This window comes from Syzygium oleosum, unplaced genomic scaffold (assembly GCF_021117445.2).
Source record: "Syzygium oleosum isolate NSW1041296 unplaced genomic scaffold, Sole_v2.1 Sole_v2.26, whole genome shotgun sequence".
Classification (NCBI taxonomy): Eukaryota; Viridiplantae; Streptophyta; class Magnoliopsida; order Myrtales; family Myrtaceae; genus Syzygium; species Syzygium oleosum.
In genome coordinates this window covers 606,573-678,661 of record NW_026607510.1, presented here as the reverse complement: position 1 = coordinate 678,661, position 72,089 = coordinate 606,573, and the positions used below count along the sequence as shown (strand labels likewise).

Genomic DNA, 72,089 nt, shown 5'->3' with positions numbered 1-72,089 from the left:
TGTACGTTATCACTAAAAATCCTGAGGCTTGTACTGTAACGTAGGTTCCAGATAAAATGTGGTTTATTGACGTGCTCGCTTGATCACATAATCCCCGAGGCATATACCGTAACACGGGAAATTGAACCCATCCTGAGGCATGTACTATAACGCGGGACGATGCCCAGTATTACCGGAAGACCGCCAACCTGAGGCGTGCTCGTTTACGCTGGTTGTGTCGTAGGTGGAGGATGTTGAGCCTGAGGCATGTATTGTAACGCGAGCAAAAGACATAGCCAGAGGCGTGTACTGTAACGCGGGCTAAGGAGTGTTGTGAAAATGAGACAGTTGTACGTGGACCGTGGATCGAAAGTGGACCTAAGGCGTATTTACGCGGGTCAAAAATGAATTGGATGCGTGTGCTCGAGTGAAATGGGAATCGTATGATGTTGTGTTTGTTAGGCGAATGTGAGAATGGAAAGTGTTCAGTCTATCGATGATACATGTGCATACATTGGCCATGTTATGAGGATGAGTGTGTTTTGTGGTGACTATTTTGTTATAATGATTAGACTAACATGTATGGTGGTGCGTGTGCCGAGGTAAGGCCAGTGTGCTTGTGAAAGTTATAGCACGTCAATTGCTGATTGATTGTGTGCTTGAACATGCCCAGAGATAAGTGTTAGCCTAGGTGGGGTTTAGGGTTTCGCTTATTGAAAAGTGTCTCATGGTTGTTAAACCAAACCATTTCAGAACCCCCGCTTGGACCATGGATCCTCCACCGCCACCGCCTCAGCGTTTTGGCATACCTATGCACACCGATCATGCAGTGATAGAGTACCCTATAGATGACAATATGGCTTGGATTAAGCACACCACAGTAGTTTGGGTAGATATAGGACAACCCCTTTGGCAAGCCCATACTTATACAGCCTAGTGCTTCTGAGAGGGTATGGATGAGTTCGGTCTGATTCGTGGTTTCGATGCCCCTTTTGATGGAGTGGGAGATTGGGATCCATTGGCTATACCTCGTCCTGATAGGGAGATGACCAGCCTCGACACTAGCCTAGCACGGTCAGGTCATCAACCTATACCTGCAGAACCCGAACCCACGGTGGCTGAGCCTGAACAGGAGCCGAAAGAGTCATAAGCAGGGTATGATATGATGGACGTGGATTTAGGAGAAGAGCTCGAGGACAAACCCGTAGAAGAGGAGCCCGAAGAAGAACCTGAGGGAGAACCCGAATTGGAGCTCGAAGAAGAACCCGAGGAAGAATCGGAGGGGGGAGCCTGAAGAAGAGGAGCTAATTGAGGTCCCATTAGAGTCGGGAGATGAAGATAATTCGATTGAGATTGAGGCGGATTCTGAGTCGTCAGATGTGCAGGTGGATCAGGGAGAGTCAGACTCAGGTTCTGGGCAGACCGACTCGGAGTGGACACCGTCTAGAGGTCGTAGGAGTTTGTTAGGGGTAAGATAACCCTTTTTGAAGTGCCCCTTTTTGGAGTTAGTATATGCCCAGACTACTGGTCCCTTTTGATATTGGTGGTGCGAACTTTAGAAGTCAGTTTGCGTGTATAATATGTTTATGGTAGGTGTGATGAAGTGGTTGGTTGCTGGTTGTGATGGATTGTAACGAATATTGTATATATCACGGTGTAATATTTTGGCTTGGTGGTTTGGTGATTTGTCTCTCCCTATTACCCTATGATTATATTGTCAGGGTTCATGTTCTCGTTTCCGCCGTGTTTGAACTCTGATGTGTTGGTTTGGGTCGGCAACGTTTCCTGCGACGTCGCACTAATTCAACCGAGCTTGAGGTGTTGCGCGCTCGTCGGGGTTTGGGGCATGGCACTCATCAAGCATCATTTCCGAAGCAATCAAATGTTATTTGGAAAAATCCAAGGTAATTCGAGCCAAATAAAAGGCTCGTGAGACAATATACACCGTTGCCCCGACCCCTGTCAAAGCTATTATCAATGCTTTTGGAAAGGCATTTGGTGGCCAAGGAAGTACCGAGAGACAATCATGCAAGATTTTCTTGGTATGATGAGTCAAAGACTTGCGCCTATCACATGAGAGAAAGGGGACATGATGTGGCTAATTGTCTCATTCTAAAGTACAAGGTTCAACAGCTCATTGACAAGAAGATATTGAACTTCCAAGAGCCCGAGCCAAATGTACATCAGAATCCTCTTCCTGAGCACAATATAGTAAATATGATCAAGGATGAGGAAACAATGATCGAGTATAATGATGAAAATGAATATGAAGTCAAAATTAAAGCTTCTCGATTAGGAGATGCTCGCTTCCGTCAAGAAGCACTCCTAAAAGGCAAGATTATAGATAACTTGGGAGAAGACTCCGGAAAATATAACTTCCAAGTGAAATATATCCCACCGCTATGGGCATTCAAAAATGAAGTAAGTGTGCCTGATGGCTGGGGTGGTATGGACGATGAAACTAATCTTGAGGAAAAAGCTCTACCCAAGAAAGAAATGCTTCAAGATGAAATAGATCCAGATGAAAAGGAAAAAGAAAAAGTTCGTCAGGGTGAAAGACATTTCACCCAGAAATCGGCCAGGGAAGGCAAAACTGTAGACTTACTCGGTCAAGACAGCGGTAAATACAATTACCGTGTCATATATATACCACCACCATGAGCATTCCAAAATGAAGACATTGTACCGGATGGATGGGGTGACATGGATGAGGTCTCGATCAGCCAATTGAATCTCGAGAAGAATGAAGATCAGGAAGAGAAAAAGAGAAAAAAGACTCGTCGAGGTGATAGGCGATTTGTTTGAAAAGCACAAAGACAATGTGAAGTTGTTGATTATCTCGGTTAATGTTGATACTTAATTTTTAGCTAATTTTTGTCATATTTTCAAAATTTTCAAAATTAGGTCTAGGGATCTTGGCCAAGCCTGGAAACCTATTTCTAAACCAAAAAATAATGTTTTATCATTTTTCTGCATTTTTTCTTAATTTCTCTTAGTCAAAATAAGCAAGAAAATCAAGAAAAATAGTAAATGGAATCAGAAAATTCCATAAAAATAGTCATTAGTCTTATTTTAAATCTAATTTCATAAATAAACTGTTAATTTTAGAAAATCTCAATCGAGTATATGTTTTTCCCAAAATTGTGCAAAATTAAATTCGAATTGAACCAAAAATGAAATTAAATTTTTTCTAGATATTTTTAAGTCTTAGTGTCTTCACAACAGTTGATTCTGGGACCTTGAATTGCATATTGGTCAGTCCAATTGCATAATTTGACATAAAAATAAAAAATCCCCAAAATTTGATTGAAAATTAAGAATTTTGAACCCAAATTGGGAATCGTGCCCAAAATTAAATTGTCGAAATGTGAGACTATCATTTCTAGGGTCAATCAGGGGTGGGTAATTCAAATTTGGCGTCAATTTTGCCTAATCAGGTAATTAGGACATCAAATTGAACAAAACCCTATTAACCCGAGTATAAAAATAAAGAAAATCTTGGGCTCAATTACAATAAAAATTGGGGAAAATTGTATCTTTGAGTTCGGAATATGATGGGGAATTCAATTTTGGGGTCGAATTTTGAAGATTTGGTGGAAATCGGGCTTAATTTGACGATTTAGGTAAAACTGGAACTGCCGGGTCGGGCGGGTCGACCCGACCCGACCCGAACAGTTCATCTTCTTCGCCCGACCGCCTAACCCGCAAGAAACCCAGAAAAAACCGACTCAAACCCGTGACTTCGTTAAACATTTCTAGTTATTTGAGCACGTTTTAATCAATTTTTCCAGCTCTATATTATCCAGCTGGCACCGGTTAACAACCCAAAAACGATTGGAGTTTAGTTCCAACCAAATTTGAGCTCGAAATCGAAGAAGAAAAATGAGAAAAATCTGAAGACGAAGAGGAGAACCTGTTCGATGAAATTCCGGAGAGGGAGAAAAGAGGAAAAAAAGCGAAAACGAGAGAGAACGATCGTCGACGTGAGTTGAGGCTTCTTGGACCGAGCGATCAGCGCTTTTCCAGCCGGAAAATCAGTCCAAGTGGTGAGCTTCCTCACCGACGAACCAGTGTTGGAGTTGATTACGAAGCTCAAAAACACGAGCTCGGCCGACGCATCGAGGGATTTTTCGACGAAGTGGATACTACGGTTCGATAGTTCATATATTGAAGAACATCTATGCGGCCAAAGATCAACTCGGAGATTCCTATTTGCCCTCTGACGAAGCAGGTAAACTTCGTTAGTCATCATAATTTTCCCGATTTTCCAGAATAGGATTTTAGTTCAATCGTGTATGTGCTTCTCGATTTTAGCTAGGATTGATAATCAAAATATGTTCTGATCACATATTTCATTATTTGGTTGCATTTTGAACGATAAATCCTGCATAAACCGAGTCGGCCATGGTTGTCGAACTTCGCCGGAAAACCCGAAGCCTTGCCGGAGCGTCACTGTGACCATAGGTCATCCAAGTAGGCTTCCTTTCACTTTATTTGATGATTTGATGCTGATTAGAACCGATTTAGACGGTTAGGGAGATCAATATGTTGATTTGAATGCTTAAGAAATAGGTTCGATTAGGTTGCAAATTAGGTTTTTGACTAAGTTTTTTCACCGGCCGGAGAACGTCCACCGGCGTTCCGAATCAGTTGGATCGAAAATAGAATATATGGACTTCGTTGTAGTGCAACCAGAATGGCTAAAAGGTCGCTGGAGGCTCGTCAGCGACGAGCTCGAACCAGCGGCCTTGAAAACTGAAAACATGCAATAATGCCCACCAACTGTTTGTGAAAACGCCTAAATGAACAAATGCCTAAACAACGCCGTTTTGGCATTGTGTCTGCCGGAGAAGATGGCCGGCGACCGGCGCCGGCAACAGCCGGTTCGTTCTCAGCCGAACTGGTCTGGTCCGGTTCATCCCCCAGCGGGAAAATTCAAAATAATAAATAATAAATAATAAATAACAAAAATTAATAAAAAAACAAAATAAAAACAATTAGAAAATTCTAAAAAAAAAATAAATAACACAAAAATCATAAAAAAATAGATTTTCTTAGAAAATTTGCAAAAAATTCATAATAATTCAAAAAACTACAGAAAATTCAGGAAAATTCAAAAAAATTTAGAAAATTCATAAAAATTTCGAAAATTCAGAAAATACAAATAAAAAATTTTGAAAATTTTGAAAAATCAATAAAAAAAATTGAAAAATTCACAAAAATTTCCAGAAAATCATAAAAAAAATTATTTCTTGGTTTAAAAAAATTTTCCGATAAAAAAATCAAAAAAATTCAAAAAATTTGAAAATTCACAGAAAGGTCCAAAATTATCGTGGCCAGCCATAAAAAGTGAAATTTGAATTTTTAAAGTGCCCAAATGGCACTTAAAAAAATCAAAAATTTTGAAAATCCACATAATGATTTAAAATCATTGTGGCCAGTCATAAAAAGTGAAATTTGAATTTTCCGAAATGCCTAAGTGGCATTTTTTGGAAAATTCCAAATTTAGGGATAAAATCCCTAAAAAACCCTAAACCCTAAAATGTGTAAATCATGAAATGAAAAAGCTATTAGAGCTTCGTTAGGGTTTTAGTGTTTTGCTTGATTTTCATTTTTAGTGGCCAAATTAGGGTTGCTATGATTGATTTGCCATTGGATGTGCATTTAATTCTTGGTTGCTTAACTGTCTGGTCTTGATTAGATTAGTGAATTGACCTTAGGGATCTGTGTGACACGTTAGACAAGCCATATTGTTCTTAGGTACCGAAAGGGCGTTAATGGTCTCAATTTGGGATCGTTAACGTAACCAAGTCCCTTATTCAAAATCTCTGGTTCGTAGGATTGCGGTACTTCTCCCGTACCTCAATTAGGTTTCTAGTCAATCTACCGTAAATGACTAGTGGCAACTCCAAGTTCAAATTTAGATCAAATAAACCTCGCTGTCACGTGAGGTATGGTCTGGGAGAGGCCCGTATAGAAAAATACCTCCATTCTAGCACGCAAGAGCGTGGCGCGATAGGCTTGGCGACTCCACTGGGGAAATCTTAAGTTTCTAAGTGGACTTAGGCCTAGATAGAACGGTATGCATGTATTTGTGCTCACAAGGATCCCAGGTACGTTCTACTAATGATGTGTTAAATGGTGATGTAGGTGAGAGGTATAAGGGGTATAGTCTGTGCTTACCTTTGTTTTGCAGGATGGTGTTGTGATTGAATGTGATTTGGCCAAATTTTAGAAGTGCTGTTTGGTTATAAATTGTTGTGCTTGCCTTTAAATTGCTTTAACACTACACTTTTCGCACACACCACCTATGGCCCAACCCCGGCTACATTTAGGATCACCCTTAGGAGGTATGTGTTTAGGTGAAACTGTGAACCGATTGCTCATGGGATCGTTTAAATACAATACTGATCACCGAGATGGAATAATATTTCATTACTTTAGGCCGATCGCCTATTGGAATGGAATTCCCTGTCCATCAAGGTGATGACCTTGAGCCTTTAGTATATCCCCACCCTTTTAGGTGTCAAAACCTCACTTGTTACATATGCTTGTCTTTGTGGTTGGTATACCTAAAACCAAGCAAAAATGTATCGATAAGTAAGTGTCGTTCCACTTCTCTCATCTCTTTAATTATGCGAAGTTAGTTGACACAATTTTGTTAAAAATGCCCAAATGACAATCAATGTTTGATAAAAATGCCTTTTTATACTAGAATGAATGAATAGGGTGACATGCTCCGTTTAGTCACGTTTTTCATTTCTAGATGGAATGTATAGGTCCATGGCGATTTTCAATGTAATTCAAGTAGATTGAATGCTCAAGATGTGACAAGTACAATCCCATTTATCGAAAATCTATTTTCGATGCATTCGAAGTTGTAAACCTAGGATAAGACTTTATGGTCAAAATGGAGCATGTCAAAAGGCATTTGCATTAAAAATTGGTTTCATTCACATTTTCAAGTATATGCTCTTTTAAGGCATAAATGGATTAGAAGTGGCATTTGTATTACGTCATAAGAATGCAAATGTACTTTGCCTCCATTTTTTCCATAAAAGGACATATAATTAAAATGGGGGCATTTTAAAATTGATGTGTAATCCATGGTGATTAACAACAAACTTTTTTGCATGATTAGGCTCGATGGGGAAACTAGACATCCAAGTGGTTCCCATTCCACGAAAAGAACTCATGGCTTGATGGAAGGACATGACAAAAGATAACCAAGTTTATGTTTAAGATAGGTTGGGATACCTTTTAGACTTGATCCATGTAGAATATCAAGTTAGTTTGATCCAAGCATTGGTGCATTTTTGGGAAGTTTCCACCACCACCTTCCAATTTGGAGAGTATGAATTAACACCGACTTTGGAAGAGTATCAAGCTGCCATTGGAATTGATTCCAAGCCTAGGGTCGTAGAGCCACCCGTTGGACTTAATCCCGTAAGCATTCTTGCAGAATTCCTTAACCTTAAAGCTTCCAAAATCGAAAAGTTAATCAAGTCAAACATGGGTAGATTTCCATTATCCTTTCTAATAGCCAATTTTTCCAAACTTCCTAGGGAAATGGGAAACACTTCGGCTCGGGTTTTCATTCTAGCCTTCTTTGGCTTCGTTTTATTCCCCGTATCTAGAACGGGATTCGACCCTTTAGTTGCAATAATCACGAGGCAAGCATATCTCAAATGGGATTTCTCTAACCTGCTTCTTGCCCAAACTGTCATTTCTTTGAACACATATCAAAATCATGAAAAGGGAATCTTTCAAGCTTCTACGGGTCTCCCTCTTATCTCTATGGTTCATCTTGCATATTCAACCATGGTGCCATTCCATGAGTATTCGTGAGATTTGTCCAACGATAAATCCCATAGAACGATACCTTCGTATTCAACATAAATTGCCCAAGCAATCTTTCTTAGATTGGGCCAACTTCATTAGGGCTTTAATTCCTAGTCAAATCCAATGGCGAATTATTTGGCCAAAGATTAGCAAGGCAAGGATTACAAGCCAAGAAGGGAACGCAATACCATTACTCGAGTTGAATGGGGGAGCCGCCTATTGTCCCTTGAGAGTTGTCAGACAATTTGGGATGCTTCAACAAGTCCCACCGGCATGGAACCCTGAGGAGTTTGCTTTCAACATTCCAGGTGGAATCATTTCGAAGAAGAAAAGAAAGACCTTCAAGTCAAGGTTCACAAAATTATCCTTTCTTTGGATAATTCACCTTCACAAGTAGTGGAATGGCCAAAGAACTTGGAAGGAGACATGACGATTTATATGGCATTCAAGGAATACATCAAATGGATGGAAAGTAAATGACCAATTGATGTGGAACCTTATGTTCCATTGAGCATTATAATGGATTCCGAGGAGGAGTATGTCCCAGAATACGTCGTCCCACACGTGCCTGGAGTTGAGCCTTACATCCCCGATGAAGTCGTGATCGATGTCGAGGAATGGGAATCTCGAATCAAAGAATGGAAGAATTACCATGGGGCGGAAGTTACCTTAATTAGCAAGAAGCCTAGACTTGGATGATTTAGAGTTCCCATTCGAGTTTAAAATCATTTTGTAAAGCAATCTTGGATTTTATATGAAATACTCATTTTTCAAAATTCGTTTGGATAAATTCAAAATCATGATCACCATGGATTATAATTCTTTGAATGGTATGATTCCTTGAGAAAAAAAACATTGATGAAAAGTTTTATGCAAAGCTAAGGCTTATGTAAAAGCTCTTATTCTTGTTAATCACAAGAAATCATACAATTAAAAGAATGTGAGTTTTCATATTCATTTCACCAATTCCAATACCTTGATGGTTTTCATGAAAGCAGATTTTCTAGCAACGGAAGGCAAAAGACCTCGAACTCGTTTACAAATTAAAATGACCGAGGAAGAAACTCGCACTCGACTAGCGGAAGTGGAGAATCAGATGACGCAAATGGCTGCCATGATGGCGGAAATGAAGGCCTTTATTCTCGCATCTCGAGGGTCTTATCCTACTACTCTAAATATAGGAACTTCAAATACTACTAAAACACCAGTTGAAGGCCCCAGGCAGAAACAAAGAACCGGTTCAAGAAAATCTTCCAAAAACTATGTCTGAGGTAGTGAATTTGGAAGAAGATGATCAAACCAAGAAGGTATCCAAAACAAAGGATGAAGAGGAGGCCAAGAGATTAGCCAAAATTGAAGAATGCCTAGCAAGTCAGGGCTATGAGCTTCAAAGATTCGACAAGTTCTCGCCATACGCAAAGGTGGTTGTTCCAGAAAATTACAAAGAACCAGAGTTCGTAAGCAAGTATGATGGAACTGGCTATCCTAAAAGCCATTTGAAATATTATCTCTGCAAGATGGCAAGATATTCAGACAATATGCCACTCCTTATCAGCACGTTTCAAGATAGTTTGAAGGGAGCAGCCCTGGTATGGTATACCGCTCTCGATATAGAAGATTTTACCGAATGGGACCATTTGGTGAGAGAATTCCTTCGCCAATACAAATTCAATGTCGAAGTACTTCTAACCCGGGAGGACTTAGTGAGAATCGAGAAACGAAGAAGTGAAGGATTCAGAGCCTACGCTCAAAGGTGGAAAGTTGTAGCCTCACAAGTTAAACCGGCTATAAGTGAGGATGAGCTTATTGAACTATTTTTGAAGTTGTTACCAACTGAGTATTATGACAAGCTGCATATATCGGGCTGCCAAATATTCACCATGTTGGTGAAGGTTAGTGAAAGAATTGAATGGTCATTGAAGGAAAAGAAATCTCAAGAAGCGATAGTACGGAGATCATATCCTGGAAGAAAGGATAAAGAACCTGTACGTGATGTGGCTATGGTATCTAGCCCCAATGTTAATCAGGCCTCATTCCCGAAACAGTCTAATGTTCCTTGGAAAAATCCAAAACAGTTTGAGTCGAAGAAAAGACCCGTAAGGCAATTCACTCCGTTGCCACGACCCCTATCGAAATTATTACCGATGCTGTTGGAAAGGTGTTTGGTGGCTAAAGAAGTACCAAGAGATAATTCTGCAAAGTTCTTCTGGTATGATGAGTCAAAGACTTGCACATATCACATGGGAGAAAGAGGACACGGTGTGGACAATTGTATAGTCTTGAAATACAAAATTCAGCAACTCATAATATATTAAGTTTTCAAGAACCAGAGCCAAATGTGCATCAGAACCCTCTTCCTAAGCACAATGTGGTAAATATGGTCCTTACATAAGGAGAAATAATAATGCCTGATGAAGAAGATGAATACGAGGCCAAATTAAAGTCTGCTCAACAAGGAGATGCTCGTTTTCGTCGCGAAGCATTCTTAAAAAGAGGAAATTATAGACAACCTGGGAGAAGATTCTGGTAAATATAACTTTCAAGTAAAGTATACTCCACCACCATGGGCTTTTAAAAGTGAAGTGATTGTGCCCGATGGTTGGGGCGGTATGGACGATGAGCTCAGCAAACAAAATAAAACTCCATCCGGTGATGAGGAGGATCAATTTGAAGAGTAAAAAGAAAGGATTCGGTAGGGTGAAAGGCGATTTACCCAAACTTCATTTGAGCAAGGTGACACTGTAGACCTCCTTGGTTAAGACAGTGGAAAATACAACTTCCGCGTTAGGTACACACCTCCACCCTGGGCCTTTAAAAAAGAAACTATTGTACCTGATGGATGGGGAGGCATGGATGAAATTCCAATCAACAAATTAAGTCTTGAGGAGAAAGAAGATCAAGACGAGAAAATGAAGAAAAATGCTCGCCAAAGAGACAGACGATTTGTTCGTAAAGCACGAAAACGAGGTGAAATTGTGGATTATCTGGGACAAAACAGTGGCAGGTATAACTACCATGTTAAATACACGCCACCTTCATGGGCATCCAAGGAGTAAAATATCGTGCCCGATGGTTGGGGTGGAATGGATACCATGGAAGCTGACAAAAGCATGGTATCCATGATTACACCACTATTGATTAATCTTGATGAAGTGGATAGACTTGACGAAGAGAAGAATCATGTTGAACCAATTACCATTGAGCTCCCAATTGATCAACTAAAGATCGAAGATAAAGAAGTTCAGCCTGTGGTCATCACTTTGCCTCCAAAGGAGAACTTTCATACCAAATGTGTACCATGGGATTACATGCCTAAAGAAGTTGATGCAATAACCAGATCGGGAAGATGTTATGTCCCAAAAGAAGGTGAGCACGAAAAGACGGGAGTAACTGAAGATGATGTTAAGCAGTTGTTGTCAGTCATGAGGACAAGTGAATATGAGGTAATTGAGCAATTAAGAAAGATGCCGGCACAGATTTCCTTACTAGATCTCTTCAAGACTTTAGAAAGCCATAAAATGGTGCTTATGAAGCTTCTTAATAAGGTGCACATCCCGGAGACGATTAATGAGGTACAATTGGAAGACTTTGTTGGTGCCATTCTTCTAAAGGATCAAATTGCCTTCTCTGATGAAGATTTCCCAATTGACGGGCGTTCCCCATAATAAAGCCCTATATATTGCCGTCAAATGCCGGGGCAAGGAGGTGTCACGGGTGCTGATTGATAATGGTTCCGCACTTAATTTGTGTCTACTAAGCACACCGCATCGCTTGGGGATTAGTGAAGAACTTATCAAATCTTCAAAGGTGACTGTACGTTCGTTCGATGGTATGAAGAAGGGTGTTATCGGTGACATCGAGCTGGAAGTAAATATAAACCCTGTGCCTTTTCTGATTTATTTTCAAGGGGTAGACATTCCAAGGACTTTCAACCTACTACTGGGGAGGCCTTGGATTCATATGACTGGCGCCATTCCATCTAGTCTTCATCAAAAGGTTAGATTCGTTATTAATGGTAAAATGATTACCATGCACGGGGAGACGGACTTTACCACTTACAAGGAAAGTGCCATACCTTATGTCGAGCCTGAGTTAAAAGAAGAGCATAGTTATCATTCCTTCGAGATGATTTTCATGATACAAATTCCCGCTGGTAGTATCATGAAGTCTCCGGAATTTTCGACATCATCTATTATGTCTGGAAAAGTATTGTGCTAATATGGATTTAACCTTGATGGTGGACTTGGGACAAAAGCTCAAGGAATTAAAGAACCCATTATCCCATTTGGCACAAAGAAAAAGTATGGGGTGGGGTATGAAGTCACTAGTAATCACCATGGGGGCCGAGGCCAAGGTCAAAAGAATCATGAAGGCCGTGGAAGCCGAGGTGATCGAACCATTAACCCATCAACATGGAAGGGCAAGGTTAGAGAATTGCCTTATCATCATATTCATATCGGAGAAAATTTTCCTGGGCCTGCCAAACTGCTTTCAGAAGAAAATTTACATGCAGAAGCAAAGTCTATGTCGCTGGGTTTATTTGAAGAGGACATTATCGATGTCGTTATAACTGAGAAGGAAGACACCTACGCACTGGAGTAGGAAGATTCTTTTGAACCCTTTCCTTATTGTTGCTTTTACAATTTTTCTGTTTCATATTGATGTTGTTTTCAATTTCAATTCAGTTGCGATTTACATTTCTTTCGATATAGATGTAATTGCATTTTTCAATTCAATAAAAGTGTTCAATGTTTTGTTCAGGATGTATGGAAACAAAACCAAACCAATGATGAATATTGCTCTCACACGTGAGGCTTGAGGCTTTGGGTTTCCGTATGACTCCTTATTGTGAAAAAGGTTTTAAGAGCAAGGATGTCCAAGGATATGAGGATTAGCTCTATTCTCTTGATCTCTTCAAAACAGATTTCAAAATAGTTTTTCAAAACGCTTTTTCATTAAACCTCATGCATCAATTTCATATGCAAATTACTAATCATGTTTGTTACATGTTAGGTATGAGCATTCATACATCCATAATAGGTTCGTATGCAACCCAAATCTTTCTGAGGAAATCACTTGTGATATTGAAGTGGATAATGAAGATGAGGAATGGATCAGAAGAGAATGGATCCATCATGAAGAATCAAAGCCACTCGCGTTAGAGAAAACGATTACTGTTAATATGGGTGATAAAGAGAACCCTAAAGATGTTAAAATTGAAGAAAGTCTTCCCTCAGCAGAAGCAGAAAGAATAACAGATTTGCTCAAGGAATATCAAGATATATTCACATGGTCCTATGCTGACATGCCAGGCCTTGATCCAAGTATAGTTGAACACGCTTTGCCAATTGATCCAAGTATTCCACCAAAGAAGCAAAAATTGAGGCGAACAAAGCCGGAATTGGCAAAGAAAATAGAAGAAGAAGTGATGAAATTACTCAAAGTCGGTTTCATCGAAGTAGTGCCATATCCAGAATGGGTTGCCAACATAGTACCCATAATGAAGAAAGATGGTCGGGTGCGGGTGTGCGTCGATTATCGCGACCTAAATAAAGCAAGCCCAAAGGATGATTTTCTGCTTCCACATATTGATGTATTAGTGGATAGCACGGCTAGGTTCGAAACATTTTCATTCATGGATGGCTTCTCAGTATATAATCAAATCCTTATGAAGAAAGAGGATAAGGCGAAAACGTCCTTTATAACACCATGGGGCACATTTTGTTATAAGGTGATGCCTTTCGGTCTGAAAAATGCTGGTGCCACATATCAAAGGGCAATGGTAACTCTGTTCCATCATATGATGCACAAAGAAATCGAAGTATACGTGGATGACATGATTGCAAAGTCCAAACAAGGAGAAGACCATGTTGAAGTGCTTCACAAATTGTTTGAAAGACTGAGAAAGTACAAGTTGCGGCTGAACCCCAACAAATGTGTATTTGGGGCAAAATCTAGTAAACTACTAGGATTTGTGGTCAGCAGTAGGGGAATTAAAATCGATCCTTCCAAAATCAAGGCAACACATGACTTGAAGACTCCTACAGTAAAAGAAGTAAGAAGCTTGTTGGGGCGATTAAACTACATTACCCGCTTCATCTATCAGCTTTCTGAGACTGCTAAACCATTCTTCAAACTATTGAAAAAAAAATGCCAAAGTAAAGTGGGATGCAGAATGTCAACAAGCCTTTGACAAAATCAAAGAATATCTGGTATGCCCACCAGTATTGGTATCACCAATTCCTGGAGTTCCGCTGATCTTATATACGACGATTCACCATGAGTTATTAGGAGCGGTGCTTGCTTGTACAAAGAAGATCAAATGACGGTAAAGAACAAGCCGTTTATTACTTGAGTAAGAAATTCACAATATCATAAGCGAATTATTCAGCAGTTGAGAAGACATGCGTTGCATTAATTTGGGTGTTACACAGATTAAGACAGTACACCCTTCATTACCAAATTTTGCTAGTGACTAAGAATGATCTGATTAAGTATCTTCTTGAGAAATCCTCCTTGGTCAGGAAATTAGCCAAATGGCAAGTCTTGTTATTTGAGTTCGACATCAGAAGTTCATCCCAAAAGTCAGTCAAAGGGCGAGCAAGAGCAGACATGTTGGCAAAAAATTCGCAGAATATCGCCAATTCTAAAGGACGACTTGATGACTACATATTGACATTGGTCGATGACAAATGGACCATGTATTTTGATGGCGCAATCAACTTATCTGGATCAGGAACTAGGGCAGTAGTGATCTCCCCAGAAGGTCAACACTATCCAGTATCTGCAAAACTGGTATTCCCATGCACCAATAACATCGCTGAATATGAGGCGTGCATTCTCGGTTTACAATTAGCCATTTCAATGAGGGTAAAAAGATTACAGGTATATGGAGATTCTATGCTTATTATATTGCAAACAACTGGAGAATGACAAACTCGTGATGCAAAGCTAATTCCTTATCACAAATACTTAGAAGGAATGATGGAGGAATTCGAAGAAATAATATTTGATTATCTTCCAAGAGCTCATAATCATTTTGCAGATACTCTTGCAACCTTATCGTCCTTACTCCAAGTTGAAGATGGTATGGATATAAAACCATTGAGAATCAATATTCTCGAACAACCAGCACACTGCATGATAGTTCAAGCAGGATTTGACAATGAACCATGGTTTCATGATATCAAGCGGTACTTACAAGTAGGAGAATTTCCTGAAGGAAGCCAGTCATGCGATAGAAGATTTATCAGAAAGATAGCCAATAAGTTCTTTCTCAGCGGACAGGTTCTTTATAAAAAGTCATTCGATTCAATCCTGTTAAGATGCGTTGATAGCAAAGAAGCTGAACAAATCATGAAAGAAATCCATAAAGGCGAATGTGGACTACACATGAACGGCCATCTCTTAGCCCGCAAAATCATGAGATTGGGATATTATTGGATGACGATGGAAACAGATTACATTCAACATGTGAGGTGTTGTCGCCAATGTCAAGTTTATGGAGACAGAATCAATGCACCGCCGAATGAGCTACATCAAATGTCAGAACCATGGCCATTTTCAATATGGGGAATTGACATGATTGGCCCAATTAACCCCAAGGCCTCAAATGGACATCGCTTTATCTTGGTGGCAATTGACTACTTCACCAAGTGGATTTAAGCGAATTCATATACAAATGTCACCGCTAAGAATATGGCAAAATTCATCAAGCGAGACATCGTCGCTAGGTACAGAGTTCCAGAAGCAATCATTACCGACAATGGTTCAAATTTGAATAACAAAATCGTAAATGATCTGCTTAAACACTTCTACATTCGACACTTGAATTCATCTCCATACCGCCCACAAATGAACGGAGCAGTGGAAGCAGCAAACAAGAATATCAAGAAGATACTATCTAAGACAGTTGAGAATTATCGTGACTGGCACGAAAGATTACCATATGCTCTAATGGCATACCGAACTTCAATTCGAACATCAACTGGGGCAACTCCATTTTCTTTAGTTTATGGGATGAAAGCAATATTACCAATCAAGGTAGAAATTATTTCATTAAGGATATTATCCCAATTAAAACTTTCAGAAGCCGAATGGAGCCTATAAAGATATGAACAGCTCAACATGATTGATGAGAGAAGATTAAGGGCTATATGTCATGGACAAGCTTACCAGAAAAGAGTTGCTAAATCTTTCAACAAAAAGGGGAAACCAAGACGTTTTGAAATGGATGATCTAGTAGTGAAGAAAGTCATTCCTAATAATTCAGATCCACGTGGGAAATTCCTCCGAATTACGAGGGTCCATACATTGTCAAGAAGGTTCTTCCTGGAGGAGCACTGATTCTTGTAGATATAATAGGAGCAGAACTAGCCTATCCTGTAAATGCAGATGCTATCAAGATTTTCTACCCATGAAATGAAGACGAACATTCAAGAAAAATTGGCACCATTTACAATATGTGTATATCATGCATATCATGCATTCCATAGAACATGTTTATTCATTTTGCAGGATATGACAAAAGGAAATCTGAGATGACTCAAGACTTCTAAAATCTTCTAATGGAGTTGGAAAACAAAAAGGAAGTGTCATTCTCAAATTCAGTCTTATCAATGTTGCTGTCTAACGTACTTTTTCCCTTTTGTCATCCCCAGGGAAACTGGAAGAAAAGATCAAAAGAGATAATCTTGCGTGAATGATCAAGACAAGACAAACAAGAGGGATCTCATCAAGCCAATCAGATAAGTATCTCTAACTCATAAATTTGGGGTCTCGAAGAGGTTAATTTTCTGGAAAAATGAAATTTCTTTTCCCTAAGCGGATTAACATGAAAGATTGTTTCAAAGATTACCTCAAAAGTGCTTTAAATAAAAAGTTTTGAAACACACATTCTTTGAGCATGCGTCACGCATCAGAATTCTTTAAAAAGGAAATTTTGACGAAAGGCTTTGAAAAATTTCATAGAAAAAGTTTGGATCAAATCAAATGAAAAACCTTCAAATGATGAAAGGTAAGCCATATCCAAACACGTCCCCCTATACACTCGAGTGAATGGAAGGATGAGTATCAGAATGAGAGAAAACCTCATCTGAAGGAAATAGGGGATATTCGCAATGATTACATGAATTGAAATGATGAAAGGCAATCATTTCACTATCCTAAAAACATTATTATCTCTTGCAAACCAAATTTGAGCCTAAACAGTGGAGAAATTTAAAAAAAAAAAAAGCCCTGTTGAGAACCACCCCACACTGGGGCAAATTAGGAAATTCATGGTTGACACTTATGGAGAATAGGATCAAGAAAGATTTTATTGCATACACTTGCATCAATCTTTCTGCGATAACTTCAGATGAATTCATATGGAAGCTCACAACATCCCAAGAGGAAGAAGAGCATTTCGTTTCCATATCCCAAACACATTTACTTTTGGCAAAGCCCAATGGAGCCTGAATATTCATTTCAGAACCCCAAGTTGGTGATCATCTTCTCGCACTGGAGCATGAGCATATGATCCACTTTGATAAATAGAAAGCAAAAGGGCAGAACACAGAGTCCTTAGAATGCAAAAAAAAAAAAATCAAGGACAAAGGAGTTTGGGGCATAAAAAAGCAGTGTGTTTGGTAAAAGCAAGCCCAATGCCCAGAAAAAATGAGCAAAAGAAAAAAAAGAAAAGCATTCAAAAGAAAGAATGACAGAAGTCAAGTCAAAAGCAAAGCAAAAGTTGTGAAAAATCAAAAAGTCATAACAAATCAGTGATTGAAAAGATCTCATTAAAAGTTTAGGGGACTCTTGTGTTCATGCTAAGAAAAGATCCCCAGCGGACAAAGAAAAAGGGTGGTGATGCCAAGAAGATTAACAGTTTCACAAAAACCCTGAATTCAAAAACAATTGAGCCTTTTGAGCTTATCCAATACCAACATTACAACCTCTACCCAAAGACTCTTCAGATTAGGATATTGAGATTGAAAATATGATTTCATGACAAGAAGTCATCACTCAAAGAAGTATATGCAATATTATTTTGTCTTATTCTCGAGGTTCTTAACTTGTAGACCCGAAGTCAGATATGATGAAATCCTTTCCTTGGCCTTAGAATGCCTATCCTTTGAATAGCCATTGACCAAGCCAACATTACAACCTTTTGAAAGACCTTATCGGATCAATTGGATTGTATACATTGCGAATATCTCCGAATGCCTAAGGATTGGTTAAGAGAGATAAAATTGAGGGATATCAGATCAGTCCCCTTTCAATCAAATGAAGAAAAGACCAAATTCATAGATTGAAACAAATCCTTTCTAATTAAGGTCTTCCGAATGATTATTTCAAGCATTTCTTGAAAATTTGCAAGCATCTTGCTCAAATACTTCTTTTAAAAGAAAATTTGATTGCCTGAAATGCATACAAAGAATGGATATTTCAAAATCACATTTCAAAAAGTTTTTGGTCAACTTAAAACCAAATTTTCAAATAGTTTGTGGTAAACTCAAAACCACATTTCAAAATAGTTTTTGGTCAACTTAAAACCAAGTTTTCAAATAGTTTGTGGTAAACTCAAAACCACATTTCAAAAAGTTTTTGGTCAACTTAAAACCAAATTTTCAAATAGTTTGTGGTAAACTCAAAACCACATTTCAAAAAGTTTTGGTCAACTTAAAACCAAATTTTCAAATAGTTTGTGGTACACTCAAAACCACATTTCAAAAAGTTTTTGGTTAAATTAAAACCAAATTTTCAAATAGTTTGTGGTAAACTAAAAGAAAAACCACATTTCAAACGGTTTTGATTAATTTCAAAACTACTTGTCAAAATAGTTTTTGGTCAACTAAAAATCATATCAAGGTTAGTGAAACCTTAAAATCGCAAAACACACAGTAAAAGCATTCATTGTTTGAAGACTTTTTCAAAGTCCTACAGGCGAGGAGCCCCTAGGCAAATTCCAAAGTCCTATTTGGCGAGGAGCTACTAGGCAAATCCAAAGTCCTATTTGGCGAAGAGTCACTAGGCAAATCCAAAGTCCTACTGGTAACGAACCAATAGGCAAATTCAAGTCCTCGGGTAAAGAGCCGCAGGCGTTTATGATTCGTAAGTTTGTCCTTAAATCGCGAAATCAGAATAATCATCATAATCATCACTACCATCAGTTCATGTCCTTGGATGAGCAACAAAGAAACTCTCACAAACAGGTAAGTTTCTCTCCTTCAATCATTAAGAACCTTTTAAAATGTGTTCCAAAAAGAACCTTTGGATTAGATCACGAATTCCAAAAGCAAAGACCCAAATCAGTTATTGTGAAATTTCCATCTTGTTTAGTGAGTCGACTAAAAATTCAGGTGTCACCTTGTCTTTGAGATTAACCTCTAACGAGCTCAATCTCAAAGAAGGGCAGCTGTTGACACCTAATTTTTAGCTCATTTTTGTCATATTTTCAAATTTTCAAAATTAGGTCTAGGGATCTTGGCCAAGCCTGGAAACCTATTTCTAAACCAAAAAAAAATAAGTTTTTAGCATTTTTTAGCATTTTTTCTTAATTTCTCTTAGTCAAAATAAGCAAGAAAATCAAGAAAAATAGTAAATGGAATTAGAAAATTCCATAAAAATATTCATTAGTCTTATTTTAAATCCAATTTCATAAATACACTATCAATTTTAGAAAATCTCAATCGGGTATATGTTTTTCCCAAAATTGGGCAAAATAAAATCCGAATTGAACCAAAAATTAAATTAAATTTTTTCTAGACATTTTTAAGTCTTAGTGTCTTCACAATAGTTGATTCTGGGACCTTGAATTGCATATTGGTCGGTTCAATTGCACAATTTAACATAAAAATCAAAAATCCCCAAAATTTGATTAAAAATTAAGAATTTTGAACCCAAATTGCGAATCATGCCCAAAATTAAATTGTCGAAATGTGAGACTATCATTTCTAGGGTTAATAAGGGGTGGGTAATTCAATTTTGGCATCAATTTTGCCTAATCAGGTCATTAGGACATCAAATTGAACAAAACCCTATTAACCCGAGTATAAAAATGAAGAAAATCTTGGGCTCAATTACAATAAAAATTGGGGAAAATTATATCTTTGGGTTCGGAATATGATGGGGAATTCAATTTTGGAGTCGAATTGTGAAGATTTGGCAGAAATCAGACTTAATTTGAGGATTTAGGTCAAACTGGAACTGCCGGGTCGGGCGGGTCGACCCGACCCGACCTGAACAGTTCATCTTCTTCGCCCGGCCGCCTAACCCGCGAGAAACCCAGAAAAAACCGACTCAAACCCGTGACTTCGTCAAACATTTCTAGTTATTTTGAGCACGTTTTAATCAATTTTTCCAGCTCTATATTATCCAGTTGGCACCGGTTAACAACCCAAAATCGATTGGAGTTCGGTTCGAACCGAATTTGAGCGCGAAATTGAAGAAGAAAAATGAGAAAAAACTGAAGACGAAGAGGAGAACCTGTTTGACGAAATTCCGGAGAGGGAGAAGAGAGGAAAAAAAGCGAAAACGAGAGAGAACGATCGTCGACGTGAGTTGAGGCTTCCTGGACCGAGCGATCAGCGCTTTTCCGGCTTGGAAAAGCGCCGGCAAATCGGTCCAAGTGGTGAGCTTCCTCACCGGTGAACCAGTGTTGGAGTTGATCACGAAGCTCTGAAACACGAGCTCGGCTGACGCATCCAGAGATTTTCCGACGACCATCTCTACGGCCAAAGATTAGCTCAAAGATTCCTATTTGCCCTCTGACGAAGCAGGTAAACTTCTTGAGACGTCATAATTTTCCCAATTTTCCAGAATAGGATTTTAGTTCAATCGTGTATGTGCTTCTCGATTTTAGCTAGGATTGACAATCAAAATATGTTCTGATCACATATTTCATTATTTGGTTGCATTTTGAACGATAAATCCTGCATAAACCAAGTCGACCATGGTTGTTGAACTTCGCCGGAAACCCGAAGCCTCGCCGGAGCGTCACTGTGACCATAGGTCATCCAAGTAGGCTTCCTTTCACTTTGTTTGATGATTTGATGCTCATTAGAACCGATTTAGACGGTTAGGGCGATCAATATGTTGATTTGAATGCTTAAGAAATAGGTTCGATTAGGTTGCAAATTAGGTTTTCGACTGAGTTTTTTCACCTGTCGGTGAACGTCCGCCGGCGTTCCGAATTGGTTGGATCAAAAATAGAATATATGGACTTCGTTGTGGTGCAACCAAAATGGCCAAAAGGTCGCCGGAGGCTCGTCGGCGACGAGCTCGAACCAGCGGCCTTGAAAACTGAAAACATGCAATAATGCCCACCAACTGTTTGTGAAAATACCTAAATGAACAAATGCCCAAACGACGCCGTTTTGGCGTTGTGTCCGCCGGAGAAGATGGCCGGCGACCGGCGCCGGCGACTGCCAATTCGGTCTCGGCCGAACCGGTCTGAACCGGTCCGGTCCGGTTCATCCCCCCGCGGGAAAACTCAAAATATAAAATAATAAAATAATAAAATAATAAAATAAAAAACAAAAAGAAAAAAATTAGAAAATTCTTAAAAAAATAAATAAATAACACAAAAATCATAAAAAAAATTAGATTTTCTTAGAAAATTCGAAAATTTGCAAAAAAATCCATAAAAATTAAAAAAAAATTAGAGAAAATTCAGAAAAATACAAAAACTTTCAGAAAACTCATAAAAATTTCGAAAATTCAGAAAATATAAATAAAAAATTTTGAAAATTTTGAAAAATTAATAAAAAAATTTGAAAAAATAAAAAAATTCAAAAAATTTGAAAATTTTGAAAATTCACAGAAAGGTCCAAAATCATCGTGGCCAGCCATAAAAAGTGAAATTTGAATTTTTGAAGTGCCCAAATGGCATTTAAAAAAATTAAAAATTTTGAAAATCCACATAATGATTCAAAATCATTGTGGCCAATCATAAAAAGTGAAATTTGAATATTCCGAAATGCCTAAGTGGTATTTTTTAGAAAATTCCAAATTTCGGGATAAAACCCCTAAAAAATCCTAAACCCTAAAATGTGTAAATCATGAAATGAAAAAGCTATTAGAGCTTCGTTAGGGTTTGAGTGTTTTGCTTGATTTTCATTTTTAGTAACCAAATTAAGGTTGCTATGATTGATTTGCCATTGGATGTGCATTTAATTCTTGGGTGCTTAACTGTCTGTTCATGATTAGATTAGTGAATTGACATTAGGGATCTGTATGACACGTTAGACAAGCCATATTGTTCTTAGGTACCGAAAGGGTGTTAATGGTCTCAATTTGAGATCGTTAACGTAACCAAGTCCCTTATTTAGAATCTCTGGTTCGTAGGATTGCGGTACTTCTCTCGTACCTCAATTAGGTTTCTAGTCAACCTACTGTAAATGACTAGTGGCGACTCCAAGTTCAAATTTAGATCAAATAAATCCCGCTGTCACGTGAGGTATGGTCTGGGAGAGGCCCGTATAGAAAAATACCTCCATTCTAGCACGCGAGAGCGTGGCGCGACAGTCAAGACAGTGGTAAATACAATTACCGTGTCAAATATACACCTCCTTCATGGGCATTCAAAAACGAAATAATCACATCTAATGGTTGGGGTGGAATGGATACTGACGAAGCCAACAGAAGCATGGTATCCATGATTACACCATTTCTAATCAAGCTTGATGAGGTAGATAAATATAAGGAGGAGGAAGGTCCTGTCACACCAATCACTATTCAACTTTCCATTGATCAGCTAAGGATTGAAGAAGAAGAAACGCAGCCTGTAATCATCACTCTCCCTCCAAAAGAAAAGTTTGACACTAAGTATGTACCTTGGGATTACTCTCCCGAAGAAGTCAATGCCATAACTCAGTCGGGAAGATGCAATGCCCCAAAGGAAAGTGAACATGAAAAGAAAGGAGTAACCGAAGAAGATGTTAAACAGTTGCTTTCGGCCATGAAGACGAGCGAATTTGAGGTAATTGAACAGCTAAGAAAGATGCCAGCACAAATTTCTCTGTTGGATCTCTTTAAGACTTTAGAAAGCCACCAAATGGTACTTATGAAACTTCTCAATGAGGTGCACGTCCCAAAGACGATTAATGAAGTACAATTGGAAGACTTTGTCGGCGCCATTCTTTTGAAGGATCAAATTGCCTTCTCTGATGAAGATTTCCCAATTGACAGGCGTTCCCATAATAAAGCCCTGTATATTACCGTCAAATGCCGAGGTAAGGAGGTGTGACGGGTGCTGATCGATAATGATTCCGCACTTAATTTGTGTCCACTAAGCACATTGCATCGCTTGGGGATTAGTGAAGAGCTCATCAAACCTTCTAAGGTAAGTGTGCGCTCGTTTGATGGAATGAAGAAAGACGTTATTGGTGATATCGAGCTCGAGGTGAACATAGGCCCTGTGCCTTTCCTGATTGACTTCCAAGTAGTGGATATTCGAAGAACTTTCAACTTGTTACTCGGAAGACCTTGGATTCATATGGCTGGCGCCATTTCTTCAAGTCTCCATCAGAAGGTCAGGTTTGTCATTAATGGCAAGATGATCACGGTACACGGGGAGACAGACCTCACCACCTACAAGGAGAATGCAATGCCGTATGTCAAACCCGAAGTGAAAGAAGAACCAAGTTATCATTCCTTTGAAATGATCTCAATGGTGCAAATTCCTGCCGGTTGCATCACAAAATCCCCGGAGTTCTCAAAGTCATCCATTATGTCTGGAAGAATGTTATGCCAGTGTGGATTTACTCCCGGTAATGGCCTTGGATCGAAATCCCAAGGAATCAAGGAACCTATCACTCCGCTCGCTACAAGGATGAAGTACGAAATAGGCTATATTCCAAATAACTCTAAAGATCACCATGGAGGTCAAGGTCAAGGTTGAAAATACCATGGAGGCTGTAGAGGCTGAGGTGATTGCATCATTAATCCATTCATATGGAAGGGCAAAGCTAAAGAACTTCCCTATCATCAGATCCACATCAAGGAAACTTTTCCTGGACCCTCTAAGCTACTTCAAGAACAAGACTTACATGCAAAGGAAGAATCTATTCTGCCAAGCTTATTCGAGGAAAATACCATCAACGTTATCATAACTGAGGCAGAAAATACCCACGCACTGGAGTAGGAAGATTCTCTTGAACTTTTGCTGTAAACTTTTCTTTCCATTGCATTTTGTTAATTGCAATTTCAAATTTCTTATGATTTCATTTGCAATTTCAGTTCAGTTACAATTTACATTCCTTTTGATATAGATGTAATTGTGTTTTTCAATTCAATAAAGTGGTCAAATATTTTGTTAAGGACATGTAGAAACAAAACCAAACCGATGATGAACATTATCCTCATTCATGAGGCTTGAGGCTTTGGGTTTCTATATTGCTCCTCATTGCGAAAACGATTTTAAGAGCAAGGAAGTCTGATGATATGAGAACTAGCTCTGTCTTTATGTTCTTTCAAAACAAATTTCAAAAAGAATTTCCAAAAAGTTTTTCATAAAGACCATGTGTGTTACTTACTTTGTATGCGATTACTAATCATGTTTGTTACATGTCAAGCATGAGCATTCGCATATTCATAATAAGTTCATATGTGACATAAATCTCTCCAAGGAGATCACTTGCGATATTAAAGTGGATAATGAAGATGAGAAATGGATCAGAAGAGAATGGATCCGTCATGAAGAATCAAAGCCACTCACATTAGAGAAAATGATTACTGTTAAACTGGGTGATAAAGAGAATCCCAAAGAGGTTAAGATTGGAGAAAGTCTTCCCTCAGCAGAGGTAGAAAGAATCACAGATTTGCTCAAGGAATATCAAGATATATTCGCATGGTCTTATGCTGACATGCCAGGCTTTGATCCAAGCATAGTTGAACATGCTTTGCCAATTGCTCCAAGTATTCCATCGAGGAAGCAAAAATTGAGGCGAACAAAGCTGGAATTGACGAAGAAAATAGAAAAAGAAGTGATGAAATTACTCAAAGCCGGTTTCATCGAGGTAGTACCATATCCAAAATGGATTGCTAACATAGTGCCTGTAATGAAGAAAGATGGTCGGGTGCCGGTGTACGTTGATTATCGCGACCTAAATAAAGCAAGCCCTAAGGATGATTTCCCACTTCCACATATCGATGTATTAGTAGATAGCATTGCTGGGTTCGAAACATTTTCATTCATGGATGGTTTCTCAGGATATAATTAAATCCTCATGAAGGAAGAGGATGAGGCGAAAATATCCTTCATAACACCATGGGGCACATTTTGTTATAAGGTGATGCCTTTCAGTTTGAAAAATGCCGGTGCTACATATCAAAGGGCAATGGTAACTTTGTTCCATGACATGATGCACAAAGAAATCGAGGTATATGTGGATGACATGATTGCAAAATCCAAACAAGGAGAAGATCATGTTGAGGTGCTTCGCAAATTGTTCGAAAGACTTAGAAAGTACAAGTTGCGACTGAACCCCAATAAGTGTGTATTTGGGGTAAAATCTAGCAAACTGCTAGGATTTGTGGTAAGTAAGAGGGGAATCGAAATTGATCCTTCCAAGATCAAGACAATATACGATTTAAAGACTCTTTCTATAGTAAAAGAAGTGAGAAGCTTGTTGGGGCGATTAAACTACATTGCCCGTTTCATCTATCAGCTTTCTGAGACTGCTAAACCATTCTTCAAACTATTGAAGAAAAATGCCAAGGTAAAGAGGGATGCGGAATGTCAACAAACCTTTGACAAGATCAAAAAATATCTGGTATGTCCACCAGTGTTGATACCACCAATTCCTGGAGTCCTACTGATTTTATATTTGATGATTCACTATGAGTCGTTAGGAGCGGTGCTTGTACAAAGAAGACCAAATGATGGTAAAGAACAAGCCATTTATTACTTGAGCAAGAAATTCACAACATCATAAGTGAATTACCCAACAGTTAAGAAGACATGCGTTACACTGATTTGGGTATTACATAGATTAAGACAGTACACTCTTCATCACCAAATTTTGTTAGTGACTGAGAATGATCCGATCTAGTACCTTCTTGAGAAATCCTCCTTGGTCGGGAAATTAGCAAAGTGGCAAGTCTTGTTATCTGAGTTCGACATTAGAAGTTCATCGCAAAAGTTAGTCAAACGACGAGCTATAGCAGACATGGTTGCAGAAAATTCGCAGAGTATTGCCAGTTCTAAAGAATGACTTGATGACCACATATTGACATTAGTCGACGACAAATGGATCATGTATTTTGATGGTGCAATCAACTTATCTGGATCAGGAACTGGGGCAGTACTGATCTCCCCAGAAGGCCAATACTATCCGGTATCTGTGAAATTGGTATTTCCATGCATCAATAACGTCGCTGAATACGAAGCATGCATTCTCGACTTACAATTAGCCCTTTCAATGAAGGTAAAAAGTTTGCAAGTATATGGAGATTCTATACTCATCATATTGCAAACAACTGGTGAATGGCAAACTCGAGATGCCAAGCTGATTCCTTATCACAGATATTTAGAAGAGATGATAGAAAGTTTCGAAGAGGTAACATTCGATTATCTTTCAAGAGCTCAGAATCATTTTGCGGATGTTCTTGCAACTTTGTCATCCTTATTACAAGCTGAAGATGGTATTGATATATCACCATTGAGAATCAATATTCTTAAACAACCAGCTCATTGCATGATGGTCTAAGTAGAGTTCGACAACGAACCATGGTATAATGACATCAAAAGGGTATCTTCAATCAGGAGAATTTCTTGAAGAAAGCCAACCAGGTGACAGGAAGTTTATAAGGAAGATAGCCAATAAATTCTTCCTCAGTGGTCAAACCTTCTACAAGAAATCATTTGATTCAACCCTATTAAGATGCGTGGATGCTACAGAAGCTGAACAGATCATGAAAGAAATTCATGAAGGTGAATATGGACTGCACATGAACAGACATCTTCTAGCCTAAAAGATTATGAGATTGGGATATTATTGGATGACAATGGAATCAAATTGCATCCAACATGTAAGATGTTGCCATCAATGTCAAGTTTACGGAGACAAAATCAATGCACTGCCAAATGAGCTACATCAAATATCCGAGCCATGGCCATTTTCAATGTGGGGCATTGATATGATTGGTCCCATCAACTCCAGGGCCTCAAATGGACACTGGTTTATCTTGGTTGCTATTGACTATTTCACTAAATAGATTAAAACAAACTCCTACACAAATGTTACTGCCAAGAATGTCGCAAGATTCATCAGGCGGGACAACATTGCTAGGTATGGAGTTCCAGAAGCAATAATTACGGATAATGGCTCAAATCTAAACAACAGAATTGTAGATGATTTACTCGAACACTTCCATGTTCGACATTTGAACTCATCTCCATATCGTCCACAAATGAATATAGCAGTTGAAGCGGCAAATAAGAATATCAAGAAGATACTGGCCAAGACAGCAGAAAATTATCGTGATTGACACAAAAGGTTGCCTATGCTCTGATGGCATACCGAACTTCAATTCGAACATCAACTAGAGCAACCCCATTTTCTTTGGTTTATGGAATGGAAGCAGTACTATCTGTTGAAGTAGAAATTCCTTCATTAAGGATACTATCTCAGTTAAAGCTTTCAAAAGCTGAGTGGATCTAACAAAGATATGAACAACTCAATATGATCGATGAAAAGAGATTAAGAGCCATATGCCATGGACAAGCCTATCAAAGACGAGTGGCTAAATCCTTTAATCGAAAGGTGAAACTGAGGAATTTCAAAACAGAAGATTTAGTAGTGAGGAAAGTCATCTTCAACAATTCAGATCCTCATGGTAAATTCACTCCGAATTATAAGGGTCCATATATTATCAAGAAGGTTCTTCCTGGAGGAGCATTAATTCTTGTAGATATGGCAGGAACAGAATTGGCCTATCCTGTAAATGCAGATGCTGTTAAGATTTTCTATCCATGAAATGAAGACAAATATTCAAGAAAAGATTCGGGTCACTTTAGAACATGTGCATATTATGCATACCATGCATTTCATGAACATGTTTATCTATTTTGTAGAAGAGAACAAAGAGAATTCGAACCAGTTGATGATTTCAGAATTCCCAATGGAGTTATCAAATAGTAGAGGGAAGTATCACTTTCAATTCTATTTTCCATTGATATCTTCTAATGTGTTTTCCTTTTTATCATCCTAGAGAGATAGAGAAAAGGGAGCAACAATGGAAGAATCCCCAGTTTAACCAAAGCAAAAACATGCAAACAAGAAGGATCTTAATAAATTGATCAGACATGTATTCTTAAATCGTGAGGGCATGTGCTAAAGAGGTTGCCTTACTAAGAGAAAAATCAAACTTTTTCTTCCCCAAGCGGAATGACACTAAGGCTGAGCAAAAACAAAACAAATTATCTTGAAAAGGAAAATACCTCAGAAATGTTTTAATCAAAGATTTTGAAACACACTTTCTTTAAAAATGCACTAAGCATCAAAATTCCCTAAAAGGGATAATTTGACAAAAGGCTTTGAAAAATTTCATAGAAAAAGTTTGGATCAAATCGAATGGAAAGACTTTCAAATGATGAAAGGTAAGCCATATCCAAACACGTCCCCTGTACACTCAAAGTCAAAGTATAGGAGTGAGAGAAAAACTCATCCGAAGGAAATAGGGGATATACGCAATGATTACATGGATTGAAATGATGAAAGGCAATCATTTCACTATCCCAAACACATGCTTATCCCTTACAAACCAAATTTGAGCCAAAATAGTGGAGAAGATTGTTTTTTTCAAAATAACCCTGTTAAGAACCACCCCACATTGAGGTAAATCAAGAAGTTTATGGATTGATAGCTATGGAGAATAGGATCAAGAAATTTTTTATTACATACTTTTGCATCAATCTTTCTATGATAACTTCAGATAAAGTCATATGAAAGCTCAAGACATCCCAAGAGGAAGAAGAGTACTTCATTTCTTATACCCAAATACATTACCTTTGGCAAAGCCCAATTAAGCCTGAATATTCATTTCTGAACCCTAAATTGGTGATCATCTCTTCACACTGGAGCATGAGCATATGATCTACTTTAATAGATAAGGAAATAAAAGGGCAGAACACAGAGTCCTTAGAACTCAAAAAGATCAAAGACAAAAAAGTCTGGGGCATGAAAAAGCAGTGTACCTGGTAAAAGCAAGGCTAAATGCTCGAGAAAAATGAGAAAGAAAAGAGAGTGCAAAAGAAAGCTCAAAACGACAAAAGGTCGTGATAAAGCAAAGTCAAGATCATGAGAGATCATAGATCACAGCAAGTGAGAATGATCAAAAGAAAGAGATTATGATGAGTGTTTAGAGAACTCTGATGTTCACAGAGGAAAAGATCTCTAGTGAAAAAAGAAGAAAAGAAAGGTGGTGATGCCAAGAAGATCATCAGTTTCATGAAAACCCTGAATTCAAACAAATGAGCCTTTTGAGCCTACTCAATACCAACAATACAACCTCTCCCTAAAGACTCTTCAGATTGGGATGTTGAGTAGAAACATGACTTTATGACAAAAAGTCATCACTCAAAGAAGTGTATGCAATAATATTTTATCTTGTCCTCGAGGTTCTTAACTTGTAAACCTGAAGTCAGTTGTGGCAAAATCCTTTTCTTGGCCTCAGAATGCCTATCCTTTGAATAGCCATTGACCAAGCTAACATTACAACCTTTTGAAAGACCTTAGCGGATCAATCGGATTGTATACATTGCGAACATCTCTGAACACCTAAGGATTGGTTAAGAGAGAAAAATTGAGGGATATCAGACAAGTCCCCTTTCAATCAAATGAAGAAAAGACCAAGTTCATAGATCAAAATAAATCCTTTCTAACGAAGGTCTTCCAAGCGATCATTTCAAGCATTTCTTGAAAGATTGCAAGCATTTTGTTCAAATAATTCCTTGAAAAGGAAATTTGATTGGCTGAAATGCATTTAATACAAAGAATGCATATTTCAAAGCCAGGTTTCAAAAAGTTTTTGGTCAACTTAAAACCAAAATTTCAAACAGTTTGTGGTAAGCTAAAGAAAAAACCACATTTCAAACAGTTTTGATCAATTTCAAAACTACTTTCCAAAATAGTTTTTGGTCAACTAAAAAACCATACAAAGGTTAGTGAAATCTCAAAATCACAAAACTCACGGTTAAGGCATTCATTGTTTGAAGTCTTCCCAAAGTCCTACTGGTGAGGAACCACTAGGCAAAATTCAAGTCTTATTGGCGAGGATCCTTTAGGCAATTTCCAAAATCCTATGGGTGAGTAACCACAAGGAAAGTCTCCAAAATCCCAAGTCCTATAAGCGAGGAGCCCCTAGCCTAGTTCAAAGTCCTACACGCGATGAGCCCTTAGGCAAATTCAAAGTCCTACAGGCGTTGACACCTAATTTTTAGCTCATTTTTTTTTATATTTTCAAAAAATTCAAAATTAGGTCTAGGAATCTTGGCCAAGCCTAGAAAACCTATTTCTAAACAAAAAATAAATTTTTAGCATTTTTCTGCATTTTTCCTTAATTTCTTTTAGTCAAAATAGGTGAGAAAATCAACAAAAATAGCAAATGGAATTGGAAAATTCCATAAAAATAGTCATTAGTCTTATTTTAAATCCGATTTCATAAATACATTGTCAATTTTAGAAAATCTCAATCGGGTATATGTTTTTCCCAAAATTGGACAAAATTAAACCCGAATTAAACCAAAAATGAAATTAAAGTTTTTCTAGTCATTTTTAAGTCATAGTATCTTCACAACAAATGATTCTGGGACCTTGAATTGCATAATGGTCTGTCCAATTGTACAATTTGACATAAAAATAAAAAATCCCCAATATTTGATTGAAAATTAAGAATTTTGAACCCAAATTGGGAATCGTGCCCAATATGAAATTTTTGAAATGTGAGACTATCATTTCTAGGGTTAATCAGATGTGGGTAATTCAATTTTGGCATCAATTTTGCCTAATCAGGTCATTAGGACATCAAATTGAACAAAACCTTATTAACCCGAATATAAAAATGAGAAAATCTTGGACACAATTATAATAAAAATTAGGGAAAATTATACATTTGGGTTTGGAATATGATGGGGAATTCAATTTTGGGGTTTAATTTGAAAAAATCGGTTGAAATTGAGTCCAATTTGAGTATTTGGTCAAAATAGGAACTGCCGGGTCAACCCGACCAGACCCGAACAGTGCATCTTCTTCACCCAGTTGACCCAACCTGCGATAAACCCAGAAAAAAATCAAACCAGACCCATCACTTTGCCGACTTATTCCAGCTAATACAACACGTGTTAATAGATTATTCCAACTGGATAATCATGAGCTGGCATCGGATAATCATCCCCAACAGAATCAAGTCGGTGATAACCACTTTTTGGCGGGAAAATTTGATGAACAAAAGAGGAAGAAAACTCTATCGAAGACAGAGAACCCGCTCGAGAAAATTCCAGAGAGAGATTAGAGAGAGAAAGAGCGAGAAAGAGAGAAAGATAGAGAGAGAGACGTGTAGAGGGTTCGAGGACCGAGTGATCGGCGTTTTCTCCGATGAGAAAACGCCGGCAAATCGGCTCAGATCGTGATCCTCCACGTCCGGCGAGCTGGTGACGAAACCAGTCCGCGAAGGTCTGAAAACAAGCCCCGGCCGGCAATTCTAGAGGCATTCCGGAGAATCCAAAGCTACGGTCTTGAAGCAGAGGTGTCAAGGAAGAGCTTTGTGGCCATCATTCGTCTCGGAACCTCGTCGGATCATCAAACGAAAGCGGTAAAGATTGTTCCTTGTCACGATTTTTTCCAGAACTCAATAAAAGTGTTTAGGTTTGATTTTATAGTTCATGCACTTTTCTTTGTAACCCTCGAGTCCTGAATGCTTTAAACATGTTTCTGAATAATTTTCCTGCTATTTGATTGCATTTTTGGACATAAAAATCACAAAAAACCTTCTCGGCCGCCATTGATGAATCTCATCGGAGCTCCCGAACCTCGTCGGAGTACTTCCCATGGCCAATGGCCATTCAAATCAGTGACTATACTCCCTTTTTGATGTTCTAAATGTTGATTTGGAACGATTTAGACGGCTAGGGCGGTATAGGTCGATGATTTAAGTCTGGAAATGTTGATGTCAGTTAGTCATTGATTCAGTTTAGCCTAGGTTTTTAGGCTCGGTTTTCGCCGGCCGGCGGAGGTCCGGCGGCATACGGATTAGGCTAGATTGATAGCTGGTGATATGGTGATGACACAGAGCCAAAGATCGGCTCCGGAACACCATCGGAAGGTCGCCGGAGAAAGCTCCGAAGTCGCGGCCTTGATAATCAAAACTCCAGAATGGTGCCCACCAGGTGTTCGGTAGAATGCCAAAGAGAAAATCGCCTAAACGGTGCCGTTTTAGCACCGTGCTCGTCGGAGGAGGTGACCGGCGTGGGCGCTGGTGTCGGCCGGTTCGGTCTCGGCCGAACCGGTCTGAATCGGTCCGGTCTGGTTCACTCTCTTCGGCGGGAATTAAGAAATTCATATAAATAAATAAAATAAAAAAATCATAAAAAATTAGAAAATTCAAAAATCCATAAAAAAATTTTCAAATTTCGGATATTTAAAAAAATTTACAAAAAAATAAAAAATTCTGTTCTTGGTTAATGAAATTAGAATAAAAAAATTTTCGAAAAAAAAATCGAAAATTTCAAAAATTCACAGTATGGCCCAAAATCATTATGGCCAACCTCAGGAAGTGAAATTTGAATTTTTGGAAGTGCCTAAGTGGTATTTCTAGGAAAAACCCCTAAAAAAACCCTAAACCCAAAAATGCACCATTAAATGAATAAGCCTATAGGGTTTCATTAGGGTTTAGGTGTTTTGCTTGATCTTCATTTCTAGTGGCCAAATTAGGGTTGCTATAATTGATTTGCCATTGATTGCACATTCAATTCTTGGGTGTTTAATTGTTTGTCCATGATTAGATTAGTAAATTGACATTAGGGATCCGTGTGACACGTTAGACATGCCATATCATTCTTAGGTACCGGAAGGGCGTTAATGGTCTTAATTTGAGATTGTTAATGTAACCAAGTCCCTTATCCAGAATCTCTGGTTTGTAGGATCGTGGTATTTCTCCCGTACCTCGATTAGGTTTCTAGTCAACCTACCGTAAATGACTAGTGGCGACTCCAAATTCAAGTTTAGATCAAATAAACCCCGCTGTCACGTGAGGTATAGTCTGGGAGAGACCCGTGTAGAAAAATACCTCCATTCTAGCACGCGAAAGCGTGGCGCGACAGGCTTGGCGACTCCATTAGGGATCTCCTTGGGTTTCTAAGTGGACTTAGGCCTAAAATAGAACGATGTCCATGTGTTTGTGATCGCGAGGATCCCAGGTACGTCCCACTAATGACGTGTTAAGTGGTGTTGCTGGCGGGAGGTATAAGGGGTGTAGTCTGTGCTTACCTTTATTTTACAGGATGGTGTTGGGATTGAAAGTGATTCCACCAAATTTTAGAAGTGATGTTTGGTATAACTTATTGTGCATTTCTTTAAATTGCTTTAGCACTACACTTTTCGCACACACCACCCGTGGCCCAACCCCGGTTACATTTAGGATCACCCTTAGGAGGTATGTGTTTAGGCGAAACTGTGAGCCGATTGCTCATGGGATCGTTTAAATACAATGCCGATCACCGAGATGGAATAATATTCCATTACTTTAGGCCGATTGCCTATTGGAATGGAATCCCTTATCCATTAAGGTGGTGACCTTGAGCCTTTAGTATTTCCCACCATTTTAGGTGTCAAAACCTCACTTGTTGCATATGCTTGTCTTTGTGGTTGGTATACCTAAAACCAAGCAAAAATGTGTCGGTAAATAAGTGTCGTTCCACTTCTCTCATCTTTTCAATTATGCAAAGTTAGTTGACACAATTTTGTTAAAAAAATGCCCAAATAACAATCAATGTTTGATCAAAATGCCTTTTTATACTAGAATGAATGAATAGGGTGACATGCTCCATTTGTTCATATTTTTCATTTCTAGATGGAATGTATAAGTCCATGGTGATTTTCAATGTAATTCAAGTAGATTGAATGCTCAAGATGTGACACGTACAATCCCATTTGCCGAAAGTCTATTTTCGATGTATTCGAAGTTGTAAATCATAGGATAGAACTTTATAGTCAAAATGAAGCATGACAAAAGGCATTTGCATTAAACATTGGTTTCATTCACATTTTCAAGTATATGCTCTTTTAAGGCATAAGTAGATTAGAAGTGGCATTTGTATTACGTCATAAGTATGCAAATGTACTTTAACTCTATTTTTTCCATAAAATGACATATGATTAAAATGGGGGCATTTAAAATTGATGTGTAATCCATGGTGATTAATAATAAACTTTTTTGCATGATTAGGCTCGATGGGAAAACTAGACATCCAAGTGGTTCCTATTCCATGAAAAAAGCTCATGGCTTGGTGGAAGGACATGACAAAAGATAACCAAAATTTATGTCCAAGATAGGTTGGGATACCTTTTAAACTTGATCCGTGCGGAACATCAAGTCAGTTTAATCCAAGCTTTGTCGAATTTTGGAAAGTTTCCACCGCCACCTTCCAATTTGGAGAGTATGAATTGACACCGACTTTGGAAGAATATCAAGCCGCCATTGGAATTGATTCCAAGCCTAGGGTCGTAGAGCCACCCGTTGGATTTAATCCCATAAGCATTCTTGCGGAATTCTTTAACCTCAAAGCTTCCAAAATCGAAAAGTTAATCAAGTCAAACACGGGTAGATTTCCATTATCCTTTCTAATAGCCAATTTTTCCAAACTTCCTAGGGAAATGGGAAACACTTCGGCTCGGGTTTTCATTCCAGTCTTCTTTGGCTTCGTTCTATTCCCCGTATCTAGAACGGGATTCGACCCTTTAGTTGCAATAATCGCAGGGCAAACATGTCTCAAATGGGATTTCTCTAATATGCTTCTTGCCCAAACCATCATTTCCTTGAACACATATCAAAATCGTGGAAAGGGAATCTTTCAAGCTTCTACGGGTCTCTTATTTCTATGGTTCATCTCACAAATTCGACCATGGTATCATTCCATGAATATTCGTGAGATTTGCCCAACAATAAATCCCATAGAACGATACCTTCGTATTCAACAAAAATTACCCAAGCAATCTTTCTTAGATTGGGCTAATTTCCTTTGTACTATTTCCCTCCAACAAATCTAATGGCGGATTAAATGGTTAAAGATTGACAAGGCAAGGATTACAAGCCAAGAAGGGAACGTGGTACCATTACTCAGGCTGAATGGGGGAGCCGCCTATTGTCTCTTGAGAGTTGTCAGATAATTTGGGATGCTTCAACAAGTCCCACCGGCATGGAACCCTGAGGAGTTTGCCTTTGACATCCCAAGTGGAATTATACCCGAAGAAGAGAAGAAAGACCTTCAAGCCAAGGTTCACAAAATTATCATTTCTTTAGATAATTCACCTTCACAAGTAGTGGAATGGCCAAAGAACTTGGAATGAGACATGGAGATTTATATGACATCCAAGGAATACATTAAGTGGATGGAAAGTAAACGACCAATTGATGTGGAGCCATACGTTCCATTGAGTATTACAACGGATCCCGAGGAGGAATATGTCCCAAAATACATTGTCCCATATGTGCCTGGAGTTGAGCCTTACATCCCCGAAGAAGTCGTGATCGATGTCGAAGAATGGGAATCTCAAATCAAGAAATGGAAGGATTACCACGGGGCGGCTACCTTAGTTAGCAAGAAGCCTAGGCTTGGATGATTTAGAATTCCCATTCGAGTTTAAAATCATTTTGTAAAGCAATCTTGGATTTTATATGAAATACTCATTTTTCAAAATCCATTTGGATAAATTCAAAGACATGATTAAAAAGAAGGATCACCATGGATTACAATTCTTTGAATGGTATGATTTCTTGAGAAAAACATTGATGAGAAGTTTTATGCAAGGCTAAGTCTTATGTAAAAGTTCTTATTCTTGTTAATCACAAGAAACCATACAATTAAAAGAATGTAGGTTTTCATATTCATTTCACCAATTCTAATATCCCGATGGTTTTCATGAAGACAGGTTTTCTAGCAACGGAAGGCAAAAGACCCTAAACCCGTTTACAAATTAAAATGGCCGAGGAAGAAACTCGCACTCGACTAGCTGAAGTGGAGAACCAGATAACGCAAATGGCTACCATGATGGTAGAAATGAAGGCCCTCATTATAGCTGCGAAGGGATCTTATCTTACAGTTTCAAATCCAGGAGCTGCAAATACCGCTGAAGTACCTGTTGAAGAGCCAATGAGAAGTAAAGAATCAGTTCAGGAGAATCCTCCAAAAGCTGCACTTGAAATAGTGGATCTGGAAGAAGACATTCGAGTTAAAAAGACATCCAAGAATGAAGAGGAGGCTAAACGATTGGCCAAAATTGAAGAATGCCTTGCAAGCCAAGGATATGAGCTTCAAAGGTTCGACAAGTTCTCGCCATATGCGAAGGTGGTTGTTCCATAAAACTATAAGGAACCAGAGTTCTTGAGCAAGTATGATGGCACTGGTTGTCCCAAAAGCCATTTGAAGTATTATCTCTATAAGATGGCAAGATATTCAGACAACATGCCACTTCTTATCAGCAAGATAGTTTGAGAGGGGCAGCTCTGGCATGGTATACCACTCTCGACATAGAAGATTTTACCGAATGGGACCATTTGGCGGGAGAATTTCTTTGCCAATACAAATTCAATGTTGAAGTACTTCCAACCCGGGAGGACTTAGTCAGAACCGAGAAATGAAGAAGCGAAGGATTCAGAGCCTGCGCTCAAAGGTGGAAAGCTGTAGCCTCACAAGTTAAATCGGCTATAAGTGAGGATGAGCTTATTGAACTCTTCTGGAAGTCATTACCAACTGAGTATTACGACTAGCTGCATATATCGAGCTGTTAAACATTTACCATGTTGGTGAAGGTCGGTGAAAGAATTGAATGGACATCGAAGGAAAAGAAATCTCAAGAAGTGACAGCACGGAGACCGTATCCTGAAAGAAAGGATAAAGAACCTTTACGTGACGTGGCTATGGTATCTAGCCCCAATGTTAATAAGGCTTCATTCCCAAAATAGTTTAACGTCCCTTGGAGAAATCCAAAATAGTTTAAGCCGAAGAAAAGACCCGTTAGGCAATTCACTCCGTTGCCACGGCCCCTGTCGAAATTACTACCGATACTGTTGGAAAGGCATTTGGTGGCCAAAGAAGTGACAAGAGATAATCCTGCAAGATTCCCCTGGTACGATGAGTCAAAGACTTGCACATATCACATGGGAAAAAAAGGACACGATGTAGACAATTGTCCAATCCTGAAATACAAAGTTTAGCAGCTCATCGGCAAGAAGACATTAAGTTTTCAAGAGCCAGAGCCAAATGTGCATCAGAATCCTCTACTTGAGCACAATGTGGTAAATATGGTCCTTACAGAAGGAGAAATAATAAGGCCTAATGATGAAGATGGATATGAGGCCAAATTAAAAACTGCTCGATAAGGAGATGCTCGCTTTCGTCGTGAAGCATTCTTAAAAGGGGAAATTATAGACAACTTGGGAGAAGATTCTGGCAAATACAACTTCCAAGTAAAGTATACTCCACCAACGTGGGCTTTTAAAAGTGAAGTGATTGTGCCCGATGGTTGGGGTGGCATGGACGATGAGCTCAACAGACAAAATGAGACTCCATCCGATGATGAAGTGGATCAATTTGAAGAGCAAAAAGAAAGGATTCGGCGGGGTGAAAGGCGATTTACCCAAACATCACTTGAGCAAAGTGACACTGTAGACCTCCTTGGTCAAGACAGTGGAAAATACAACTTCCGTGTTAAGTACACACCTCCACCCTGGGCTTTTAAAAACGAAACTATTGTGCCTGATGGATGGGGAGGCATAGATGAAATCCCAATCAACAAATTAAGTCTTGAGGAGAAAGAAGATCAAGACGAGAAAATGAAGAAAAAGGCTCGCCAAGGAGACAGACGATTTGTTCGCAAAGCATGAAAACAAGGCGAAATTGTGGATTATCTGGGACAAGACAGTGGCCGGTATAACTACCGTGTCAAATACACACCACCTTCATGGGCATCCAAAGATGAAATTATCGTGCCTGACGGTTGGGGTGGAATGGATACTATTGAAGCTGACAAAAGCATGGTGTCCATGATTACACCACTATTGATCAATCTTGATGAAGTGGATAGGCTTGAGGAAGAGAAGGATCATGTTGAACTAATTACCATTGAGCTCCCAATTGGTCAACTAAAGATCGAAGAGAAAGAGGTTCAACCTGTGATCATCAATTTGCCTCCAAAGGAGAAATTTGATACTAGATGTGTACCATGGGACTACACGCCTAAAGAAGTTGATGCAATAATCAGATCGGGAAGATGTTATGTCCCAAAAGAAGGTGAGCACGAAAAGAAAGGAGTAACTGAAGAAGATGTCATGCAGTTGTTGTCAGTCATGAGGACAAGCGAATATGAGGTAATTGAGCAATTGAGGAAGATGCCAGCACAAATTTCATTACTGGATCTTTTCAAAACATCAGAAAGCCACAAAATGGTGCTTATGAAGCTTTTCAATGAGGTGCACGTCCCGGAGTCGATTAATGAAGTACAATTGGAAGACTTTGTTGGTGCCAATCTTCTAAAGGATCAAATTGCCTTCTCTAATGAAGATTTCCCAATTGATGGGCGTTCTCATAATAAAAGCCCTGTATATTGCGTCAAATGCCAGGGCAAGGAGGTGTTACGGGTGCTGATCGATAATGGTTCCGTATTTAATTTGTGTCCACTAAGCACACTGCATCGCTTGGGGATTAGTGAGGAGCTTATCAAACCTTCCAAGGTAACCGTGCGCTCGTTTGATGGAATAAAGAAGGACGTTATTGGTGATATCGAGCTCGAGGTGAACATAGGCCCTGTGCCTTTTCTGATCGACTTCCAAGTAGTGAATATTCCAAGGACTTTCAACTTGTTACTCGGAAGACCTTAGATTCATATGGCTGGCGCCTTTCCTTCAAGTCTCCATCAGAAGGTCAGATTTGTCATTAATGGCAAGATGATCACCGTGCACGGGGAAACAAATTTCACCACCTATAAAGAGAGTGCGATATCGTATGTTGAATCCAAAGTGAAAGAAGAACCAAGTTATCATTCCTTTGAAATGATCTCAATGGTGCAAATTCCTGCTGATTGCATCATAAAATCCCCGGAGTTCTCAAAGTCATCCATTATGTCTGGAAGAATCTTATGCCAGTGTGGATTTACTCCCGGTAATGGCCTTAGATCGAAATCCCAAGGAATTAAGGAACCTATCACTCCGCTCGCTACAAGGATGAAGTACGGAATATGTTATATTCCAAATAACTCTAAAGATCACCATGGAGGCCAAGGCCAAGGTCGAAGGAACCATGGAGGCTATAGAGGCCGAGGTGATCGCCCCATTAATCCGTCCATATGGAAGAGTAAAGTTAAAGAGCTTCCCTATCATCAGATTCACATCAAGGAAACTTTTCCTGGAACTTCCAAGTTACTTCAAGAAGAAGACTTACATACAGAGGAAGAATCTGTTCTGCCAAGCTTATTCGAGGAGAAAACCATCAACGTTATCATAACTGAGGCAGAAAATACCTACGCACTGGAGTAGGAAGATTCTCTTGAGCTTTTGCTACAAACTGTTCTTTCCGTTGCATTTTGTTAATTGCAATTTCAAGCTTCTTGTGATTTCATTTGCAATTTCAATTCAGTTGCAATTTACATTCCTTTCAATAGAGATGTAATTGCGTTTTTCAATTCAATAAAACTGATCAAATGTTTTGTTAAGGACATATAGAAACAAAACCAAACCGATGATGAACATTATCCTCGTTCATGAGGCTTGAGGCTTTGGATTTCTATATTGCTCCTCATTGCAAAATGATTTTAAGAGCAAGGAAGTCTGATGATATGAAGACTAGCTCTGTCTTTATATTCTTTCAAAACAATTTTTAAAATGAATTTCCAAAAAAAGTTCTTCATAGGGCCATGTGTGCCTTACTTTGTATGCAATTACTAATCATATTTGTTACATGTCAGGCATGAGCATTCACACATCCATAATAGGTTCGTATGTGACCCAAATCTCTCCGAGGAGATCACTTGCGAAGATGAGGAATGGATCAGAAGAGAATGGATCCGTCATGAAGAATCAAAGCCACTCACGTTAGAAAAAATGATTACTGTTAATCTGGATAATAAAGATAATCCCAAAAAAGTTAAGATTGGAGAAAGTCTTCCCTCAGCAGAAGCAGAAGGAATAATAGATTTGCTCAAGAAGTATCAAAATATATTCGCATGGTCTTATGCTGACATGCCATGCTTTGATCCAAGTATAGTTGAACATGCTTTGCCAATTGATCCAAGTATTCTACCAAAGAAGCAAAAATTGAGGCGACCAAAGCCGGAATTGGCAAAGAAAATAGAAGAAGAGGTGATGAAATTACTCAAAGTCGGTTTCATCGAAGTAGTGCCATATCCAGAATGGGTTGCCAACATAGTACCCGTAATGAAGAAAGATGGTCGAGTACGGGTGTGCGTTGATTATCGCGACCTAAATAAAACAAACCCTAAGGATGATTTTCCGCTTCCACATATTGATGCATTAGTGGATAGCACTGCTGGGTTCGAAACAATTTCATTCATGGATGGCTTTTCAGGATATAATCAAATCCTCATGAAGAAAGAGGATAAAGCGAAAACATCCTTCATAACACCATGGAGCACATTTTGTTATAAGGTGATGCCTTTCGGTTTGAAAAATGCTGGTGCCACATATCAAAGGGCAATGATAACTTTGTTCCATGACATGATGTACAAAGAAATCGAGGTATATGTGGATGACATGATTGCAAAATCCAAACAAGGAGAAGATCATGTTGAGGTGCTTCACAAATTGTTCGAAAGACTTAGAAAGTACAAGTTGCGGCTGAACCCCAACAAGTGTGTATTTGGGGCAAAATCTGGCAAACTGCTAGGATTTGTTATCAGTAATAGGGGAATCGAAATTGATCCTTCCAAGATCAAGGCAATATATGACTTAAAGACTCCTTCTATGGTAAAAGAAGTGAGAAGCTTGTTGGGGTGATTAAACTACATTGTCCGTTTCATCTATCAGCTTTCCGGGACTGCTAAACCATTCTTCAAACTGTTGAAGAAAAACGCCAAAGTAAAATGGGATGCAGAATGTCAACAAGCCTTTGACAAGATCAAAGAATATCTAGTATGTCCACCAGTGTTGGTACCACCAATTCCTGGAGTTCCGCTGATCTTATATTTGACGATTCACTATGAGTCGTTAGGAGCGGTACTTGTATAAAGAAGACCAAATGATGGTAAAGAACAAGCTGTTTATTACTTGAGCAGGAAATTCACAACATCATAAGTGAATTACCCAGCAGTTGAGAAGACATGCGTTGTATTAATTTGGGTATTATACAGATTAAGATAGTATACCCTTCATCACTAAATTTTGCTAGTGACCGAGAATAACCCGATCAAGTATCTTCTTGAGAAATCCTCCTTGGTCGGGAAATTAGTAAAATGGCAAGTCTTGTTATCTGAGTTCAACATCAAAAGTTCATCCCAAAAGTCAGTCAAAGGTCGAGCGATAGCAGACATGCTGGCAGAAAATTCGCAGAATATCGCCAGTTCTGAAGAACGACTTGATGACCACATATTGACATTAGTCGATGATAAATGGACCATGTATTTTGATGGTGCAACCAACTTATTTGGATCAGGAACTGGGGCAATATTGATCTCCCCAGAAGGCCAACACTATTCGGTATCTGCGAAATTGGTATTTCCATGCACCAATAACATCGCTGAATACAAAGCGTGCATTCTTGAGTTACAATTAGCCCTTTCAATGAAGATAAAAAAGTTGCAAGTATATGGAGATTCTATGCTCATCATATTATAAGCAACTGGTGAATGGCAAACTCGAGATGCCAAGCTGATTCCTTATCACGGATATTTAAAAGAGATGATGGAAAGTTTCGAAGAGGTAACATTCGATTATCTTCCAAGAGCTCATAATCATTTTGCAGATGCTCTTGCAACTTTGTCATCCTTACTACAAGCTGAAGATGGTATGGATATAAAACCATTGAGAATCAATATTCTCGAACAACTAGCTCATTGTATGATGGTCCAAGTAGAGTTTGACAACGAACCATGGTATCATGATATCAAAAGGTATCTTCAGTCAGGAGAATTTCCTGAAGAAAGCCAACCAGGTGACAGAAAGTTTATAAGGAAGATAGCCAACAAATTCTTCCTCAGTGGTCAAACCTTCTACAAGAAATCATTTGATTCAACTCTATTAAGATGTGTGGATGCTACAGAAGCTGAACAAATCATGAAAGAAATTCATGAGGGTGAATATGAACCGCACATGAACGGACATCTTCTAGCCCGAAAGATTATGAAATTGGGATATTATTGGATAACAATGGAATCAGATTGCATCCAACACGTGAGATGTTGTCATCAATGTCAGGTTTATGGAGATAAAATCAATGCACCGCCAAATGAGCTATATCAAATATCTGAGCCATGGCCATTTTCAATGTGGGGCATTGATATGATTGGTCCAATCAATCCTAAGGCCTCAAATGGACACCGGTTCATTCTGGTTGCTATTGACTATTTCACTAAATGGATTGAAGCAAACTCCTACACAAATGTTACTGCCAAGAATGTTGCAAGATTCATCAGGTGAGACATCATTGCTAGGTACGGAGTTCCAAAAGCAATAGTTACGAACAATGGCTCAAATTTAAACAACAGAATTGTAGATGATCTACTTGAGCACTTCCATGTCTGACATATGAATTTATCTCCATATCGTCCACAAATGAATGAAGCAGTTAAAGCGGCAAATAAGAATATCAAAAAGATACTGGCCAAAACAGCCAAAAATTATCGTGATTGGCATGAAAGGTTACCGTATGCTCTGTTGGCATACCAAACTTCAATTCGAACATTAACTGGAGCAACCCCATTTTCCTTGGTTTACGGAATGGAAGCAGTGCTACCTGTTGAAGTAGAAATTCCTTCATTAAGAATACTATCCCAATTAAAGCTTTCAAAAGCTAAGTGGATCCAACAAAGGTATGAACAGCTCAACATGATTGATGAAAAAAGATGAAGAGCTATATGTCATAGAAAAACTTATCAAAGACAAGTGGCTAAATCCTTTAATCGAAAGGTGAAACCGAGAAATTTCAAAAGAGAGGATTTAGTAGTGAAGAAAGTCATCTTCAACAATTCAGATCCTCGTGGAAAATTCACTCCGAATTATGAGGGTCCATACATTATCAAGAAGGTTCTTCCTAAAGGAGCATTGATTCTTGTAAATATGACAGGAACAGAACTGGCCTATCCTGTAAATGCAGATGCTGTCAAGATTTTCTACCCATGAAATGAAGATGAACATTCAAGAAAAGATTTGAGTCACTTTAGAACATGTGCATATCATGCATATCATGCATGCCATATATTTCATGAACATATTTATCTGTTTTGCAGAAGAAAGTAAGTTTGAATCTGAACCAGTTGACAATTTCAGAATTCCCAATGGAGTTATCAAATGGTAGAGGGAAGTATCATTTCCCAATTCTATTTTCCATTGATATCCTCTAATGTGCTTTCCTTTTTACCATCCCCAGAGTGACAAAGAAAGGGAGCAACAACAGAAGAATCCCTAGTGTAACCAAAGCAAAAGCATGCAAACAAGAGGGATTATGATAAATTAATCAGACAGGTATCCATAAATCATGGGGCATGTGAGGTTACCTTTCTAAGAGAAAAAATCAAACTTTTTCTTCCCCAAGCGGAATGACATTTAGGCTAAGCAAAGGAAAATACTTCAAAAATATTTCAATCAAAGATTTTGAAACACGCTTTCTTTGAAAATGCAATAAGCATCAAAATTCCCTAAAAAGGGATAATTTGAGAAAAGGCTTTAAGAAAATTTCATAGAAAAAGTTTGGATCAAATCAAATGAAAAGACCTTCAAATGATGAAAAGTAAGCCATATCCAAACACGTCCCCTGTACACTCAAAGTTAAAGTGTTGAAGCGAGTGAGAAAAACTCATCCGAAGGAAATAGGGGATATTCGCAATGATTACATGAATTGAAATGATGAAAGGCAACCATTTCACTATCCCAAACCTATGTTTATCCCTTGCAAACCAAATTTGAGCCAAAACAGTGGAGAAGTTTCTCCAAAAAAAACCCTATTAAGAACCACCCCACATTATTTGTGGATTGACAACTATGGAGAATAAGACCAAGAAAGATCTTATTGCATACTCTTGCATCAATCTTTCTGAGATAACTTCACATGAAGTCATATGGAAGCTTAAAACATCCCAAGAGGAAGAAGAGCACTTCATCTCCTATACCCAAACACATTACCTTTGGCAAAGCCCAATTGAGCTTCAATCTTCATTTCAGAACCCTAAATTAGTGATCATCTCTTCGCACTGGAGCATGAGCATATGATCCACTTTAATAAATAGAAAACAAAAGTGCAAAACACAGAGTCCTTAGAATGCAAAAAGATCAAGGACAAAGGAGTCTAGGGCATGAAAAAGCAGTGTGTCTGATAAAAGCAAGGCCAATGCCCAGAAAAATAAGCAAAAGAAAAGAAAGAAAAACATTCAAAAGAAAGAATGACAAAAGTCAAGTCAAAAGTAAAGCAAAAGTTGTGAAAAATCGAAAGTCACAACAAATTAGCGATTGAAAAGATCTCGATGAAAGTTTAGGGGACTCTTGTGTTCATGATAAGAAAAGATCCCAGTGGACAAAGAAAAAGGGTGGTGATGCTAAGAAGATCACCAGTTTCCCAAAAACCCTGAATTCAAAAACAATTAAGCCTTTTGAGCCTACCCAATACCAACATTACAACCTCTCCCCAAAGACTCTTCAGATTGGGATGTTGAGAGTGAAAATATGATTTCATGACAAGAAGTCATCACTCAAAGAAATGTATGCAATACTATCTTGTCTTATCCTCGAGGTTCTTAACTTGTAGACCCGAAGTCAGTTGTGAGAAAATTCTTTTCTTGGCCACAGAACACCTATCCTTTGAATAGCCATTGACCAAGCCAACATTACAACCATTTGTCGCGACCTAAAAAAATCGGGTTTTCCAATCTTAGGCTAATGGATTACTAGATCAATTAAATTAACTAACCTAGCTCGAGTTCTCCCAAACTCTACCAATTCGCAACTTAGGTCCAATTATGAGCATGCAAATATTTTCAATGGGAGTCGCCACTAATCATTTAAGGTAGGTTGATTAGAAACCTAAATAAAATAGCGGGAGTACTATTTTATTTCTGCGAACCAGAAATTATGGATTCGGGGACTTGGTTACGCTAGATTCCCTAACGCCTTTTCGGTACCAATTTCAAGAAAAATACTTAATTTGACAAATTTGATAAATCCTGACTTAGAGTTCAAAGGTGCAGAAATTTTTTTTTTAATTTTTTTGATTTATTTAAATGAAAGCTAACCTATATGTAATGGCGTGCAAAAAATTGACATGCGATTAATGCAACCTAACATGCAAACTATATGTCATGCGACGACGTGACCTATTTCTAATGACATGCATATTATTTTTTTATATTTTTTTCTTTAATGAAATTCGGAATTAAAAATGCCAATTATCTAAACATGCAATTTTAAACTAAAGAAATTAACCTATTCTAGAGTAATCTTTTTGGCTTTTTTTTTATCAAAATTCGAAATTAAAATCAAGTAAAAAATATAACCGCTAAATCTTTCGAATTAAGTTTCGATCTAAAGCCTGACAGATCGATCCTAAAATTCGAAATACCAGTTATAGAAAGGCAAAAGAACACTACAAGTGCCATAACTTGTGTACGGCGCTCACTTTAGTGCCATAACTTTTTTTTAGATCACTTAAGTGCTAAATTTTTTGAAAAACGATCACTTAAGTGCCAACTCCGGTGCCGTACACAATTTTTCGCCGGAAATCTGACGTGGCATTTTTTTTATTAATTTCTGAAGCTGACGTGGCTCGCCGGAGTCTCGCCGGAGATTGGCACTTAAGTGATCATTTTTCAAAAAATTTAACACTTAAATGATCGTTTTTCAAAAATTTTAGCACTTAAGTGATCGTTTTTCAAAAATTTTAGCACTGAAGTGATCCAAAAAAAAGTTATGACACTTAAGTGATCGTTTTTCCTCCGACTTGGCACCAAAGTGATCCGAAAAAAAGTTATGGCACCAAAGTGAGCGCCGTACACAAGTTATGGCACTTATAGTGTCCTTTTACCGTTATAGAAATAACTCTATCTAAAGCCTGACAGATAGATTTATTTCCACGTGTGCAGTTGCGGATTAGGAAATTTTCCTAATCGATCACATCTTGAAAAAAATTTAGATATCTTAAATATCTATGATATATTCAAAAGATTTTGAAAATTCTAAATTCTATCCAAATTTGAAAAGATCAGATATCCAAGATTTAAAAAAAAAAAGCAAATAAATCCTAATTGAAATATTGCCTATTATCTAAGTATGCAAGATTAGATATCAATAAGCACAAATTAAATAATAAAATATTCAAATCAAATCAGGATAAGATAATTACCTGATTTGCAGATTTCTTTCCTAATTTGAATTTGCAGCGGATCGGGATTGTGACCGGCGGTGCGTCGGGAGCGGCGGTGCGACGTCGGGAACAGTGGCGGTGCACGAGCGATGGCGCGGCGTCGAGAGCAACAGCGGTGGTGTCTCGTCGGTGTTGCTCACGGACAGCAGGATGGTGTTTAGTTGGGGACCTCCACGGCTTGGACTGGTTCTCGGCCGAGAGTGCTCTCGGTGGGCTTGGATGCTTAGCCGACTATGGTGGCTGGTTGTGACACTTTAATCACAAAAGAATCAAGACTGCTCAAGAACTCACTGGACTTCCTGGACATTCGCTGCTTGCAGTTGCTGTTGATTGGTCGCTGGACAGAGAAGAGACGAGCAGGAGCCGTCACGTGAAGGTGGAGATCGTCAGGATCAGCTGGGCTGCTGCTTCGGGGACACTAGGAGGGAGCAACGTTGGCAGAAAGGTGACAAAGTCAACCTCTTGAACTCACGGGTTTAGCCTTCAACTTGGACAGGTCTTCAACTGGGCAGGGGAAGCGACTAGTCTGATGCTTCGGGAAGATGCTTCGCTACAATTACAGGTTCAGCGATGAAGACTTACTGGTGTTGCTCACGGTGGCCGGTTGGAGTAAGAAGTTATCCTGCGGCGTTCAAGGTGACCACGAGGGAGAGCAGCACCGCCGGGGATAAACTGCAGAGTCCTTTGGGAGCTACGGAACAGCAGTGGCAGTGACTCGGGCACGGCGGAGGGACAGCGCGGACGCGGCGGATGCACCCGTACGCAACCGACTCTCTCTCTTTCTCTCCCTTTTGCTCTCTCCAAAAATCTGATTTCTGAAATTATGAAAGCTCCCCTTCCTAGATTATGAGACATAAACATATATTTATAGTGTAAACCTAGGTCAATTAGCCGGGCTTTCTAGTCCTAATGGGCTTAGGTTTAGGCTTTAATTTAATTCTAAGTGGGCTGAATTAATTTGGGCTTTTCTTTAATTAAGCATAATGGGCTAATTTAAGCTCAAATTAAGACAACCAAGCCCTTTTGAGTGTGATTTTCGGCCCATGCTTTCCGAGTGAGCCGAGTCTCGTTCGGTGCCCGAGCTCGATTTACGTGATGAATTTTAAGCTCGCTTACCACCGCCGATCCGATGCGAAATGCAGTTAATCTATATGAACCTAAACTTTATGCTATGCAATTTGTAATATTTTTGTTCAGGGGTTAAAATTTAATCCCTAATTTTCTATGCAATTAACCACTAAATGATGCGCCGAAATTTAGGTGTCAACAGCTGCCCCTCTTTGAGTGGAGGCTCGCTGAGGTTTCGCTCAAAGACTGAGACCTAAATTTAAACTATGCAAAATGATGAATGATTTTTTTTTAATGCAATGATGCATGATATGCAAACAATAAAGAACGTATGCTAAGGCTTCTCACTTCGTGTAGAGCGGTGAAAGAGCCTTACATACGGATCGCACAAAAAGCGTCCAAGTGAGGGAAAGCTTTATAATACTTTGACTTCCCTCGATCTCCAAACTTCTGGTCCACTGGAAGTAAGGTTCTCGAGGTACTGGATTGCCTATCTGTTACCTGTAGTTTCCTACAGATGCAAAATAGCGCATGATATAAAGAAAGAATGGGATGTGTTGCCCATACCACTGGGCAATCACTAAAAGGATCATGTCACCTCTTCCATTGGATGAACATGAAATGGGGTGTGCCGCGTACTCCACTTAGCAACACCAAATGAGAAATTATGCTGCCTGTACTACTGGGCAAACATGAAATGTGGTGTGCCGCGTACTCCACTTAGCAACACCAAATGAGATATTATGTTGCCTGTCCTACTGGGCGAACATAAAATGGGGTGTGCCGCGTACTCCACTTGGCAACACCAAATGATATGTCACATGATTTCTTCTTGTGTTATAAAAATGGCAAAGCCAATTGCATTGCACCTGTTTTTACCTGAAAAAAGGTTAAAACAACACATGCGCAGGGGCAGAGAAAACATAATTCATGAATCTACTTACATTACCAAGCTTCACTGGGGAATTTATCAATAAGAACAACCATTTCGTCCTTTTGACAATTTGATCTCATTAAATGCGAGACCTTTAATCAGAAAGGACTTTCTACTCACTCTCAATGAAAGACTTTTGACCCGACCTTTGATGCGGGTATAAGAATCACTCAAACTCTCTTCATCGTGCTTGACAAGGGTTCGGATATTCTTAAAATCAGTATGACTTGACCAATATGAGAGGTCTTTATAAGGACTAAAACGTGGGTTTGGTCAATGGCTTAGCAAAAGGGACTCTTCGAGTCGAGGCTATTGAAAAAATTGATATCACCAGCTGCTCCGGGTTTACAAGTCAGGAATGCTGCAAAAATGAGATAGAAAAATCTTGCTCGCACTTCTTCGAGCAACATTTATAAGCATTTGAAACTCTATGTTAACTCAAGTGCCCTATTCTGAAGAGACTTCGGTAAGGGTTGTAACGTAGGTTCGGGTAGGCTTGAAATGAATGGCTTATTTCATCAAAGAGGGGTATTATGAACATGGAGATTGGTGATCATCCAATTATGCTACTGGTACCATTGACCTATCTCTAGCAATTGCTCCATAAATGAACCTTCAAACGGTCTTTTCCTTGAAGACTGATCTTGTATGTCAACTCATTTCTTGCTGAAGCTTTTCTTTCTCTCCTTTTTCTCTCTCTCTATTTTTTTTTAGAGAGATTTTTTCGAGAGAGAGAGAACTTCGATTTAATGGAGTCCTTTTGCGTCCTTTATGATGAATTTTCTTTCTAGCTCCCATTTGCCTCAAGTCACCTTGAACTTGCTTTGAGATGATTTCATTTGTTTATCACCAGAATGATCACCAATCGGGTTGAAACGAATTCACCGCTGGTGAAGTTTGAAACTTATATGAACCAATAATTTTTTTTGTGAATCATAATTTTTACCAATCACATTACACTTACCACAAAGTTCATTGTTCAACGCGGTTTTGCGCTAATAGGCCATACAAGTGCTTGGTTTATTCATAAGTGCTCTAGAGATTATCTCCAATAATTCTCATAGGAGTGGCCCCACTCCACACTTATTAGGTTATTCCATAAAGTGTATTATGCAATTTAATATACCATCAATAATGGCTATGGAATTTCATTAAAAACTTAGCTCATCCTCTTTTTCCTTGCAGTCTTACACTATTCTCACCTTAGGAGCGACATAAAATTTTAATAGTGCATCACAGATCAATAAGTGACTTGTTATTACTCATATGAACCTAATTCATGGGATCGCCAGTCACATATGTTGGGTTATCATCACTGTTGATTTTCTTCAACTGGCTTGTTCCATTCCCCTCGATGTATAGTGAGAGGATTGGCCAAAATCACTTCTGACTTTACATAATTGATAGACATAATTCCATCTTTAAACAATAATTTTACCACATCATATCTCAATCGGATGTTTCTCTTTTTTACCATTCAAAGTTTCATTCTTTGCAATATCTATTGTCACTTGGCAATCACTATGCCTAGACACAGAATGTGTCAATTTATTCCCAAAGGAATATCTACTAAGAAGTTTCTCAACTACTCAACCTCATTTTCATATATGAGTTTGAGAAGAATTTTCCCTTTCCTCAAGAACTTGAGTAGTTCTAAAATTACCAAAAAATATTTTCTTCTCCTTCTCCTACAAGAACGTAGAAGGATCAATGGTTTGTTTGTACATATGTGTCTGGTAGCACTTGAGTCTACCACCCAATCTTTCACATTGGTCACAATATTGGCTTAGGAAATGACCGCAACAATTACGTCATCAAAATCATCTCCTTCAATCAAGTTGACTTTTGGTTTAATAGGATTGTCATTTCCTTCACAATTTTTGTTTGTCTGATTTCCAAACAACAGTTCTCCATCAAGGTGAGGACATATCCATTATTGGATTTTATCTCATTCGAATGGGAAAAGCGTCAGAAAAGTCATAAACCTTTAGCATTGATGCTAATTTAGTCCTAAACCTTTTTTTGGTGCCAATTGAGTCATAAACCTTTTGTCTTTATGCCAATTCAGTCTTTGCTGACGTGGATAATTTTTAATAATATTTTTTTTAATATTTATTTATTTTTTTCTTTTCTGTTTCTTTTTTTTTTCCTCCCCTCCCTCCTTCCTTGTGACATTCTGAATTTCGACCCATTTCGGGATTTATGAAATAATTATCTCATCGATGCACTTTCTGTTAAATCTCACTCTGAATTGATTACTCATGAAATGACTAACCGTTAGGGAATGGCTAGTTATGAATTAAGTACGCACGACCTAAGAACTCGACCCTAGATTGACACTTCGACCATAAGGATTGACGATGGGATATTTTGGGCCATTATAGACCGATCCGAGGATGGTTATGGAATGATTTGTCAATATTATACAATTGGGTTGCGGGTGATTTCGTTTGGCCATTGTTTGAATTATGAACATTCCTAAACCAATTTCTGACGATCGTGTCATTCGGAACTAGTGATTGACCCTCGCAATTACATGACAACCGAGGTCACCATGGTTGAGTAAACTTAAACGTGGCTTGATATCGAATCAACCACAGGTTGAATACGCGTAACACCTAAAAGCCGCTCGTTAGTTTGAGATACACTAAAGTCACAGTTGATCGATTTTGGCCATGAATTGGAATCCGAACTCGGGTATCGAACTTTCAAGGCTATCAAAAATTTTATATTGGACGTTGCCTTATTAAGCTCACTTAGTTATCAGTTTGCTCGGAAATTCTTGGAAAAGTGAATTTTGGCCGTGAATTGGAAAAGACCCTTTCACCCCTCAGTATTCTAGGATTTCTTGGTTGAGTGGAAGGGCATGTTGGTCTTTGTACCCCCTAGTGATTCCGAATTTCAAGGACAGATTTGCCCTTCTTGCTTTGGGTATTTTCCTAATTGCCATTTCTAGAAACCTTTTCAAGAATCAACCCTAGCCAGTGGATCTTGACTTGGGGACCAAGAAGTGATCTCAACCCTTCATTTGGATGATGTTATTCAGCCATTCTCTCTCTCCCCATCTTTTTTTCAAATCAGCCCTTTCTTCACTCACTTTCACTCTCACTCTCACTCACACCCCACCACTCCGACCAGCCACCACCGTCCACCATCAGCACCATCATGCCACCACCCCTAGCCGCCGTTCAAGCCGTGACCAGCCGCCATGTCAGCCACCGTTCGTCGTTTCGCCGTTTCGCCGCTCGCCGTTTGCCGGAGTTGCTGCACCGATCGCCGATTGTTGCTGCTGGTTTAGTTGGTCTTTGGGCTTAGGATTAGTGGTAAGTAACTTCCTAAACCTTGATTAGGTTGATGGGTGACTAATGGACTAATTTAGGGGCTGATTAGTGGTTAATTATGGGCTAATTAGTGGCTAATTGTGGGCTGATTAGTGTATGGATGATTAGTGGTTAATCATGTGGTTTGATGTTAATCATATACATATGGCTTATGTGGCTGATCATATAATTAGGGTAATCATGTGGCTAAAATGGTTTGATCATGGCTGATCATGTGTTGATTGTTGATCATGTGGTTTAATTGTTTGATCATGTGGTTTGGATTGGCTGATCATATGATCATAGTTAATCGTGTGGCTTAGATTGATTGATCTTGTGCTAATAAATAATCATGTGGCTAGAATTGTTTAATCATGGCTGATTGTGTGATCAATGTTGATCGTGTGGTTGTGATTGATGAACATGTGGTTAATTAGTTTAATCATGGCTGATTAAGTGATCAATGTTTGATCGTGTGGTTGTGATGACAATCATGTGGCCGAAATGGATTATCAATGGTGGATCTTATGCTTGAACAATGATCTTGTGGCTTGATAATGGATCGTGTGGTTAATCATGGCTAATCTTGGTATATCATGGCAATTTGTGACTAGATAATGATGTTTGATATGGTTATGAGTGCAATTCATGACATGCTCATTCGTAGGAAAATGCACGTCATAAACACTCTACATTGGCTAATTAAGAAAGATGAAAATTGACAATGAGTGATTGTTTGCGTGCATGGCCATGACAAATTCTGTCTAGGCGGGAGTTCTAGACAATGCCCGGCGGGAGTTCGGATGCCGTCTAGGCGGGGGCTCTAGACGTTGCCGATCGCGGTGGAGGCCGGATCGATGCTCCTTATTAGAATGCCGTTGGGAACCCGGCTTGCTGGGGGGGTTCGATCCCCAACATTGTCGCGCTCGAAGTAGCGGAGCGATGCCTGGCTAGACCGGAAGATCGGCGGGGGTTCGGTGTGGCCTGAGGGGTCGTTAATAATCTAGACAACTACGAGTGTTATTTGCATTGGGGAATGCTTTGTGTTCAAGACTGATAGTTGAGCATGTCTGGATTATTAACTATCGATATGCATGTTTATGCAATGCTATGATTTGTTTGTGTTTGGTGACCACGTGTGGTATGGTGATATCGTTGGGTGTTTGTTAGAACATATATTATGTTTTACAAGTTGGTTGTTCTAAGGAAAGGTGTTGCTCTTGAGTTCCTATGTTAGTAGGATTGCATGATTAGGGTGATTCAGAGATACGTGTTACCCTAAGTGAGGCTTGGGGAGTTTACTTATTGAGATTTATTCTCATTGTTGTAATTCAAACTTTTCAGACCCTCGACCATGAACATGAACACGAACGGCTCTCCGCAACATTTTGGGGTCCCAATGGATATGGACCATATGTTGACGGAATTTCCGATAGGTGAAGGTAGGGTGTATATTAGGCATGCCATTATTGTGTGGGTAGACGAGGGCGTGGCTGCTTGGCAACCCCACACCTTTTTAGCTTGGTTTTACTGGGACGGAGATGCGCTGTTGGGTCTCCTGCGTGGGTTTGATGGTCCTTCCGATGATGGAGTAGCAGGGTATGACCCCATGGAGATCATGCCACCAGACGGAGTTGTCACTAGTTCGAATACCGGTCCTGAAGATTCTGATATCGAGTCGGAGCCTATGGAGTCTGACCCCGAACCAGAGCCTGTTGAATCCAATCCCGAGCCGTTCGATAACATGGTTGATTCGGGCACGCCTGTGTACTTGGATTCCGATCCGGAGATGCCGTCTGGGCATCATGGGGATGACCGATAGGTTTAGTGCTCCCGTCGGTTGAGTACTCCTTTTGATAGAGAAGTTAGGCTAACCCAACCACCCGATCCTTTTTGAGTATGTGTGTAGTTTGTAGTGGAGGCCTCTAGTAAGGCTTGTTTAGTGTGCCGTTGTAAGTAACGTTATGTTTATAAAGTGTCTTGTTGTTCTGTTTCAATTGTCTCTTTACTATCCTGTTTAATTGAATGTTGAATGGAGTGTTCGAGTTGCTTCCGCATGTGTTACTCTTAGTTCGTTTGTATCGGGTCGGCGACTAGTCTTGGGAAGTCGCTTACTTAACGACCAAGTGGGGTGTTGCGAGCTCGTAGGGTGCGGGGCGTGACATTCCTCCAGCTGGTTGCCGGACTGGCGACCAGCTAGAGGCCAGCGAGGTCACCTCTCCGGCCACTAGCGAGGCTCGCCCTCGTCGAATGGTTGCGAGGGCGGCCTCGCGCTGGGCGGGCGTGTGACATCCCAAATTTTCTTCGTAGTTTATAATATTTAAGATATTTAGTAATGAGAGTTATTAAGGTAATAAAATTAATTTAGTAATTGTCAACAGGGACTGATATGCTCCAAATTACGTATCGAATGAATTTCAAGTATTAAAAATTTTATTGAGTTATGGTGTTACTTCTATGCTATACTTTTTATTTATGATTTTAGCAGTTTCAAAATAATTTTCTGATTTACCGACATTTCAAACGAATACCGATTTCTCCTTTTATTTACCACAATGTATAGTATATACCCAAAATAATTTAATATCTTCCTATATTCAATTAAATTATGCTATTTGTCATTATATTAGCAAGAATAAATGTCTTAATTTTCACTCTATTTTGTCACATGCCTAGTTGAAATGCTTGGAACCTAAATTTATGACATCATCATTGACCTATTACATTTTAACCCTAGTAAGTTTTTGTCTAAATATAACTATGGTTACTTGTTATTATAGTCTTTAACCCAAGTAAATTAATGTGACCACAAAATGCTTTTAATTATGGTAAAATTTTGGGAGATAAGAGGCTCCAGAACACTTCTTCTTCACGTACACCACTCCCTTCTTCTTCTTCTTCTTCTTCTTCTTCTTCTTCTTCCCAAGAAAATTTTCTTTTCGGCTTTCTTTTTAAAATATATATATCAAAGTTCAAGCTCACTTTCAAACTAGCTTCTTGATAAGGTATATTGTTGAACTTTCCTTTCCTTTTTCTTTATCAAATATGCTTTGTTGTTTTCACAAGAATAAGATTTGTTAATTTTTAGTATCTATTTTGTTTTCAAGGTGGTTAGAGGTTTGCTTTGTTGAAGATTTCACTTTTGGTAAGTGAAAACTCTGAGGTTAAGCTAGAATGATTTATTTAGTGCTCTTGATCTTGGTTGGTTGATTGTTTATTATTTAGTTTGGATTTTATGTTATGTGTGAGCAAGTTTCAATAGTGTATGTTATACTATTGTGATTGTTGAGCTTGAATTATAAGGTTCTCTACATGCCTAGATGTCTTTGAGAGATTATTAGTATGTTTTGTTGCATCTTGAATGAGAAAGGTGGGAAAATGATAAAATTAGGCATAAAGGGTATTTTGGTAAATTTTGTTTTCATGGTAAAGAAGAATTTCAAATTTTACAGAAATAAAAAGGGGCTGTGAACAGTGTTAATTTATGATTTTTAATGTTAATTAGTGGGTTATTAAGTATTATTAATTAAAGGAAATCAAACCAGTTGAAAAAAATGAGTTTATAAGCTTTAGGGGCAAATTTGTAATTCTGCCAAAGTTGAGGGGCGAATCTGTAAAAACTGGAAGTTCTGGGGACTGACTATAGTATGTGGAATCTCATTTTGATAAGTGGTTAAGTTAGTTTTTAGAGATAATTGTTTAATTAGGTCATATGTTTAACTATGCAAAATTGGAGCAATTTATAATAATCAATTGAAAGTGGGTAGTTTTGAAAATTTTGTAAAATATGTGGTGTCTATAGTGTAATTAAAATGTTGTGTGTTTTAAAAGCACAAAAATATTATCATTTAGTTTTTAATTTAATTATTATGACTTGGTTGGTTGGAAATCGAAAATTAGGGGTAAAATTATAAAATGAGAGATTTTACTAGGATAATTTTCTAATTTCAAGAATTAGGAATCATAGAAATGATCGCTTTTATATGTGGTAAAAGTGAGCTTGATCAAGGGGGTTTAAAATAATAAATAAATAAATAAAAATTAGATGAGATACTAAATTATGGAGTAGTAGTATTTAAATGTTTTACAACTTGCAAAAGTGCTCTTCTAATTGATATTGGCTTGGTGAAAAGAAAAGGAAAGATCTCATGTTGAAAGGTGCATAATTAATTGATTGTATTGTACATTATGTGAAATGGCAATAGATTGACATGTTGTTGTTTGTGTTTGTAAGTATGAAAACCTGTGACATGTTTTGGCGTTGCAATTAATTGAGTATGTCTTTGTTGTTAAGCAATTAAGACCTTTGCCACGGTCTATTCGCTACCGAGCGAATTCCCTTATATGAGTTATGGATAAGACTCTAGAGTCAGCCGGATGTTCTACCATATGAAACGGTTCTCTACAAGGTTGAGATGATATGAAATCCTACAATGACATAGCTCTTGTGGTCATGGTATGACATGGCTTTGCCATGATATGATATTAAGAAACGACCATAATCACGCGGATGTACAGTGGTGTATTTATCCTCACTAATAAAGAGGACACCCGTGATGAATGGGCCGAGGCGTGGCAAAGGGTATGAATGATTCCGTCCCCCATGATTTGGTGGTGACGATGCCTCATTAGTCGAGATGTCTCGTGAATAGAGGTGGTCCTGGCTAGTGACAAATATGAATCGATGAGATGTTATGTGATATATATGATATATAATATGCCATCCATTTTCACACGAATGATTGATTTTATGCAATATTATTGTTGTTTCATTGACATGTCATGATTGGAATGGTAGTATCATTATTCATGTATTTTGTACTACCTTAGACTCATAATTATTGTTGATACTAGTTTGAGTGGTGAGTGAATCTTCTACTTTAGACTTAGAGATTTCAATTACTGGGCCTTGGCTTACTCCTTATTTTTCAGATATGTAGGATGGATCCCTCACCACCGCCGCATTTTAGAGCTCCTATTTTTTTTATTATAATTTTGAAGACATTGTTGTATCTGGATCACCAATGGTTTATACTAGGTATACTATTGTTTTATAGGTCGATGTGGGGTTACCATAGTATATAATCCATAGTTATGTAGCTTGGTATGTGAATATCGATGGCGAGTTAGTTGGACCGTTGGGTGAAGTCATCAACCCTTAGTTGATAGTCCGTCAGTGTACATGCAAGCTTTTGGGCATAGTAGTTAAGTGCGGAAGTTAGGCAACCCTAACCTTTCCCAGTAATTATGTATTTTGTATTTTTGTTTTGCCGAATGTTGTATTGTAAAATTAATGTTAATATTTATAAAAAGATGCATATGTATTTTATTATACATGTATGGGAATGGTGTAAATGCTTTATTATGCTTCCGCATGTTTTAATAATTATAAGTAAAAATTGAAAAAGACACGTATCATATGTGACGTTCTGGGGCGTCATAGGGCGAGCTCAAGCCCTCGCCAGAGGCCTTCGACCTCGCCGGCAGCTGGGCGAGGGCGAGCCTCGTAAGTGGTTGGAGTGGCTTGCCAGAGGTCGACCTCCCCTCCCTCCTTCCTCCAGCCAATCGCCATTGGCCAGCATGGCTTGCCAGAGGCCAGCAACCGGCTGGAGGAAGGAGGGAGGGGAGGAAAAAACAAAGAAAAAGAAAAGAAAAGAAAATAAATAAAAATTCAAAAAATATTAAAATATTATTAAAAGTTGTCCACATCAGCACCGGTGGCCGGCCAGCGTTCACGCCAGCAAAATCCGGCCAAAATTGACCGGAAGGACTGAATTGATACAAAAACAAAAGATTTAGGACTCAATTGGCAGCAAAAAAAGTTTAGGACTAAATTGACATCGATACCGAAGGTTTAGGATTTTCTGACACTTTTCCCCATTCAAATCTATGCTTTTATGAGCAAATGAAGTTCATAGCAACCCATGGAGACAGTGTAGCCAACCGACATCATCGCCATGAATAATGGCTAAAATTGTCCTACCCTTAACAGACAGAGATGCAACTAAGAACACACTGTCAACCACTTCGCTTAAAATTTATCAAAGACCAGTGAACTATAAGCACAGAAGAGAATTTAGGAAATAGATCAGCAAGACTAAAACTTAAAATAATTCCAACTTCAAAAAGAGTATCATCGGAAATGAAAGTATGTACAATAGCACACATGCCCCTCAGCTTCCTGCAATAATCTAACCACTTATTGGGGCGAAGGCATGCCACATGCACAAGCAATGTATTGCACGCAGATATCCTACTGACTCTACTTCATTTAGACTGTCATCTTAGATCTAATAATTAGGAGCTCTAATTTGCCTGAAGAATGACCATTGGTCTGCATTCTTTAGCCGCACTCTCTTCTCTTTCTCTAGCCACGTAAGCCTCGCGAGATTGAACCCAGCATCAAATTCGTAAGCACCCTCAGCAAGCCAGAGGACAAAACGTAATCACAAAATTGAGAGAACAGCCATCAACAACAGCAATTTGGCAAATAAAAGCCCAGTAACAGACAAAGATCTCTTCCCACGAAACGGGGGCAGTGGACACCCAATTAAATAGAAAGGTGACTAATCGCCAATAAAAAAAAAAAAGAGCGTTCTCAAGTTATTCATAAAAGAAGTGTGCCTTTTTTTTTTTTAAATTAGTATCCAAATTTATAGAAAGAAGATCCAATTTCGTATAGAACGCCAAAAACGACGGGTCAACATATCAGATCCAATAGTCACATGCTAATTCACGACACAAACCAAGATCACCAGACCAAAGGCTTTCACCTCAAGCTCGAACGATATGGCGAACAGAAGAAGAGCACAAATCGGAAAAAGAGAATGCCTACACAAGCCAAACAACCACCAGATTCGACCAACTAAAACTTCTCATCACACCGGGATATCAAGGAAGCGAAACGATATGAAAAGTTTCAGATTGAATGCCACAACATGTTCAACGCACATTAGATTTAAATGATCCAAACACGCACAGCCCAATCAGCCTCGGAAACACAGGATCACGCAGTCAATTGAACAATTCAAAGATGAAAGCGAAGAAGATCGTTAATCAAACTGGAGCATTGCATTTCGAGGATGAAATCTGGATTTACCGAAATTCACCCGATAAATGGGCTAGAAACACAATCTCACAAGCATTCTCAAAGACTGCTTCCAAATCAAATATCATTCAAAGACGATAACATTATTTCTCGCAAATTGGAACACTTCACGGCCATAGAAAAAGGGTTTATTTCAAGCTTCCCATGAGAAAGAGGAGGAGTGCATACCTAGTTCTGGTCGACGACATCGACAAACACGACAAGCTTACCATAGTTGATGAGAGCGACCCTTTTGATCTCTACGTATCTCTTGAAAGGCATTTTCGCCTATGCTGAATGCTCAGTAATGTCCCATGACAACCGCCCACGAATGTGCGATACTTGTCTTTCACCATCTCCAACTCCTCGTTCAATTCCAAAAGCAGTGGTAGCAGCGGCACTTCCTTCTTCTTGAAAATTAATAAGGCAATTATCCTTTAGATTTGTTGGAATTTGTATTACATAATATAAAAATAACAATTGTCAGAAATCTGTTTGAAAAGATGAATAAACAATATAAAATGTCTAAGGCATGCAAGCACTGTCCTTAAAGATAATTTCGCCTCTCGGAATACGAAACTCAATGCGTAAGGTTCTAGCGGCTATCATCCCAAGATACAACACACCTTCTTCTATACTCCGCACTGAATATTAACACGAACAACGTTATATGTAAAACCCAATAAACAAAAGAAAGAAAGATGTCTAACGAGAAACAAGAATATTCTTGTTTTGATATATCGATACCACTTTCGAATTATGTTCAAAGTAACTATTTATAGGTAAAAGAAAGAGAGAGACATTTGGAATCCGTTATAAATCAATCAGTAATTAAAGAAGAATATGACCGTTATATAGCCATTATAAAATAATGAAGAGTTTATGAAGAAATAAATCAAAAGTTACAAAGTTGTTATAAAGCCATTATAAAGCCGTTAGAAAGTCGTTATACGGTCGTTGCAAAACCGTTATAGATTAATAGTGGACAAAAACGGTTACAAATTGATGATGGTAAAAACCGTTTTAAAAAATAATGGCTTTCAATATTTCAAAATTATCGAAATATCCAACAGACAGTGCTTATGATTGAGGCTGTTAGAGATATTTTGATAATTCTATTGATTATTCGTATCTCTCAAGATTGCACGTATATTGCACATGTATTGGCCATATATCTCCCTTTGATTGTGCACATGATTGAGGCCATTAGAGATATCTCTTAATATCTTCTTAACTTGGAATTATACTGGTATGGATAACTTTATGATCAAAATGTTTGTTTACCCTATCATCATTGTATCCAATTTAGCAAGAGTCGTCTTTCCAATACCCCATTCCAAGAATCGGAACGACTGTTGTCGTTCTAGCTCCACCATCATCTAATCTTATGAACAACTCTATTATGCTTTCCTTTTCTTCGTTTCTTCCAATCACATTCGAAGGGGCACAAAAGAATGAGTTTCCCTTGGTGGAACTATAGTCTTATCATGAACATCACTCGACAAGTTGAACTGAGTTTTCTCTTCATTGATCCGATCAAGTCTTTTTCTCAATCTTTCATATTATGTGCCTTCTTAAACTTGAAAATGAAGTTGGATATCCACGAGGACAAGTAGCGTACCTTCCTTCTGAGGGTCAAGTGCTCGGTCGATCTCGTCTGCCTCCACAAAGCCCAGGCTTCGAATTTGTCTAGCACGTCCTTGGCATCATAGCAGAAGTCTTTAAGCTTCAACAGCCAAATCCTCACAGCTGCCTCTTTTGTTTGCTTCGGCACAGCATCGGTGAGCACCTTCTGGATCATCTCTGGCGTGTTCTTGAGCTTTCTTGACACCCCAGACCAGTTGAATTTCTTCAACAGTTGACAAAGCTAGTTTCTACAGGATGCTAGAGACGATCTTGGTCATGGTTGTGATTGTCGTTATTGGCTATCGAGGTGGTTTGGCCTAGCCGCTATGCAGGAACTAAACTTGTTATCAAGAGAAGGATAGCAAAGAAACATGATTTTGCCAGGTTATATAGGCACATATATCGGAATACACATGGTGCGAAAGAGAACACTGTAAGCACGCGCGAGGAAGAAATCGCTATGCAGTAATGACGCATTCCTCCCAAAAGCCCTGATGAATCAATGCGCATCAAGGGCAGAATCGATAGGATTTGCATTTTGGAGGCGAAGTCAAAGGATGCTTTTTTCTTGTTTTTCCTAAGTTGACCAAACCCTCGTTGGTTATATGTTGTGCTTTGACGTATCTACAGGTTTACCATCGACATCCCACCTTCCAAAGAAAGCCTTCTGATCTGAGTGGGCAAGTTTTAAAGTAGATGGGTAAGTAGACACAGTGAACACGACACTTTTATTAATCAATCGAGTCGCAATCCAAACATGACACTTTTATTAATTGTGTGACAATCCAAACATGAAGCATTACCAAACAAGTTACACGACATGTTTAGAATACATGAACCTTATATATCAACATTTACAAATAAGACGTATATAAAAGTGTCCTCATGACATAAATAATTATATGTCTAGGTGCGTCATAAACGGATTAAAAGGATAAATCCACACACGATGCATTTATTAATAGTGTGTAAACGGGCTAATACATTTAAGACATGGATCCATTTTGCTAGGTTTGATGCAATCACCCTTAGTTACATGTCACGTAAATCTATCTTGACCCAGGCCCTCGGGTCCTCCGAATCGTATCTGCAACTTTTTACTTAGTAATTAAGCCCTTGAAAATCTTGCCATGCATTAATGCCAGATTTTCATCCAAAGCACCGTTGACTCCATGCACATTAACAACTGAACACAATCGGATTTGCCTTCCGGTGTCAAGATTTGCCAACTTTTCTCCAGTTAAGTCACACCACTAATTTCGGATTACTAATTCTCATTTGATTCACTTACCATGATTATTTTTTATTTTAATTATCACTTTTATTATATTTAACAACTTTTATTTACCTTTCTTAATTATGTCTTAAACTTATCAAATCTTATATGAAATACTAACTTTAATTTAAGTGATTTATGAAATTTTCTCATATTAAGTCATCAAATAGTTTCAGGTTACTAACACATATTTGAGTATGTGATAAACGTTTATTTGGTTTGTTTTTTTTTTTTTTTGCTAGAAGTTTATTTGGTTTGTTATTTGTATTAGGTTACTTAATTGGGAAAAAAGTTAGGTAAGTCACTCAAGAAAATGTTAGTAACTCCATACAAAAGTTGGTACATTTGGTAAGAAAAGGTAAATAAAAGTTGGTAAAAGATTAGAGAAATTTTTATTTGTCAGTTATATGAGAAGTTGGTAATTGAGAATAAACCAAATAAACATTGATCACTAACTTAGTAACGTAAATCTAGTGGGTAACTGATCATAGAATGGCTAATAAGCAAGGCAAAAAAATGGTAAACGATAACAAAACTTGATAAATTAAAAAAATAAATAAACATTTTTAAGTAACACAAATAAGAATTGGTAATTCAAAACTAATTGTTAATATAATTAAGAAAATATTGGTAAGTCGTTTAATATATAGTAAATTCACATAAGAACCGGCACGTTTCAAGACGCCAATTAGAAAAGCACATAAAAATGGATAAAAAATAGGAAAAAGTTGGTAATTGAAAACCATCGGAAAAAAAGTTGGTAATATCATTAAAGTGTCAGTAAGTTGTCATCAAATTCCCGTAGATCAGATGACCAGTTTTTTGCACACTAACCAACTCTTTCAGCAATCTACCGCTACCAAGCACAAGAAGAAAACCTATTTTTAGACAAAACAATAGAATCGTCCATCGCACTTTTAATTTTTCTTCATGCTCTTGACAATGGCAAGAATTCAAAATCATAAACATCACCACATCATTTCAGCAGTGCCTTCTGCTTTTTTCTTCCCAATCTTGCATCCATTCATGAGCTTTTCCTCGTGGCAAAGCATGAGTTTTAAGGCACTTCTGATTTTTCTTCATACTCTTACTAACCTTTAAAAATTTCGACTTCCATGGACTGTGGGGGATTTGAAGTGTAGCGTGTATCATCATCTACTCTAGTGAATAGTAAACCATACCTCTATTATTTTTCGGTTTATTATGAAGGCTCTGTTTATTTTGCGAATAATGAATAATTTTAATAATATTTTCCTAAAAATGATCGCTTATATCACTTTATATAATTAACCAATGAAAAAAATGCTCATTATCGATAGCAATTTATGTCTAAACATTCAAATTCATTCATAGTTGAGTTTTGCTATCTATCTAGCTTCAACCTTCCAACTCTAGGAAGGAACATAGTTCTTCATGATTACCATTCTTTCCGCACAATGCGCTGGAAGTCTTGTGCATGTAGCTCGCATGCAATGTCGAAATTTATGGCCAATGAATCGAGTGGAGCAGGTGTACTCTTCGAAGAATCTAAAACATGTATCAGTTAAATCAAAGCAAACCCTAATACTTGCGGAAGAATCCAAAAACACGTAAGAAAGCAGTCTCGTATGTTCATTCTTCGGTCAGTGCTTTTCGGTCAGTGCCATTTACGACGATAATGAAACAACGAAATGCCAAGTGCAAAACAGTATTCGAGAGAAAGCTTCCGTTTGAAGGAGGAAGGGAGCTCTATAAGGCCAAAAGCTTTCTTTTCATACCCCACCCAACAGCTATCAGGTAGACTGCAACACAACCTCCGACAGTGCCGATGGTAGTTTCCCAAAATTTTATGTAATGAGCACTGAAGAGGCTAATTTCTATGTTCATGCCGAACAATCCGACCACCACGATGCCCGCATTTATGATCATGTTTGCAGTAGAGAGCATCACTCCCATCTGCAGCAGCTGATTCTGCTTATCATCCAACATTATATTGATGCAATCCTCAGTATCATCCACATAATCGTTCATCTACACAAACGGAAATATGTCTTGTTAGACATAGTAAGTCCAGCAAATGTATAGCATACAAAAGATGTAAGAAAAGTATATGCAAAATTAGATGTTAATGCAGCGAAAACATGATCTTTCCCATTCTCTTTCATTTCCATTACTATCCGATAAGAGATGCAAAAAGTATTATGTATATTTGACAGACTACACGGAGGGAACTGGGCAGTCGATCCAACTTCATTGTCGTAAAGAAAAGGGCAGGTACAGTAAGGGAAAATTTACGACAGCTACCCATGCTTTTAAAGTATGCTTGTAAAGCAAATTCATCAAAAAGCCTACACAAGTTGCATGATTGATCAAACCTATCATGGAACTTGAAAGTAATATGCTTCCTACATTTCATAAATGGTTGAACAATTATAGTGAAGAGTTAAATATGTTTTGTCCACTCAGCTATGAGCACAAAATTGTGAAGTCATGCATCTACTTAATGTGTATTTTTGGGATGGATTCCATTCGTGAGTTTCTTTTTCAACCAATACTTCAAACGGATAGAAGGGTGCTTCCTGGATGCTATTTCACAGTCAAGGTAACTCTCTCCGGAGATAGCCTTGAGATCATCACACATGCACATCACAACAGATTTATTAATAAATTTATGTGTAGCTTCATGACAGAGGCAACAGACTGATGTAAAAATAATTACATTCAGATGAAAAGGCTTGAAGAGGACTTTTATGGCAATGTGTATGGAAATGCATCAAGAAAACTATGTAAGTTCCATCACTCAATTCATGCGATGGCTAAAGGGAGGATTTAGCTTTCTAGTGTGTTATATTTAGGATAAAGAGATGCATAATATACTCTATTCGGATAGATAAAACAAGGAAAACACATTTTCACTAATGATGTTTTTTACTTAGGAGGATTGGGCATTCACTTTTGGGACCGATTCCAACGTGGAATGAAGGAAATGCCCATTCCACCAGTAGAGGAATTGTGATTTCTCCCCAAGTTTCAACAGAAGGAATTGCTATTCCTCCGCCTTTTTGTTCACACATTTCGAAGAATTTCCTCTCTTTTCTACTCCCTGTAGTTTATTCCAAAGAAAATATTGACATTTTGTTATTCCTTCAATTATGTTCCCACGTTATTTCTCCTCTAAAACCAAAGGAATTTGGATGCTCATTATATTCCTTCTCCCATTCCATTCCTTCCTTTGCCTCATCTCATCACATCAAACATAATTTAGCAAATTTCAAATTAAAAAAAAATGAGAAAACCTTTCCTCAAATTTTTTATTGGTTGTATGAGTAGAATTTGTCTTAAGGCAGCAAATCATAATATTTTCAAAGTGAATTATCTTATTTAGCCAACTACGATAGTCAGTGATCAAAGAATAAAGTACGATCATATATCGACAGTCATAACATACTAGTGAGCTGAAAAAATGGACCACCAAATTCAGCAATGCATGCAGGGTAAGCGTGTAGATACATACATCTGACAATTTTTGCAGTATGCCATCAATTTGGACAAAATATGCTTCTAAAAGCATCTCAAGCTCCTCAATGTTAGGCTTGTAGCTGGTCAAAACTACAGAATCTAATTCTTCTTCTTGATTGTAATCTTCAGCCCTGTCATGACATATCATTGCAGAGTATCAAACCATCACATTATACAAGACAACTGTAGATGAAAAAAAGAACACAGGAGTTGTGGATCGACACAGCACATGTAAACTGCTATACTGCTATAAGTGTTTAACGATCGAAGGGGCCAGACAGTACAAGTCGGTACGCTTGTAGTTTTAAGTTGATGTATTTTAAGTTTGGACTTGAGAGAATAGGTACTTCCTCTCTGTCCCACAGATTAATGGGTACAGCAGTGTTCTCTATTTTTTTGGCCTTCTAGTATGCATGCTTCAACATTGCATCACACTGCAAACTTCATTCTCGCTTCATTTCTACAAACATAGTTTGCCTCGACTACAATCAAATTAAAGTACCAGTGGGCCAACATTTCCCTCCCTAAGTATGTAGAAATATTTAAGCTGTCAGTCACCTTTTATCATCTATTTCAGGAGCGATATTGTCTACTTCCTCTCTGATTGAAGCATTATCCAGTGACCGAGCAAGAAGCTTTTCTGTCAAATACATCTCAGCCATATCATTATCGTCATCCAGCAAATGTTCAAGCTCATCTCTCACCTATGTTTAAGAAAACATGCAAATATTATGTAACAATCAGGTAAAATCTGTCGTTAAAGAAAACACATCAATATGCTTACCAAAAATAAAACACTAGACAAATGAAATTTAACAAGCACAATTTTAAACATCAGATTAACGCAGCAGAGTGCTTCTTAAGGGTCTTCAAAATTTTGAAATGACAGATGCAAGTTGCATGTATAAAAACAGAATGTGAGGAGAAAGGGCAGACTCGATTAGTTATCTCCTAAATGGAAAAGATAAATGTTGGACATGAGAACAGCGGCGTTGGAGTTATCTGGATAAAAAATAGCATGATCAGTTCAAGAAGACTTGGAATCACGGAAAGGTGTTTAGTCTAGTACAGAGATTAAAATTTTCAGCCTCAATCTCTTTTACTGTCTTAAGGGTGAATAGCTTTGGCTAATGAGTTTGTGATTTTTTATGCTTGGATTGGTTGAACCCTGGGTGCAGTCCCTCTGCCTTCCACTCACGAAAAGAGCTGTAATATATTGTCAATTACCTTCTGTACTCGGCCAGAGATGGCCACTAGACGACTCTTTATTTGTCTAACACGGTCAAGGTTGAGTGTACTGATTTTGGAAGTTAGTTCATCCAAAGCTGGATATGCCTCTTCCTCCAGGGTCTTGGTCTGACAACGTCACAAAGGAGAACATTTCAGTTACAGTTCAACAGTAGTAAAAAATTTGAAGCTAAAAGTCAAATGGAATGAGGAGAAATTTCAGAGATGCAGTTTTTAATGATGGAACACAAAAAATCAACCTGCAATTTTAGTCTAATTGGAAAGGGCGAGAAATTCCGGTTCTATATGATAACCAACTGTGTTTAGATATAAAGTAGCCTGAGAAGGTATAACATCCTTAAGAACTGTTTCACTAGATTCGACGTACAAGTGTGTCACGTATACCTCTGATTCAAGGCACCGGCAAGCAGATTCAAGACAAGATTCCAGTGCTCTGAATTCGAATGGCAATGTCTTGTGATGCCCACCAGCAGGCGATGTCATGCCGTCAACTTCCTTTGAAAGCAAAAATGTAACTATGAATCATGACAGGCTGACCAAATGCCAGGACAACTTGCGCACTTTTCCATTTGCTAGAGCTACACCAATAAAATTCAATTACAACTACTACCCAAGGCCAAATGTGGAGTAAACCAGCAAATGACAGTTAGTAATTTCATAAACAAACTGCGCTTATCAAGCGATTCAATGAAGTCATGACAGACAAATCAAATGCCGGGACAACTTCTTTCAGCAGGCACTTTGACATTAGGTAGAAATACAATATAATTCATGTAACACTAGTAGCAGAGGTTATAAAGAGCAAACTGGCAAATAACAGTTAAACCATGATCGACTTTGCAAACAAACTGCTCTTAACACGATGACCGAGCGCAATACGATGAACCGCACAATACCGAACACACTTCGAAACCTCAAATGATAGCCGATCGATACTACTTGCAAATTTCAGCAAATATTTCTGACAACCTATGAAATGCCGTGCAGATTTCTTCTACGTCCTTCTATTTCGCCCCCTACCTTAAGGTTTCTACATAAGCCAGATCGTCTCGACTCGGCCTAAAACCTTACCTGTTGAGACGCGCAATTGGAGGTAGAAACCCGGTGCTGGAGGTCTTGGACGAACTGATAAACCAGAGGACTGTTGGTGTTGATCATCAGGACCTCCTTGGCGGTGATCACGGCCTTGATGTGCTCCAGGTTCACGACGATCGCCCGCTCCCGGCCGAGGATCGAGGACGGGTACGAGAGCACCGGATCGAGCACCCTGAGGTCGCGCGCGGGGAGGCCGGTCCGGCGCATGATGCAGTGCTTCTCGATCTCCTCGACGTGCGATTCCCCGGGCTCCGACAAGATCAGCCAGGCCCTGGTCCCGATCCCCTTCCGCCGCTGCGGCGGCAGCTGCTGCGCCTGGACCATCGCCGCCCGGCCGATCTCCTCCTCGCCCGGTCGCTCCAGCGGCGGAGGCGAGGACGCCATTGATGCTGAAGAAATCTGGAGAAAATAGGATGGATCTTTTCTGTGCAAATATGGTTAAAGGGGAGGCGAAACGTTCCCGCCGAAATCGGAAAGAGGGGATGACGTGGCTACCCCCGGCTTGGGGTTAATTAAAAAAAAAAAGCACAAATTTTAGCTCGAGAGACAATTCCGATTTGAATTTTTTTATCTTATAAAAAAGCATCAATTTTAGGTTGAGTGACAATTCTGATCCAAACTTTTTTTTGTCTCATAAAAAATCACCAACTTTCATCCTGATCCCAAATCTAGCCATCTGTTGACTTTCTATCTGAAGTCACATTTGTTTGAGAAAAAAAGGTTATGATGTCCATGGCGTCTGTTGATGGATGGTGATCTACAATTTCAGATTACGAAAAAACGATGAAGTCTGGCCAGAGAGATTCAATCTGGAGATATTTTTGAATTGCCGGTGAAGTGAAGGAAATGAATGGTTTCACTGTTATTTTTCAAGTTGTGGTTCAGAGAACAAGATAATGAATAGTGCTTTAAATCCAGTCAGCAAGCCACGTGGATTTTTTACTAAGGTGGAATAGTCAAGTTAGATAATCAATGGTTTTAAGTCAATGGGGGCCAGATTTGTTATTTAAGTGAAAGTTTGTGCTTTTTTACGAGATAAAAAAAAGTTTGGGCCAGAATTGTCACTCGACCTAAAGTTAGTGCTATTTTATGGGACAAAAAAAAATTCGTGCCAGAATTGTCCCTTGACATAAAGTTGGTGTCTTTTTTTGGAATTAGGTCCCCGGCTTGGGATTTGTTCGTGTTTTTCCTCCGAAGTGCCGTTGAAATGTCGAATATGCCCTTGGTTTCTCTCCATTTAATGGCATGAACTCTTTTTATCTTTTGTAATTTAAATAGAAGGGAATTAATCCAATTTGAGATCTCATGTCCAAATTTGTATTGATTTTTTTTTTCGCAATTAATCCGAATTGCTTCAATTTGATTTCACTCTCGTGTGCTAGTGTCGTCCCGAAAACGTACCCCTTTTTTTTTTCTAAGTATTACATGTATTTCACATGGTCAGCAATCAACAACAAGAGGCGGATACAAAAAAGTTTTATGGCGCTATGGGGTCAACTGTATCTATAATATTCCACCTAAGTGCATACCTTCGACATTTACCGTCCGATAGTGCTTTATTTTAAGTACCAACCATACTTTTAAAACATACAACTTACCTCGTGAGTTTTCCACTTTCATATATCAACTTGCATCCTTACAACCCCACTTATTTACCAAAATCGTCATTTTCCTTCCCAAACTGCCCTTTCAAAAAAATTCTCAAACCCTAACATATCCTTCACTTTGTTTCGTATATCAACTTGCATCCTTACATCCTGAGTATCTACTTTGTGTGCGTGACTGGGTGAGTAAGAGGGTGGAGGAAGAGAGAGGGAGAGGGGAAACAGATGGGCATAGGACTTGGGGATTATGGTTTTTTACAGTTAGGAGGAGATGTTACTTGAAGGTTTTTAGAAATTGATGATGGTTTTTGATATATAAACCTTTTGCAAATATCCTGTAATTTTTTTTCATCTTTTTATATTTGATTAAAGGGAAAAAGTCACAAAAAACTCTAACCTATGTCTTGCTATGGTACGTTTATCCTGAGCATATTTTGTGAAAAAAAAATTTAAAATTATGCCCACTATGACATATTTATCCTAAATTTTTTCAAATGACATAAAAAACCCCAAACGTGTATGTATGTGAACTGTTAGATGATTTTTCAATCAAAACAATGTCGTTTTTATTTGATTTAAACCACATGGGTGCCAGTCGACACTCTTTACTTTCTCACATCTATGTAAATAGATATTTAATGATTCTAATTGACAGAATTTTCACAGAATGTAAATGTGTCACACAAGTATAAATTTGGAATTTTTTATGTCATCGAAAAAATTCAGAGAAAATGTGCCATAATAGGCATAATTTAGGATTTTTAGTGGCTTTTGCCTTTAGAAAAAAAATATGTAAATCATTATTGCTCACTTAGGCTTGCAAGTTAGTTGATTCAAGTATTTTTCAAATTTGAGTTTGCCTCAATTAAGTACTTAAGCTACCTAAATTTGAAATGAATTAAGACAAGTTCGAGCAATTGGCCAGTCAAACTCAAGTAATTTATGGATAACTTGACTCACATTCATATGACAGACGATTCTAGGCACTAATTACTTTACTGTATATGTTTAGAATGTTTCGATAAAAAAAAAAGTGTATATGTGTAGAATGTTTCTCAGCAAAAAATAAAAAGTGAATAGCACGAAAAAAATATTGCCTGCTCTATGAATTATGTAGACCAAGTTTATCTTCACGACTGAGCATGTAAGGCCCGACATAAGACCCCAAGATTAAGATTAAGATTATATTATTTTATATGGCCATGCAATAAAGTGTCTTTGAAAAGTTAATGCCACGTATTGTGTCGCGACCTTTCTCGAGGTGAAACACCAATAGAAAAGCTAATGGATTACTAAGGTGAAACATGAAAGACTTGGTATGGACTCTCCCAAATCCATATCAATCACAATTTTCGGGTTTTAATTTATTCAATTTAAACATGCAATTCAATTTACTCAGGAATCGCCACTAATCTATTATGGGTCGATTGAAAACCCAAGTAAAGTGTGAGATTCATGAATACGGAGACTTGGTTACGCTAGATAAATCTAACGCCTTATCAATACATTTTCTCTTTATTTCGAAAATACTTTGCAAGCAGTCAAAGCCAATTTTAAGCCTAATCCACTAACATACAATGAATGATCATGCGAGTGCGCAATCAATAATGTAACACTCGATAAATCAAAGTAATAAATAAATTGCTAGAAATATGGATACCTCAATGCAAAGCAAAGCACAACCTTACTGTGATTAATTTCCCAATATCTGCAAGATGCTAATTAAAATGCATACATAGCCTAAACTTATTTTCTAAATGCAATGACATAATTTAATTTTTTTTGGGTTTTTATTGTTTATGAAAATTAGACTATATGCAATTTTGATATAAGTTGAACATGCTTGAATTATTAAACTAATGACATGTGACATAACCTAACATTAATGTCGGGCAAAAATTCTAAATTAATCTAGCATGACATGCAATCTAATTTATATGAGTCTGAACATGCAATCAATAAATGACATTGATATGATGACATGGAAATTATGACATGGCAATATGATGACGTGACAATGATGACATGGCAATGATATGACTAATTCTATATGAGATATGCATGAGATATTTTTGTGATTCTCTTTTAAAGATGAAATAGAAAAATACTTAAGTATGAGATTATTTAATTTAAATTAGGAAATAATTTAGATTAAATCCTATCTAAATTTGGAAATTTCCTAAATTACTACGTGGTCTCTCTATATATGTAATTATAAATTAAGAAAGTGATATGAATGCAATCTATCCTAAATGTAATGGAAATTTTTTGTATTTTCATATTTAGGAAAGTTTTTTGAAATAACCCATGCAAATATGTAAACCACACATAGACGTGTCAAACAGGTGGGTCGAATCGAAAATGGTTCAATCTAAATTGATCCATTTAACTCATTTTGACTCATTTCCATGCAATACAAATTTAGTAACCCCATACCTAACCCAAATCCGACCCATACCCAATCGATACCTGACTCAAGCTATATTGTTTAAACACTTCCATATTTAATCTAATGTAGGAAAATTCATACACAAACTGAGGTGAGAGAGCGCGAGATCAAGTGAGAGCAAGAGAAAATGAAGAGAGAGTCAAAGAGATGTGTTGGGTTTAAGTAAATTGTGAATCTATTTAATATCATATTATTTTGGGCATTACCACTGTAAACCCATTTATTGAATATAACTGACACATATAATAATTCAGCCCATTAAATATGGGTTGAAAATGGGTCTATGA

General features: G+C 38.3%; 1 protein-coding gene across 1 annotated transcript; it reads right to left on the bottom strand.

Annotated features, from left to right (window-relative positions):
* Window positions 1–63,475: 63,475 nt before the first annotated feature.
* Window positions 63,476–68,197, bottom strand: LOC115682661 (magnesium transporter MRS2-F-like). The gene is made up of 6 exons (XM_030606958.2): window positions 67,726–68,197; window positions 67,039–67,149; window positions 66,634–66,762; window positions 65,965–66,110; window positions 65,402–65,537; window positions 63,476–63,918 (listed from the first exon to the last, which is right to left on the bottom strand). The coding sequence occupies exons 1-6, from the start codon at window positions 68,131–68,133 to the stop codon at window positions 63,637–63,639; spliced, it is 1,212 nt and encodes a 403-aa protein (XP_030462818.1). The 5' UTR covers window positions 68,134–68,197; the 3' UTR covers window positions 63,476–63,636.
* Between the last annotated feature and the right edge of the window lie 3,892 nt (window positions 68,198–72,089).

What these genes read in the sequence shown, in the direction of transcription:
- LOC115682661 (XM_030606958.2), bottom strand. Translation starts at nt 68,133, where the DNA reads ATGGCGTCCTCGCCTCCGCCGCTGGAGCGACCGGGCGAGGAGGAGATC. An exon ending in CCAATTGCGCGTCTCAACAG is followed by an intron (nt 67,150 to 67,725) that starts GTAAGGTTTTAG and finishes TTGCTTTCAAAG; the next exon opens with GAAGTTGACGGCATGACATC. An exon ending in TACTGCAAAAATTGTCAGAT is followed by an intron (nt 63,919 to 65,401) that starts GTATGTATCTAC and finishes CCGTTTGTGTAG; the next exon opens with ATGAACGATTATGTGGATGA.